Consider the following 72,089-nt stretch of genomic DNA (forward strand, 5'->3'; position numbering starts at 1 on the left):
TCATCTCCCGACTCCGCAAATGCGCGTCTATTTCCGCCGCCAGCTCACGACGCCGCGTCGGGCGTCGCCAAGTGAGAACTGGCCCTTATAGTGTGTAATACCAATTTTCAGTGTTGCCCGCTGTACAGGGGGTCGTTTGACACCAGGCGTCGCACCGCTCCACTACGCCGCATTTTTCATGGCAAATTAAAAATATTTATAGCCCGTTGTCGGTTGTATGGTTCCGCATATGGTATTTAGAAGCAACAAAGTCTCTAGTCATATCACCGGCATATCATGCTTGTCTACTGCTTTACAGTACATTTGACATTGGAGTTACACTCGTTCGTTTGAGTGCCATGTTCGAGAGAATTGGGTGATAGACGAACGAGCTTGCCAGAGGCACAGTACACAAAAGTGGGCCCAGGAGGTATGAATGGCTGTCGTAATGGCAGTGATCCTCAACTCATTTGGGAAATTTACCGTTGTTGAGCAGGAGTGGGAAGAGTATAATAGAACAGGTGAAAAAGAAAACCAGGGTGAGGGTAATGAGAGCGAGGTTTACTATGACACTTAACCTTGTGGGATCGAAATTTGATTGCATTGACTAAACATCGCGTCGGTGGTAGACGAAATAAAAGTTGCTCATAGTCGACGAACACGCTTGGATTATTTTGGACACTTTGGGAGATGTAGTTTCATTTAGCGGTGTAGCCAGGAAAATATTTCGGGAGCGGTTCCATGGGGACATTACATGGGGGAGAAGGATTTTCACCTCGTTTCCCTCTCTCAAATGAACTACCAAAGGTACGACTTCAGGGGGTGGGGGTTTTAACCCCCTTCCCCTCTGGCTACGCCAGTGCTTTCATCTCCGTGGTGCGCGTTATACAGCGGAGCTTCTTTTTCTTTTCTTTTTTTTGCGCTAATTTTCGGGGGCGCACCTTATACATTCGCCGTGTTATACGCAGGAAAATATAGTATATATTATTTTTATGAATTGCGCGTTCATTTCTTCTTGGTGCAGGAAATTCTCTGATCAAAGCGGTTGCCAGTGGTACTTAAGTACCAAAAAATTCAAGAGCGGTTTCGACTCCTGTAACGCGAATTCCAACGTCAGCTATAGCGACGTTCTCGGTTGGGACTTTCTGTGCGATAGCTCCACAAGCATCGGCGGTGCCCGCGACGAGATTCTATGGATTCTTTATGCTGCGCCGACTTGAACGATCTTGCACCACCTCCTGCGTTGCTGAAACTCTGCGCAATCGTCCACGCGCCACACACTCTCCCCTCTTTCCTCTTCAGCCCTCTCCTCAGCCCTTTCAGAGGCGTTCAGTGCGGAGCTACGCGGACCACGGAACTACCAGTAGGTCTTGAGCTTGAGGAACGTAAAAGACGACACAGCACGAAGTAGTGTGTCATGGTCGTGGTCACACCTGGGAAAAGAAGAAGCTCGGGAAAAAAAAAAAACGTGCAGCGGGTGTGACGTAAGGGGCGCGGACAGAAGTGCACGGGCGCTTGGGTTCTTTGAGAAAAATATCACTTCGGGCTGACCGTCTGCATTGGCTTCGAAGTCTACTGCCTGGCTCTTGGTTCCGACGTATATCTGGTCCTGGGTTCTTGGCTCCGGCCGTTGGTCTGACCACCAGATTCCTGCCTCTGGCTCGGAGTATTGCGTGGGTGCTGGTGTTGCGGTGTCCGCGCCGAGAGCTCCTCCTACTGAGTCGCCTGCGTGCGAGGTGCTCCCAGTACAAGCTACAGGCCCAGGGTCTCCACCTATGCCCACAGTAAAGTTTCTGCTTACAACATTGTTTGACCCTGTCTCATGCTGGCTGCTATCCGAACTTTACCCTGAGAGCTCTGGCGTCCGGGTCCAGGGTAGGCACTGTGAACTGAAGTGACCGGCTGTCACGTAGGTTGACTCACAACCTGCCGCATTACAGTGTCATCTTTTACGTTCCTCGAGCTCAGTGCTTTTTGCACTATAATCAGGGAAAGGTAACAGAAACGGAAACGGTATCATACCGGAAATATAGCAGGTAACGGTAACAGAAACAGAAACGGATATTGCACAGTTAGAATACGTGAAACAGAAACTGAAACAATAATTTACGGTAATAATTCGGGTACCGCAGGACCCGAATTATTGCAATTCTTTACCATATCATGGAAGAACTAAAACTAAAATGAACTATCAAACTGGAGCATATAAGTAAGTAGTATACAGCAAATAGAAGAAGCAAAGTTCCTACACGCTTATGGTGACCTGGAAGTTGCAAGCGTGAGTGACATTCCTGGAAACCATGTTCATAGTAGCTGTTCACAGAAATCACGTACCTATATGTGTATTTTGAATAAACGTTGTCTCTTGTATGCCTGTACCCCTGTACTCCTCAAAATAGACTTCAGAACGTAGAGGGATTAAGTTTTGTCACGGTCTCAATGCTCTTGTTTTAAGAAAAAAGGAAAAGAAAGAAGGAAAACAAAAAGCTGGAGCGGGTACCGAAACGGAAACGTAACGGAAATGAGAGCAACAATAGTGGTAAGCGAAACTGAAACGGAAACAAATAAGGGCCAGTAACGGAGGTGGTAACAGAAACGAAAAAGATTCCGTCACCTTTCCCTGACTATAATCTTCACCAGCTAGTCGCTATCATCTCGGCAACCAGTAGGTCTGCACATAACAGCTGCCGCTGTAAAAAGTTAGTGTACTCTTCGGCGCACTCCCAAACGCGTACGAAATGCGATCATCGCAGCAGACGAAGGACTGCGCCTGCCTTGTGACCGCACATGATTCGTGTCTGGCAGGACGGCAAACTCGATCATAGTTTGCCATGAGCCTTGTGCAGAAACACGGGTGTCGCCTGTAAACGTGCTCATTTCCTGTCAAAGTCACTGCACTTTTTGGTGCGCATTTCTGAACATTTGATCAAGAGCTATGGCGACACGCATTGCAGCACGCTGTTTTCTGGCATTCTCGACCGCACGCGCTTACGATCCTCGTGTTTTCACCAACACGTCTGCATAAGAAAGACAGCAGTAGACAAAAGAGTCAGCGAGTGCCGGTTGTGGGACTCGAATCCACACCTCTGTAATAGCGGCCTGTACTTCCGCTGTACGCCGAATGCGGAAGACGTAGACCAGTGCCGTCTAATAAGCTACGTTCCCAAACGAGCAAGTTTTACAGCGAGAGCGGGAAAGCGACGCCAGGACAATTCCCAAAGGTGTTCTCGCGAGAAACGTAGGAGTGGGAGACCGTATTCATCATGTCGTCCACAATGCGCGTACGTAGTTCCTCTAAGTCACCGTACATGATGCCATTCTAGATATTTTAAACTTTGTGCACAATAATAGACAGGCGCAAACGTGATTATTTGCTGCGACACTGCGTCCCCCAGTGGATTCTGGAGGGAATTTATTTACACACAATTGTTTGCCTGAAATAGCCGGCGAAGCATGCAGAATGGCCTTAAGCGGTGAAACACTGAGCTAGCCGATCCAGGTTCACTCGGCCGATCCGCGTTCTCTTGCGGAGAAGATGCTGCTTTTCGCATGGGTCGCTGAGCTGAACCTGTATTTTGCTGTTCAAATCATGGGTGAAGGAAACAGTGCAGACAACGACAAACTAAACCAAACGACTTTTGTTCTGTGCCACAATGCGACTCTGCGCGCCGAGGGAACAGCAGTTTGTCTTTCTGCGTTTTCTTCTTTCCACACATGGAATACCGCCTACTTTGACGTATCCTCGGAAGAGATGGATTGAGCGACTCAAAATCAGCAATGCTTGTGTGTGTGTGGCAGAGCTCTTGGAGCGGTACTGCCTACATATCTGATTAACGTTTTTTCCTTTCTTTTTTTTTTCTGAAGCACACTTATGTGCAGCTCACGTCAGGAAGGGAAGCAAAATCTTCTAGGCAAAACAGAAGAAGTTTGCTTGAAACTTGAATGGCAGTAGGTAAACCTGAAATTCACCTTCACGAAGTGTGATTGATCAAACGCGCTGGAACTTCGCAGATAATACGCGACAATTATAGCCTTCTCTTTGGACAACTCGGCTACGCCTGCCAGAAGTACGCTAGGGGTGTTCAAGTCAAACCGGGGCTTTCTGTCTCCTGAGTATACAAAAGGCTCCTGCTACTTCTTTTTCGTCATTTTCACACGCGACAGGCCTCCGCGTTCACCACGTGGTGGTCCAAAATTTGTGCAAAACAGAAGACACGTGCTGGACAAGATGGCCGACAACAAGGTGAGCGCGCACATCGAACAGCGAATTGCCATGAAGTTTCTCGTGAATGAAGGCGTAAAGTCATCTGAAATTCACAGAAGACTTCAGGCGCAGTATGGCCACGATACACTTAGCCACAGCAAAGCAAAGCGACGACGAAGTCAAGAATGCCGTCCGATCATGGCTGCTACGTGCCGGTAAGGATTTCTACGCTGCTGGCATCCAAGCCCTCGTGAAACGCTGGGACAAGTGCATTAGTGTAGCTGGAGATTACGTTGAAAAATAAAACTAATTTCTCGCCTGTAAGTTCATTTTACTTTTGCGAAAAATGAAAAGTCCGGGTTAGACTTGAACACCCCTCGTATATGAGCAGCGTTTAATACTCGTTCGCCTTCAACGCATCGAGAATCAACAGTGCAGTTCAGAAATATCAAAATTGAAAATAAAAGAGACAACCTGGATTCGTCCGCGATGTTGGAGTCTAGATACGCACCTGCTGGTAGAGGTGTGTGCCGATGCTGTTTTTGTGGGCGGCGGCGTTGAGCCCATTTTCGGCTTGCGGCGGCGGCGTGATCACTATGTTGTCGCGCTTTCCAAAAATTACATTTTTGGGAAATACCCGAAATATCTGTGGGCCTCATGACAGTGTCCGTTTCAGTTTCTTTTCTCTGTAGGTACTAAACTATTTTTAAGTGATAGAATGCTTAGAAAGGCAGCGAGCTGGTACATCATACATCGTGGAAAAAAAAAAAATTCCGAAACTGGGATCGCGAAAGAAGCACTCGAACAAGACCTCTTCTTTGTAACTTCAACGTGAACACTGTAGATAATGAACTAGCACGTTTGAACACTTTTTGCTTCAGCTATCCAAATTACGGATTTGCTATGCAAACACGACAGTTGGATCTAGCTGCTGAACATTTCGCAACGAAAGAGTGTGGCATATAAACAAACAATACAGGGGGTCTTAGAAATTATGGAAAAATATTCAACAGAAAAACGCTGGGGGAAAATATGCGATCAACGATACAATTACACGGTCACGTACTGCAATTAGTTTTATCAAACCTTAATTGAGCTAATTTCATCAAGTCAATTGAGCCCCGAAGATTGCCATGGCAACGTAACTTTTTTTTTTCGTCCGAAACAGCGCATTCTACCCCATTCTATTATTAAAGGGACCATGAAAAGATTTTCGAGAAATCTGAGTACTCTGCAGGAAACCGTTCTCATGATCCATCACTATCGTACACACATCGACTTTTGGCCGTATTCAATACAACGGGGGCGCAGTTATCAGACAAAAATAGCAGGGCGTGACCGCTGGATATACGTGCCTTCGAAGTGGGCTTACGTCATCGCCATCCAATCCTCTGAGCCAACTGTGAACGACGAGAAGGACACACCCTGCCGGACCACGTGGGTGCATGGTTTCGGTTTGGACAACAACGACGTTGTATATCTCCCGTCAAAATCACTTGAAATATGGCGAAAGGCAAATTATCAGCAATGGAGGAAGAGGTTATGCGACACACACAGCGCCTATGGATCGTTAGGTACGCAGCAGTTCATAAAATGTCACCGACGAAGGTATGTTCTGACGAAGATGAAGTTAAAAGGGGAAAACGTGCTCCGGTAACCATGCTGACAGTCAACGGCTATATTACATTTCTCGTAGGATTTTGTGTAAACGGTTAGTAACAATCTTGTCTCCAAGTCAAATGAAAACATATTTCATGACGAAGTATACAAGCTTGTTTGAAAATTTCGCACTTTGCTCACAAAAGCCCGTCCGCGAATCGGCAACATGTTCTGTGTATGATGTCACGGCCAGTTCGCCTCGGAGGCGGGCCGTATAGCAGCTGCTGTTCACGCCTGTGGTAAATGTCGAATATTTTCGATATTTGTACGATTTTCAACTTCATATTTCACAAAGTGAATGCTTTAGTACGGGGGAACTAATTAAAAATGATCGTGGGCTTGACAAATATCGTTTCATGGTCCCTTTAAATACATACCCCCACCCCCACCCTAGTACAATATAGCTGAAAAAATGCGAAAGCAGTTGTTCTGAGACCCACAGAGCAACTTTATTTTGCTGATTGTGATTGAGGAGTTCCATCGCCAGGGAGAGGGGGAGACTCGAGACAGGAAGACTGGCAAACTGCCATTGTATTACTCCAACTATTACATTGTGGAATGTAGTTCGTAGTGGAATGGAATAAATCATATAGACCGTTTACAGCAGCCAGTTGCTTCGGGCGCTAATAGATGGCGCCACAGTAGCCACGCCATTGCTTGCCTTCTGGGAGTGCCTGTGTGCATTTGCCTATGTTAGTGTTTCCGACCTTTTTTGCCGCTGTGCTACAGTTCTGTCCAAAATCTGGAAAGCAGAGTGAATACTTGTTCCGTGATTGAGTGTACAAACTGTGACAGAGATCTGATCGTGTGGGACGAAGCTGTTTGTTAAATTCACGAGCCGTCGTTGTACAAAGACTGCCCGCGTCGGAGGCCTTTTGCAATGAACGGGTTTCCACAAAGAGAGATAAACAAGTTGATTCGACAACAGTAGTAATCGAACCTTTAGAGGAACGATTTCAAACCGGGAGAGTTAGCGAGGGTAAGTAATGCCGCCCTCAAAGTGGCGCAGCATTTCTGTGTGAGCCCCAAACTCCGCTGTAGGCGTTGGCTGCTGCTTGTGAGAATAAACTTTCCCCGTAGTAGCAGGGGTCACGTTCCTCGCAGTTGAACGGTTCCGTGTACATGCCTTGTCAGTGCACGAAGCACTCGTGAGCCCCTTGTTTGTCGCCTCTGCAATCTTGATGAGCGGTGTACAAATATGACTGCACCTGCTGCTCAAACCCGCTTTACATGTGCATGTTGACGCCAAAGTGGGCCCGAGGCGAGTCTCTGTACTACACGTTCTTCGCACTGTTTGTGTCGACCTGATGTCGGCCTTTAAAATTCATACACCATCGTTGCACTGGCACAGTACTACACCGACACGGCAGCTGTCAAACAGCTTCGTTCCCTTTGCAAATTCTCTGTAGTTCAGCGCAGGCTTTCCGTATCCCTCTAGCTCGTTGATCATGTGGTTGTATACATCTGAAATCAACAATAAAAGTATGCTACTTCATAACAACCACATTACAGCCCTTACATGCATATCTTTGTCAGGTAGTTGTACCGCAACTCTTGCGATAAAAAGTAAGAAATCACGATCTCACGATATTGCATTATGAACGTACCCACAACGTAACGTACGCGCAACAAAAGAATAGGAAAAAAAAAAACGCGAAATATGTAGTAACTCGAGCACAGTGCGTACTTGCCTTAATTACACTCAATTCCCCTTTAATTGACGTTAGTTACCTCTTGTAAATAGCGGTCACCTGCGGTAATCTTTAATTTCATTTAATCTTTCTCTTAGTTACATATATACATCTTACATTCATTACATTTAAACTCAACTTTCCAGCTTTAATTACGTCTACTTATCTTTAATTATTCTTGCCCCTTACTCTTAATTGCCTCCAACTACTTGAATTTCAAATCATTTACATTTACCCTTCTATATCCCCTTTACATGTCCACTTATACGTCTGTCTCGGTGAGGCTTCACCATCTCTCTCTCTCTCTCACTCACTCACTCTCTCTCTCACACACACACACACAGACTTTTCCATTTTGACACTCCTAAAGCGCCAAAAGAGGTAAATGAAGTTAGGACGACGCCAGTCGCTTCGTGGCAGCTTTAGTGTTTTTCCAGGGAAAACGATTGAGCAAAATAAGTATGATTGACGTGGTGAGAAGTTCCGCTGCTAACATCAGCAATCCCAGGCGCTCCTCTCTTTCTTTGCTCATTCCATAGCTTTGCTGCAATCACATGTCGGCATTGACCATAATCGTGCCTCTTTTAGAAAACGGACAGACCGAACGAAAAAAGCTAGCTGACTTCATCGCACAGTAATCTGACGATATATTTTAAAGCAGTCGGGCGATATTGTGTGCGGTCACACATACAGCGTATTACCCAGCTTTATTGCTAAGAGATCGCGACCTTGGCGAAGGCAGATTTAAGAGAAAAAAGGAGAAGAGAAAGGAAAAGAAAAGAAGAAAGATCGCAAAAAAAAAAAAAAAGCGTTGGGAAAATGTAATGAGCGTGACGCTGTTTTCTTTCCTTATCTTTTCCTTTCGCAGTACGCAATTACTCGATACTTTGCAGTTCCTGTGGCCGTCCGTCGTTTGCGTTAAAAATGAAAGGAAGCATATTCTTGAAACCGGATCACGCGCCACCAATTTCGCAGTTTTCACCGTAATAGGACCCGGGTTTCAAACTGGAACACCGATAAAAGACTTTAAACGACGCCATTATGGCGTCAAGGGGGGGGGGGGGGGCTCGGTTACTCGCTTGCGGCTTGGACTTTAAAACGAAAGACGTTTTATCGCCATACTTTGACGGCCCCCTTTTTTTATATCGTATTCGTTCTTTTTCTCCATCCGGGTTTCAGGGACAATAATTCTTCAAAGCGACCGTTCCAAAATGATGTGGTAGACGGCGGTCCGATATTTGTGAGTTAGCTCGGACCTTCTATGATTCTGCGAAGTCTTAGCGAAACGGAGTAATTTACGAATAACGTGCGAGTTTGACACACTTATGCAAATAACTATTTTTTATGAAATCGAAGTGAATAGATACATAGCCAAAGAAAACATCTAGGGGATTAAACCGAATCGCATACGAAGCGAATAGTTGTGCAACCAGACCGGATACACGTATACATATGCAACGTGTATACGCGATATATTCATACGGATCGGAAAATAGCTCTTACTTTGTTTTATGCCCTCTCTTGTGCCTCTTTTCGCCATACTTACGCAGCTTCCGAACTAGAGCGACTCTCGATTATAACAAATTCGACCGTCATGTGAAATGTCTTCGTCATATCCGGAGTTCGTTATATGTGGAAACGGCGGGAAATGGTAGCTACGTCAAAACGGCGAACACACGACAGGGTAGTACAGCCTATAGCTGGCTAACCTTTTTAGTGACTTCCTTCTTTCAAAACGACAAGGTTACGGGAAGCTGATGAAATATCATTTTTATTGAAATCGCCTCGTTAGATCGTTTTGTTTGTAGATAGGGGCGCATGCTGTGTTGATCGCCTTCTCGTGCATAAAATCACGCAGTGAACGAATACAGCTCAGTGCTTCTGCCGTTATGACATTGGGTGGAGGCGATGGCAGTGACTCTTGGTCGTCCTAAAGTTTGTCAACTACAAATGCGTGCAGTACCTTGGCAACGATGGCTCCGTCGTTTAAATGCGCTATCACTTGCATGTCATCACCGGCAGTCATAAGTCCCGAAAAGGTTCGTAATACTTGCCAGCCGGCGCTTTGGCAGCTCCAGGAGACGTTCCTTTTAGTCTCATAGCTGGCCTGAGAAGCCGTGATGGTCAGGGGCGGTTGAACAGATTTCCATCCACAGCAGTTTTGTCATCTGCAGAGCCATTGGGCAACTTCATGTCCACATTTGGAGAGCTCATCAGTTAAGGCCGCTTTAAGAGTTGAGTAGATGTTGAATGTAAAAAAAAAGAAAGAAAGATAAAAGGGAATAAATCGAATTATTCACCTGAGGAATTCTGCTACACCCATAAAGGACCCCTATATAGATGAATCCCACAGAAGGGAACAACAAAGATGAAAAGAGAAAACATCACCCCTCCCGCGGTCGCCGAACTGTATGTGCACAAGTGTAGCTCCCCAGCATCCCCTAGAAGTGAAAGGAATTGCGAGAAACTACAACAGGAACGATGAACTCGACGACACACGCCTATAGAACGCGATCCTAAATACAGATTCGATATCACTGCTCACTATGAAGTTGACAAGAGCTGATAACGTTGCATCTCTCTTCCTGGGTTCCCATACACCCAGCACCTTGGCTATATCGAAGGTCCGATTGTCCAAGCGGTCTAGAGCTGACTTCAATGTAGCTCTTTGGGATGTATATCTTGTGCAGTGCATGTGCATGTGTTCCGTGTTATCGAGATGCACACACTGGGCAGTTTGCTCAACTAGCCCTCCGGGCTGTAATGAGAAACCGATACAAAAGTGTTTGTATAGGTTGGGGTATGCTGGACGGAACACGGAATTTCAGCTCCGGGTCTATCTGGGGAAGCAAGGATGAATGTCTCTCGGCTTGTAACCATTGCCTTCTGCATCGTCTTCTGTCGTGGATGTGCCACGAGCGTGGATTAGCTTTCATGATGTCAACAGAAAGACTGAGCGTGGCACACGTGAAAAGTTGAGAGGGTGCTACGATACAATTGGTCAGAGCTCAAATCTAAAGAGATCACTTATCTGTCACGTGACATCTTGTGAATGTGCGTACTTCGGGTATCGTGTGTTCGTGCTGCCCAAAAGGAGAAATGCAGCCTGGGTTAATGGGGTGTGCGTTCGCAATAACCGATTTGTTCGTGGTGAATCGTTCGTTGTATCTGTTGGGGATTTCCATAGGACTAATACAAGCTTTGAGAGTCTTTCTTCGTCAGCTACGGGCCTACGGCGCGACAATTTTGATTGTCGTGTGTCACGATTGATGCTTACACTGCAGGCGACGCCATCAACTACCGCTGGGAAGACTCCAGTGGAACTCCTCTTGAATCGGAGCTTGAAGACACTACTTCATCAGGTTCAGCCGGTTATCAATGCCACGAAAGAGCAGCGGTGCAAGGAGGACACGCCGAAGTTTCAAGTGGGAGACGAAGTCTTCGTGCGAGACTACACTGGAGGCAATAAGTGGATACCTGCTATAGTAATGCATGCCCAGGGTACTTGTATCTATGAGCTGAGACGTAGTCGTGGTAACCTTCAACGAGCTCAGATCAACCAGATACGAAAGCGATGCACGCAACGGACCAAGAGCGATAGGTCGGACGACGACTGGTTGTGGCTACCGACTTCACCAGTGGAACAAGAGATCGACAGAACGTCCAGGGTCTGTGGTGACAGCCATTCGTTTCCTGTGTGCCGACCAAGGCGAGCTCGGTGGAAACCAGACTTCTACGGTGTAGGTGTCTCCGGCTAGGTGGGAAGGACTGTTGTGCATGTGTTCAAACATCCCGTGGTTACTACTGCAGGAGCTGGAGTGAGCGCTCGTGTGGCGTTGAAGATTCACGAGAATCACTTTGTGTTCGGAACCTAATAAAGGTCGGTTGGTTGTTGGTTGGACTCCTGCTGGACCCTTGGTCACTTCACTCGGTATAACCGAGAGTTTGTTTTAGGTAGTTCCCCGTTATAACCGGGATTGACTGTATTTGAATATCGGATTCCGTATTCGATTCAGAAATCGAATCTATAGGTTTAGGAAAAGATGAGGAGTGTGCAAGCGGCGAGCTGGTGGACATTTAATGAACGCAACATTTCCTTGAGTTTGAGGGCGATACAGAAGACAGACACAACACGTACGAGACTCAAACCACCAATGAGGGGTTTCTTTACACAAAGTCAAAGAGGTACAGATGGTGCAGAGTTGAACACTTAGGTGGGAGACAGGGGGTCAATCAAGTAAGGGGAAATTACTGTGGAAGGCTGACTGATGGCATTTGGCCTAGTTGCTATGGCCGACGGCTCTAAAAGCATCCGAGGATAATCTTCTTTATGAAAGATTACAGAGGACGTATCTTCAAAGCATGGAGCGCAGTCAGTGCAAGTTGTCACGTGGCTAGCAAATTCAGAACAAGGGACCTCATTTTTTACGTTGTTGTCATGCTCATGAAGGCGAGTGTTGACACAGCAGCGAGTCTGATCGATGTAGGAGGCTCCGCATCTCCTCTTTCAGTGGCACAACGCTATAGTCCGCGGATATGTGAATGACATTATCATTTTTGCCTCGGACCCCATTTCCCTCGACAGACTAATAACGCATGCCCGATCCTCCTGCCCTGTGCTCACCCTTACTTCGGAATACCAAATAAACGTCATTTTGAGGTTTCTTGTCTTAACTTTCCATCTTAATCCCTCCCTCTGCTGGTCATATGGGCGTGTGGACCCAAAGCCCTTACTGCCTAGAAACAGTTGCCACCAAAAAGCCATCAAAGATGGTGTTTTAAACTTTGTCCTCTCAGCGGCAGCAACAAAATACTGCTTCCATATGATCAACTCGGCGGTGAATAAACAACTATCTTGCATAAAGGACGCGAATTACTCCTCCGAAGCAATATTACATCACATTTCCCATTTAACAGTTCCGAAACGTGTTGAAGACCCTCGACATCGTAACTTCCGCTCGTCGTTTTTCCACGGCATTTCCTATCACCACTTTGGAAAACTCCTGTCCAACTTAAACCAGGACGTTTTTTACTCCATAAAACACACACAATCCCAACTGACAGGCTTCAGTAGTTCTACTAACAATCACTGCACTACAAAACATTCTCGAAAATACATAGACCGCAAAAAAGTAATAATAACAATAATAGCAAACAAAAAGGAAGAAGAAAACGGGAGGACGCCCTATGTATCAACACTCGCCTTCGTGAGCGGGAACCGGTCCACTCGTTACAATCCCACAGGCCACCGGAAGACTCGTCACAGGATAATTGGTCACACCGGCCCTCTGGTGCGAGGTCCTTTTGTCACCTGAACACTTGTCAAGGGAAGCGGTTCGTCACCGAAACACTGGTTGCAAGGTTGACCTCGTTCCAAAGGGAATGCGTTTCATGGGAATGCGTGTTTTACCAAAGGGGTTAGTCCAGTGCCCGACCCGCACTTCCGCGAACCCGGATTCCGAAGACAGCTGACCGTACAAATTTCACGTCTTTGCTAAGGGCACGGAGAGCATGGAAGTGAGGAAAACTCAGCGTGGGGCTCCGTTGCTGGGGCGCGGACAAAAGTTGAGAGACTGACCGAGGTTAGGTCAGGAGAGCCCTTTACGTATTTCACACCTTGGAGTTGGGGAATATGCACCCGTCGAGACTGACGAAGGTTAGGTCAGGAGAGCCTTTTACGTATCTCTGTTAGAAGAAGTGGACATGCTAACCTCGTTGCATGCGCACCCATTCTGGTGCACCTGCCCCACTTTCGGAATAAATCCGTCCCGTGCACACGCACTGTTGCTGGCTCCCAGCTTTACTGCTTTCTCACAGGTTATGGGCCCAGGACAATAGATCCGTGGATATGGGTGACAGCGTTGGAGATGTTCCCGTGACTGACAGAGTTGTACCAGGGTCCGGTGCGGATGTTCAGATGCCAGATGGAGTTGCTCCCGCAGCTGATGGGGATGATCCTGTTCAACCACAGCGCTCGAGTCGGAGCAACAAAGGAGTACCTCCGGATCGTCTTTCTTATGTAGCCTGCGCGGCATCCGCCCCTGATCCAGTTAGCTGGAAGGACATGCAGATGTTGCCAGCTGCTGACAAGGACAAATGGATAAAGGCTGCTGTCGATGAGATCGATTCGCTTCACCGGTTTAACACCTGGGTTCTTGCAGAGTTACCGGAGGGCAAGCAGACCTTCGGCTGCAAGTGGATTTTTAAAACTAAATGGGACAAAGATGGCAACGTTGAGCGTTACAAGGCAAGACTGGTCGCTCAGGGGTTCTCCCAGCGGTTTGGAGAGGACTATGATGCCACGTTTGCTCCAGTCGCGAAGTTCACCACACTGCGGATTCTTTTAACAGTGGAAGCTGCCCAGAACCTGAGAGTTCGTCATTTCGACGTAAAAACCGCATTTTTGAATGGTGAAATCGAAGAAGACATTTATATGCAGCAACCGGAAGGGTTCGTCGCTCCAGGGGAGGAACATCTAGTGTGTAAACTTCAGAAGTCGTTGTATGGACTTAAACAGGCTGCCAGGGCATGGAACATCAAAGCCAATCAAGTACTACTTGGAGCGGGCTTCACACGGAGCCAGGCAGACCCCTGTTTGTACACCCAAGTAGTGAACGGATCCCGGCTATACGTACTGGTATACGTGGATGACATGTTAATTTGCCGTCGAGACAATCCTACCATAACGGAAATTTGGCGTCAGTTAAATAGGCACTTTGAGCTGAAGGACCTTGGACATGTCTGCCACTACCTTGGTATCGAGATAGAGAGACCACGTCACGACTCTTTCCTGCTACATCAGAAGAACAAAATAGATGCATTGCTGGAGAAATATAACCTCAGTACTGCTAAGATCAGCTTCACACCAATGGATCCATACTATCTGAGATTTACGGGGGAAGAAGATCTACTGCCCAGCAACGATCTGTATCGGAAAGCAGTCGGAGAGCTGCTGCATCTGAGCACGACGACGCGGCCTGACATCGCCTGCGCAACTGGCATACTTTGTCGTCGAGTGAGCAATCCGCGTCAGCGGGATTGGGTGGCCGTGAAGAAGCTGGTCAGGTACCTGAAGCATACTCGGGACTTTAAGCTGACCCCTACAGGTCGACAAAGCTTGGATTTGACAGGGTATGTCGACGCAGACTGGGCCGGCAATATCGCTGACCGCAAGTCAACAAGTGGCTACATCATCCTGCTTGAAGACAGCCCGGTCACTTGGTCCAGCAGAAAGCAGTCATCTGTTGCTCTGTCAAGCACCGAAGCAGAATACATTTCCGCCGCGGCTTATGCTTCACAGGAAGTTTTGTGGCTGCGTCCATTGTTGGAAGATTTCGGACTAGTCATTGATCAACCGACACCTATGTTCGAGGATAATCAGGGCTGCATTAAGCTTGCCCTTAGTGAAGGGATCAACGCCAGGACAAAACACATCGATGTTCGTCACCATCACTTACGTGATCTTGTAGCACGCAACATCATCAACTTTCAGTACCGCGAGTCCGCTGACAACATCGCGGACGCTTTGACGAAACCTTTACCACGACCGAGACTGGAAGCGTTAAGGCAACGGATGGGGCTCATTGAGGGATAACCTGTCGAGGGGGGGTGTTAGAAGAAGTCGACATGCTAACTTCGTTGCATGCGCACCCATTCTGGCGCACCTGCCCCACATTCGGAATAAACCCGTCCCGTGCACACGCACTGTTGCTGGCTCCCAGGTTTACTGCTTTCTCACAATTTCACACGTTGGGGAGTGGGTCAGTTCATGTAGACTATGCACACGTCGAGACTGACCAAGGTTAGGTCAAAAGAGTCTTTTACTATTTCACACGTTGGAGAGTGGGTCAGTTCATGTAGAATATGCACCCGTCGAGACTGACCAAGTTTAGGTCAGGAGAGCCTTTTACGTATTTCACACGTTGGGGAGTACGGTGCGGTGAGCAGGTGGCAGGTTCACTGTGACGATTATTCCGGCGTGACGGCAGTTCCTCGTACGAGATGTCCTGTGACGAGTTGGCCTCTTTGACGAGTTCACCTATCAGTTGGCCTGTGACGACCGGGCTTGTGACGAGTTCTCCTAAACCCGCCTTCCATCGTAACTTCCCCTTGCTTGGTTGACCTCCTATCTCCCACCTAAGTGTTCAACCCTGACCCCTCTGTACCGCTTTGACTTTGTGTAAAATAAACCCTCATTGCTGGTTCGAATATGGTAGGTTGTGTCTGTCTTCTGTATCTTCCTCAAACTCAAGGAAATGCTGCCTTCATCTATAGGTTTATTCGCTTCGGCATTCGAAAAATTCAAATTCGCACATGCCTAGAGTTTGATGACTCTGAACGAACGCGCTCGTGCCGGACGTGTATTGTTTATCTGTCAAGAAACGTCGACTGTTATGTTGTACGTATAAGCAGTGTTGTACCCGCTATCCCCTACTCCACTCTGAGTTATGTAGCGCAATACTAGCGCCGCTACAAATCGGAAAAATTATGCAATGGTGCTACACTTACCAAATAAAAGCAAAGAAAAATAGTTTCCTGCTATTTTCCCACATTCTGCCCCCAGCAATGCTGGGCAGAGTTGATCCAGCGCTCGGTTTCTGCATGCCTCGACATATCTCTCGTCAAGATGCCGCATTAGTTCATCTAATGCGCCTCGATGTGGTTTTCACAGCGCAGTGGCGTTACCGCTTGATGCAAGTTGACTCTCCCCACTGCAGTCACTGCGGTGCTGTAGAAGATCTTGAGCACATTCTCCTCAATTGCCCACACTACCAACCTTCCCGAACTGTACTCTCCGGATCCCTTAACGCACTAGACTTTCGCCCCCTCTCTCTCACAAAATTGCTTGGTCCCTGGCCATCCAGCCAACGCTCTGCCCTCAGAGCTCTCTTCACCTTTCTGGATACCATAGGACTTCGCTCTTCATTGTGAAAGGGGGCACACAAATTCATTTACCGCATCACCACCAGCAATGGGGTTGAGTATCGCCCCTGACGATGAAACTCCCCAGCCATCATCTTGTAATAAAGTTGTTGTTGCTATTTTCCCGCATCACTAACACACATCCACAACATCACGCTGGCTTGAGGGCAGCTTCACCGGTGGTGGTGGTGAAAGAGCTCGCCGTTGTCTGCCTCACACAGGTGGGCAACGTCAAGACTGACGCCCTGGGGGAATCTGCGTCCTGGGCCGACTTCTCAGGGAGCTGTGCCGATATGTTTGTCTTAAAGCGTCTGCGGAAAATCCAGGAAAAACCCCAGACAGCACAGCCGGCACCGGGATTCGAACCCGAGTACCTCCTAGTTTCGACGTGACATGGCCAGCACGCTAACCACTGAGTCACGCGAGCTGGTGGAGCATCACCAAGGGCGTATGCTCATGGAAACTGGTCTGTCATGTCTAGAACACCAGCCGTTCGACCTCGTCATGGTTCTCAGATCGTGGTCGAACGCTACGCACCAGATGCAATGCCTGCGTGTTTTCCCGAAGTTCTTACGCTCCACCGGCCTCGCGGCACACCTTTAATAGTACCCTATCCGTCCTCATCCCGTTATACGTTCCCAGAAAAGCAATGGGGCAGTGTACCGCCGCAACAGCGGTGTATCGCCCACCTCATCATTATCCAACGTACACAGGGTGTCGTTTTCATCCGTTACAATTTAAAAAAAAAAACCTGCGAGAGCAGCACTGATGCCATTTTTGCAGGCGGGTTACGTAACCATGCGGACGCCCTGTGGGAACAGGTGGCTCAAAGCTGTCAGAGTCGTTACTTAACGCACTCGTTGGACACGCTCCAGTCTAGCACTGGGAACGAGGCTATTCGAGAAACCGGAAGTCGCGCGTACTGTAGTAGTGAATCACTCTGTTATTTGTAAGTCTTCACCATTTTAACTGCTAAGTTATCAATCACTGCTTTATCAAAGGGACCAGCGTAGATGATTGTGTTCTTATCCCGCTTGAACATTTTATAAAAGGTATGTCACAGAAGTATACTCAGAGCTTATTAATACTGACTAAGCAGCAGCGTGTGAGGCTTAATCAAACCTCTCTCCTCCAACCTCTCTCCTTCAACAAAGCTAAAGCAAATGCTGAGGATGTCAAAACTTTGCAACCCGATTTGGATACTATTGGTGCATGGTGCGACAAATGGGGAATGGCATTAAATGCAGCCAAGTGTAAAGGTGTGCATTTCAACCGCTCTCAGAGGCTAGTAACGAACACATACAATCCAGTCGGTCCCGCTCTCTATATCGAACGAATATAAGTATTTAGGGATCAAATTTCACTCAACACTCAGTTGGGAAAGTCATATAAACTATATACGTAGGGTTGTTCGTTTTTGGGTTTTATTATTTTTGAAATTCAGGGGGTAAAATCAGGTGATTCCTTAGAAAGGAAATTCGGGGAAGAATCGGGCGTGTCCTGTCACGTGTTTTACGTTGTCGGGTGTTTCCTGGTGAAACTAAAATCGTGCGTACAATGGAATTTCGACAAGTGTCCAAAAAAGCCGGCCTTTGGTACTACATAGGAGGTGACTGAATGAGGACCTTCAGGTGTTTGCTTGTGTGCTTAAGAATTAAGGTTGATAACGTGATTCATCCCTTTCGTGGCTCACTGTGAACTCATATGAGGTTGAAAGACCAGATGAGAATTCGGGGAGAAATCGGGTTATGCCCGAATTTCAGAGTATTGGTTCGGTGTGCAAATGTCGTGAAAAATCGGGTTCAACCCGAAAACGGAGAACAATAGCATTGTGTCCAAAGCTAGTCGTGCTTTGTCTTTTCTTAGGGATAACTTCAAACATGGTCCCTCGAATCTTAAGGAAACACTTTATAAATTGTATATCTTCTTTCTATTTTAGAATACGCTTCTACGACATGGGATGCCTGGCAGGAATATTTAAAGAAACTAGAATATGCAGTACGAAGTCAGGCAGCGAGGTTCGTGGCAGGTGGTTATTCCTTTTCTCTACCAGCTCGATTGAGATAAAGAGAAGGTTAGGTGGGGAACCATTGGTAACATGAAGGATAAGCGATAATAAGCGACTTAAAGGACGACGGAAGCCAAAATAAGCGGAAAGCTGTTTACCTCATATCGCGGTGTGTGACAAAAATGCGGAATTCGACTGAGATCTACGTATATTTGTTGAAATGCCGTCATAATCGCGACATAAAATTCGGCCGCGGAGCTCTCTGAGCACCTGGTGAGCGTCGCCGCGCCACCGTAGCAGACCACGGAAGTGACGCATGTTGTTCGTCCTGTTGCAGTTTCTCACGTTCAGTTCGCGGTTGTTTTTTCGATCGGAGGTTGATTTTCGCGACAAAAACATGCATACATAGTGTGAGAAGGATTTCAGACCCATCGTTCCCATCCTCATCGTCATCATAATAAAGGCTCGTTTTTCGAACCGCAACAATTTGGTGGAGGTGCGCTCGACTTCCTTCCTCCTAAGCCAGTAAATCTGGAACTCCGAAGCCGTCGCATTGTACTTATGGCTAATGCACCCCCATCCGCAGCCGGCAACGGTTCTGCCTCGGGAGGACAAGCGACCGCGTCGACTAACCCCGCACCAGTACTGCGGCAACGTGACCCGCCCACATTCAACGGCATCGACGGCCAGGATGTTGATGATTGGCTCGACGAATTCGACCGCGTCTGCCGTCACAACAGGTGGGATGACAACAGCAAGCTCAATAACGTCGCCTTCTATCTGTCCGGGGTCGCCAAGACTTGGTTCCTGAACCATGAGGCAGAATTCCAAGCATGGGAACGATTTGCGTCTCGGCTACGGGATTTATTTGGCAGGCCCGCCTTTCGGAAGTCAGATGCTGAGCAGAAGCTGTCCTCGCGAGCCCAACATCCCGATGAGTCGTACACGTCATACGTCGAAGAGATTCTCTCTTTGTGCAAGCGTCTCAATCCTGAGATGCCTGACGATGAAAAAATTCGCTACATACTCAAGGGAATACGGGAGGATGCCTTCCAACTTATCATGGCAAAGGACATCACTACTGTTGCCGAAATTCTCGCATTATGTAAGAAACTACAGGACGCAAGAAACCGGCGCACGAAGGAAGCCCATCATCTCCAGTACGGCGCCTCTGAAATCGTGTCCCTCGATAATCTGCGTCTCTTGATCCGAGAGATAATGAGGGAAGAACTTTCCAGGCTTTCATCACCTACGGGTCAACTACTGAGTCAACCTACAGAGACAACTGCGCTTGTACAGTCGGTAGTACGGGAAGAACTCGCGAGCGCAATTGGACAGCGCACCACAGCCCAGCTTCAGCCCTCGTACGCTGACGTTGTTCGGTCAAATATCCACCCGAGTCCGGCGACAGCTGCAGTCTCAGAAGCCCGAGAGCAGTCCATGATGTACTCCCCGTCGATGCTTCCAGGTTCTCAACTTCCTCTCGGTATGTCCCTGGACCGGCCCCGTCGTCGCCCAACATGCTACTACTGCGGCATTACCGGTCATACAATAAGGTTCTGCAGGAAACGTCAACGGGAGGCTTTCTGGGGTGGCCGCCCACAATTTACGCCCTCGGCGCCCTACACTGATGCTTGTCCCTCAGACCGCCCATTTCGTTATGCCGGTGATCGCTATTATTACTCTGCGCCTCCCACCGCAACATCTGGTGACAGACTCCGGAATGACGATTACGCCGGTTCGCGTCGCTCCCGGTCTCCAGCCGGTCGCCGCAGGTCACTGTCACGTAGCCCCATACGCCTTACATCCCCTCCTCCCCAGCGGGGAAACATGTAGTTGCAGTTCCTGGGGGTCGTCCTGCATCGACTGCACCGTTTTCAAATGTCCCCCCACCGCACCCTCGAAACTGCATCGACGTTTCCATTGATGGCCATTCTTCATCAGCACTTATTGACACCGGCTCCTGTGTTTGTATTTTGTCTGCTAAGATGTGCAAGAAGCTGCGCAAAGTAACGTTCAAAGATGGATCATTTCTCAAGTCGGCGTTTAACCACATTTCTCACACGACTGGTTCCTGCACCGCCCGTATAGCGGTATCCGATGTATGCTTCCCTGTGGAATTCCGAGTCCTCCCTGTTACTTCGCATGACATTATACTGGGCTGCGATTACCTTCAAGAGCATCACGCCATTATCGATCACTCTCGCGGTGAGATCACTCTGCCTACAGGGCCGGTCTACGACAGTGAGGCCGACTGCGGCGTCCTTAAACTGCACGTTGAGCACGATACCGTGCTTCCCCCCCGTACTACCATATTCATAGATGCCATCTCCTCTGAAGCATCGTCTACTCCTGAGGTGATACTGTCTCCTCACCATACTCCGCTCGCACGCAAGGGTCTCGTTGCTCCGTTCTCCCTCTCGCGAATTGACGGCGGAAAGACGTCTCTCCCTGTCAGCAACACTTTATGGGAGCCTGTCCTGTTGCCGTGTGGATTTGTCGTTGCCACCTTGGAACCCGTGAAGCTCGGCGCCGTGCATGCTCTCGGAAATTCCGCCGAAGCCGCGTTCACTCTCCCTCATCCAGTGCACGACTCGGCCCTATGTCAAACTGTTTCTCCCTCGCTTGATGATCGGAGTAGAGGCATGCTTCTGTCCTTATTACGAAATTATGCACATTTATTTGACCTTGACAAATCACCTCTTGGGGTTGCACGCGACGTGGAACACTCAGTTGACACTGGCTCTGAAAGGCCCCCGCCGAACGGCAACAAATTGATAAAGAGGTCGACCAAATGCTGTCCAAAGGAATAATCCGTCCTTCCTCGAGCCCTTGGTCCTCACCTGTCGTCCTGGTTCCTAAGAAGGATGGCTCTATACGTTTTTGCATTGATTACCGACGTCTCAACAAAATAACCCGGAAGGACGTGTACCCCATGACCCGGATTGACGACGCTCTAGACTCCATGCAAGGCGCCAAGTATTTCTCCTCTCTTGACCTCCGTTCTGGGTACTGGCAGATCCCTATGGCTGAGCAGGATAAACCGAAGACCGCTTTTGTTACACCGGACGGGCTATTCGAGTTCAATGTGATGCCGTTCGGCCTCTGTAACGCTCCAGCTACATTCGAGCGGATGATGGACACTGTGCTTCGGGGGCTCCGCTGGCGTACGTGCCTATGTTACTTGGACGACGTTGTCGTTTTCTCGGAAACATTTGAAGACCACCTACTTCGCCTTGAATCTGTACTCTCCGCATTCCAGTCTGCGGGTCTCCAACTCAACGGGAAAAAGTGCCATTTCGGCTTCGAGAAGATTAAAATACTGGGTCACGTTGTCTCTGCAAACGGTGTTTCTCCAGATCCTGATAAAATCAAAGCCGTCTCCGATTTTCCGAAGCCAACCTGTGTCAAGGAGCTGCGCAGTTTCATTGGGTTGGCATCGTATTTCCGTCGATTCATCAAGGGGTTCGCCCATATCGCAGCCCCTCTCACGGCTCTCCTCTCCTGCGAATCCAACTTCCACTGGGACTCCCACTGCGAGCTTGCTTTTGAGCGGCTCAAAGCTTTGCTTACCGCCGCCCCTATTCTCAGGCATTTCGATCCTTCCCTTCCTGTTGAAGTGCATACCGACGCCAGTGGGGCACGACTGGGTGCAGTTTTAGCACAGCGCCACCCGGATGCGCCAATGGAGCAAGCAGTTGCCTTCGTCAGTCGCACATTGACTAAAGCAGAAAAAAACTACTCAGCCACCGAAAAGGAGTGTCTCGCCGTCATCTGGGCCATTGGCAAATTTCGCCCTTACCTATACGGCCGTCATTTCTCGGTCGTGACCGATCACCACGCTCTTTGCTGGCTTGCGTCCTTGAAAGATCCGTCTGGACGTCTTGGGCGCTGGGCACTAAGACTCCAGGAATTTGATTTCGCTGTGCATTATAAGTCTGGATGCAAGCACCAAGACGCTGATGGCCTTTCCCGATCTCCACTGCAAGACGAGACCTCCGCCCCGGTACTTTCTTATGAGGATGTCATGTGCCTTTCCGAGCTGGACCCAAGCACTTTCCCCTCAGAACAGCTTCACGACGAAGCCGCCGAGAAGCTCATTCGTCATCTTGACGGCACGGCACCTTCTACAGAAAAGAAATTTATACGTAAAGCAAAACACTTCGTGTTACAAGAAGGCACGCTGTACAAACGCAATTACAGCCCCGACGGCTCTCGACTTCTCTTGGTCGTTCCGTCTCAATTGCGCAACGCGATCTTGCGCCATTCTCACGACGACCCTACAGCGGGACATCTTGGCTTTTTCAAGACCTACGAGAGGATCCGTCGCAAGTTTTTTTGGCCGGGCATGTACAGGAACATCCATCGCTATGTGTCGTCATGCCAACTGTGCCAACAACGCAAGTCTACCGCCACATCCGTTGGTCGCCTACATCCTCTACCACCCCCACTCCATCCCTTCGAACGAGTGGGAGTTGACCTCTTCGGCCCCCTCCCCCTGTCCACTTCTGGAAACCGCTGGGTTGTAACGGCAATTGACCATTCCACCAGGTACGTCGTTGCTTCCGCCCTGCCTTCCGCAACAGCTGCTGATATTGCCCAGTTTTTTATTCAACGTATCCTCCTCCAGCACGGCGCTCCCAGAGTCCTGTTGAGCGACAGAGGCTGCCAGTTTGTGGCTGAGATTGTCAAGGAGGTCCTCTACAGCTGCTCTGTCACTCACCACTTTACGTCTCCTTACCATCCACAAACAAACGGACTCGTGGAACGTTTCAACCACACCCTCGCCGACATGCTGTCTTTCTATATCTCGCCTCGTCAAGACAACTGGGATGACCTCCTTCCCTACCTCATTTACGCGTACAACACTGCCACACAATCGACAACTCGCTTCAGCCCCTTCTTCCTACTTTACGGCCGTGATCCAGTCCATACAATTGATACCTTGTTCCCCTACGTGCCTGATGTCTCCAACCCTGTACTTGCAAGCGCCACCTGCCGTGCAGAAGAATGCCGACAGATTGCCCGCTGCCGAACCTTCGACACGCAAGCGTCAGCCAAACAGCGTTACGACGCGTCCCACGCTAACGTTGTTTATCGTCCTGCGGACCTCCTTTGGCTTTGGGTACCTCTGCGGAAGACTGGCCTTTCGTCCAAATTCCTCTACCACTACGTTGGCCCCTACAAGGTGCTCCGAGCGCTCAATGATGTAGCGTACCTCATCCAACCACTGGACAATCCCGTTGACCGGCGCCGTCGGTCCACGGAGTCTGCGCACGTCTCTCGCCTCAAACCATACGTCCCACGACCTCTCGACACTTCTCGCCCGCCACAAGAAGATCGCCCGGAGGGCTCCTCTCCGGAGGGGGGGCAGTTGTGAGAAGGATTTCAGACCCATCGTTCCCATCCTCATCGTCATCATAATAAAGGCTCGTTTTTCGAACCGCAACAATAGGCATACATACATGGACATGGACATAGATAACGGTTACAACGGCTTTCTCGCGCCGCCCGGGTACACCAATAGGATGCATCACATTAAAAAAAAAAAAAGAAGAAGAAAAAACCGGCAGAAATCGCTGTGCAGATTGTCATCGAAATGCGATAGCATTGAAGAGCTCATTGCTGCATTCTGCGACGATGGATAGTAGAGGCCTGTGAAGATTGAAGTAGCTGACGGACTTGGCCACCACTAGTTTGTCTATGCTTCTGACGAAGCACAACTTTCCGTACGGGTTATGGTAATTTATCGTCACTGGCTGGTCGAAACTCTCCTTCATAAAGTCTGCGAACCAGTTGTTCTGGGGCTTCTTAATGTCCGTATTGAAGTGTCCCACCACAATCATGCGCATGTTGTGTCCCATCATTTTCTACGAATGTGTTGCTTGTAGAGTAATTGGCTAGAAGGAACTTCTTGATCTTGCCTTTAGAGGATCCCGGCGTAGTGTATCCCAGTGAAGGCTACTGAGGGATGCTCGTGTGTTTTCTGCGGTGGGTAGTTCGCGACTACTCTATTCCCAGAGCAGGAGGGACTGCGCACCCCACGGCCCTCTCCTATACCACCACCACATTTCGCCCCCTTTTTTTCACCCTTCCCTCTACTGCCTCGGCTAGGTGCACCGAGCCCCCACCCACGAGCAGGCTGACCGCACCTCGTTCCCCCATCTTCAAACATCATTGTCCCATCTCTACAACGCATACGTCACCAACTTCGTCTACAGCGGCTAGGGCGTGTTTTACCTTGTCTACTTTGAGAGTGACTACCTTGATTGCTAAGATAGTTTCATCATTTCTAGAGTAGGTGACGGCACCGGCACTTCGGTTGTCTTGTCTCTTGGTAAGGAAACGCATCACAAGCCTTCCATATGTTGCTGCAGGTTGATCCAGGTGTCCGAGAGGGCGAGGACGCTATACTTGGCCAGTAACGGGTTAGTCGCTATGTTGTTAAAATGTGTAGTGGAGCTCTGCACGTTAAGGGCCTCCATGTTGTCGTTCTCCCTGGCTCGCTGCACCATCGTTTCGGAAATCTCCAGACTGTAGTAGTCCGTATTTTATTATTATTATTATTATTATTATTATTTGTTCATGTTGTCGTCTAGCGGAAGGCCCCCTTGCATTGGAGATGAAGTCGGTGCTGTTCGTCGTTTTCACGACCACCAGGGTTTGTGTGTTCGGGGGGGGGGGGCGGCTTGGCTACTCAAGTGAGGCTATTAAGGCAAGTTGCTAACCTCTTCTCAGCAAATTCCCATAGCGAAACAAACACAACGTTGGGGAAAGGAGCGGTCTGCCTGCTTAGGGTGGCGGCACGTTGCACTGGGGAGAGGGCAGTAAGCGGAAGGGGAAGGGGAGGACTTATTCGCTGGTAAGCAGGGATGTGTTCTTATAGCCATCATTGAGGGTAGACGACCTTGAATGAGTAGAGAAGAACACTTTGGACGAGCTTGGACGGGGATAGACAATCTCCTGGAGTTTGGGGTTCAGATGTGCCGGCTGGCTGCATAGCTTGCTGCAGCCTGCGTCTTGCATCCGTCTTGCATCGTCCGCTTAGCTTGCGGTCTGAAGTCTTCCTCGCACGCGGTTGTCGCTGCGCCCAGCCGCACTTACGCCTGAACTGGAGAAGCTCTTCCGCAGACAACTGCTTGCGCCGGCGTGCGTAACGTCGTTGCGTCCGCAGTGCTAAAAGCGCGCCCCCTCTCACGGCGGTTTTGTAGCCACGCTTCACGTATGGAAATTTTCAACCCTAACATCACATGTGGCTCCCAAGCCGGCCGGTCTGACCACGGAAGCAGCCCCAGAGAACACTGCAGCGTACGAGTTGACGAACAACAACAAAGATGCTTATTTGCTTACATGTAATTACGCCGTTCTTGAGCCGTACAGTGCCTTCTATCCGCTCTGTGCAATGCTGCTATTGTGAATGGGCAACTAGCTCCTTCAACTTCGTCTTGTCTCTTCTTTTTCTCTCTCCTTCGTGCTGCTGGCACTGCCGCATTTAACGGCCTCGCTCCCTAGTTCCCGCGAGGGAGTTTTTCCACGCTTCGCTTTGTTATCGCCTAGGAACATTTCGGCTCTATTACCACAGACGTCATCTCCTAGCAGCAGCTAATGAGCGCAGGTCTTACGCTGTGACATACCCCGCCTCAAGAAAACACAGTGGGTTCGCTCATAAATGCTACATCATAAAGAAAAATAATAAAAAAAGACAGAGATGAGTGTGTGAGTGACAAAGAAAAAAAGGGAGAAAATTGGAACCACCAGCGTGGAAGCCGGCTACTCCATACCACGTAAACAACTCTGAACACATGAACGTACACAGACACTTGAAGTGCAAACACTCAGATATGGAGAGTCACACAAAGCCACAACAGACTGAGAGATAGCTACGCGCGGTCGAGAGGCGTTCAGTTTTCCGACACGGTGATTTCAAGCTTATATTTCTCGTTAGCGACTCAAGATGCAGGCTGTGTGTACGGTGGCTTCTAAAGGGGAGCATAGAAGCCTGGAACGTGCCCTCAGTATTTATTTAAGAATTCCCAAACGTGGTGTCGACGACGGGATTCGCTCGTATTCTGACGCTCTCTTCTATGGCAAAGGAAAGTTAGTAAAACGTGAAGGGTACCACCGAACAGAGAAAGGAGACTTCCGCATTTTGGTACCGAGATCATGTCACGAAACACAGCATTCCTTTATCACATAGGCGTCAAATGAGCGTAACGTGTCAAGAACAATGTTTTTTGAACTCCTGTTACTTAAAAATCGCAGCTCCGATTTCGAGCATATCCGGGCTGCTGTCAGGGAGAAGGATGAGGATGATCGGTGTTTTTAGGGCGCGCAAGCGACTGAGGCTACTGTAGTGCACTAAGACAACCGTGATATCTCTAAAAAAGTTGTGTATTGTCATCAACCAGGGAATCCACCTATGGAGGTAAGCCCCTTTAAAAGTTAGGAATCCTTGTAATTCTGATGAAAGGGGCTCATCACCAAACAACAGTGCTGGCGGGTGACGTGGCATGTGGTATCTCTAAAACTCTCCAAACTGACAGTGACTATGAAACTCATATAACGGACACGTATGAATGAGAAGGAGACAGACACGACTGTCCGACCCGTTCCCGCTGTTGCATTTAACATCACGTTGTTGGGCGCGACCGAACTCCATGCGGTACGGATTACCTCCTGCTACGCAGCTGACCAATGAGACGAATGCGCTCTGAAGAGTGAAGATAGATAGACAGACGTAGAAAGAGTGGAGGCATGATTGGTCAAACACAGGTGTTTTCTGCATCAAGAGCGCACGTGCGAGCGCTTTCATTCGCACCACCACCACCAGAGCAGACCTGTCTGAACAGTGTCAGTGCCGTGTATACCAAAGAGAGTCTGACCATTAATGGGACCTGCCTATACCTGGAGCTCCACTCACTTTTTGAGCTCTCTGGCCAATCACGATTCAAAATACAGTTCGCTATTAATCCCAAGCTATCCAAGCTATATATTACCTGTATTTACTGGGTGCCGACATTTTCGGGAAACTGGATTGGATTAGATTGAATAGGATATTCCCTGACGACCTAGCAACATAATGGATTTTGCATCCACTTTTAACGGCGCAACCTGAATGGAGAGGGGCATGTCGGGAAGCCTCAGAATAGCAGAAATGCTTGCTAGCAGAACTGATTGGCCGGAAGAACCGCTTGTTGGAACAGACTGCCAGTATTATACATATTTTAACTATGAAACATAACAAGATTGAATCAAGAACGGGCAAAGGTGTGTATATGAATAAAAGTATGCCGTAAAATGCAAATTTTTGGCCATCCGTAGCGTTTTTCTTGCTATTTGCCTGTGTTCGCTGTCGTTACTAGGCCTTACAGGGACGACGAAACATAGTATTTTCAGGTAAGCGTCGATACTGGAGCGTAATTTAAATGTGATATGCAAGGTAACTGCAACAGAATGTACACTGACGGAATAAAATTGAAGTAATTTGCGAAAAAAAAAATGTCATGAAATCCTCGCTTCGCCGTTCCAAGCTACTCCGCCATTTTCGGGAAAATTTTGGTGTCATGGCGGCCCGCATAGGAAACAGCAGCCAATGAAAAACGCTGAATTTGATTGACAGGTCGAGCCTCTTTTTAGGCTCCTCCTAATGGCCAGACTCGCTTTGGCATACACGGCACTGAGCAGTGTGGTCTACGAGAACCATATCCGCACTCGATCTGTACCGCATCCCGCAACGCAGAGAAGTTGCAGTGTGAACTAGGCATGAGTGTTTGCGGTAACATAGTGGTCTCATGCCATATGGAATCTACGTGCACATTCAGTATATGTATGATCCGATGTCTACAAGAATATCCATCAAACATTTTGAAATGAAATTGAACTTATTAACTTATGAATGAATTTATGTTCATTGAACCTCTGGATGGAACCAGTAGCTACCGATATTCGTTCTCAAATCTTTGAGTATTTTCCCAGCCTCGACACAAATGAAAATATTTCGAAAGAACATCTCTGTGGGAAGAAAAAATACATTTAAAAACATCACTGGTACCACAGCTAAATAAAATGACGTGACGCTGAAATGCCACATTCGCATGGACTCTAAAACCATCTCATTACGGCCGAAGTCTCATTACGGCCGACGTCTCAATACGGCCGAAAGTCTCAATACGGCCGATAACCCTTTAATCCCCAAGTGTCTCATTACGGCCAAAGTCTCAATACGGCCGAAGGCAGTCTCATTACGGCCGAAGATGTTTCATAACGGCCAAATGTCAAAATGTGTATTGTAACCTGCATTGATATGCAATGTCGCAGCCAGGTATGGATATATATTCAGCAGGGTATAAGCCATGCACTGTGCCCTTAGGGCCCTTATCATATTTATATACATATATTGCGAGACAAACGGTATGTTATCATACCACAGCACAATGCAACATATTGTGTAATGTGTACTCCCACAAGGTAGTGTTGATGTTGCTGTGAAGCAGGCTACTATGTGGAGTTAGCTACTTGTAGAGAGCTAGATGAATATTGGCTTTGTTGTGACGCTTTTGGAGCCATCCTACAGTCACTGGCCAAGACGGAACACCTATCTCAGTCGATGTCAGTTTATTTCCATTCGCCTTACAATGTACAATTCTTGCTTCTGGAATGAGTAAACCTGTAAGAAACGAAGAGCAACCATGAATAGGCTAGAATATTTTAAAAAAAAAAACAAGCATTTGTCTCTTGGTGGCTGGTTTTAATGTGCACAAGCTGCACACGTGTTGATATGTGTCTGTTATTTCATACAAGGTTAACATAAATCTTCATCTAGACAAAAGAATGACAAGCCTTAAAAATGTGACTTCCAGGTAAACACAGAGCATGACCATGATATGAATTTAGGTTCACTAGTTCATTCCCTTAATGGAAACATGTGAACATCAAATAGTGATACATTACAATTCATGAAATGATGCATGCATAACTTTCCATTTCTGGTTTCTTTTATAAAAGTAGTGCACGAATTAACATTCGTGCACTACTACAAAATTTCTCACTTCACAACAGAACCTTATGATGATCTTAACAGCTCACCTCTTCGGCCAGGACTCCCTGGGCAGCAACATCCTATTAGCCATGCTGTTTTTCTTTTTCGGAATCCTCCGTGCAGCCACATACCATGCCTGGAATGGAAAACCAGCCGACTTGCGCTTTTATTTTTGAACAAATACGACGACAAATTTTAACAAATGAAATATGGCTCACAATGATACGAGTAAATGCTGCTGTACGGTGATGCATTATCGGTATCTTATCGTCTTCGAATAAATTTGTTGTTCCTAAACGCGCAACCAGCTAGAAACGGCGCAAACCTACGAACAGATACCGAGTTACATCTATTACAGGCACTTCGGGTGTTTTGATTCATTTAAATTACTCGTATGAGAATGCAACTATGTGAGGACAGCACACTACTAAGCCAGACAATCTACGAAAGCATTACTCACCAGAATTCCTGCTTGACTTGGTCTTTGTCAACACTGCGCGATATACGTTGGGGCTGTGGCGATTCATTCAACTCGATTTTCACCGTAACAACAAGCGCTGCTCGAAAGACAACGACGGAAAATAGAGAGCCGCTATAAAGTCCGCTAATTTGCACATTACAGCACTACAAATCGATATATGAACACGTCGTAAACAGCAACCACTCGCTCACACATGGATGGGTGGATGGATGAATTGTAGTGGCACCCCTGGCGGGCCTCTTTGTAACCAGGGTCCAGTATTCGAATGCGGACATGCCTAAAAAATAATACCAATTCTAATAAATTTACGTCGACGAAATTCTTCTAATGCACCGGATGGTTTCCTATCTCTGTTTGCTCGGCGCCGAAGGCCGTGATAGTCATCACTCGAAGCCTGTTCCGGTTCCGCCACCGCACCCGTTGCGCCGCGAACTCCATGGCCGCGAATCACAGTGTTCAACACGTTGCCGTATTGTTGCCATTCATGCTTCGGTGGGTGTCAGTGTCCGTTGTCCCAAAAGTTCTTTACTTTTATGAGTCCATGTCTTTAACCTCCGCTCCGTTTCACATATTTCTTGCTCGCCATCGTTTCCGGTGCCAAATCCCAGGGCCACTTGTAGGGAGCACTGTCTCGGAGCGCCTAGCGCTTTGCAAACCAATATAACATGCGCCGTTGATTCCAATTCACCAGATTCACATAGCGGACATTTTTGATCACAGCTCTCATATTTGCTTCTCAGTGTTGTCGTACGTAGCATTCCACTTCTGGCGTCGAACAATAGGCCGCTCTCCGGAGAGTTATCATAGAGGTGGAGCACATTTCCTATGTCAGTTTTCCAGTCTCTGTAGGTCGCCAAAGCTGGCTTCTGTTCCATTCGTCTCCTCCAGTCACGCGTTTCTACTGTAATTATCTGTCCTCGTATTTGTTTGGCCGAGGGTTTTCGTGAGTCCCGATCCAGAAGCATAACTGAAACGAGGTACCCAACGTTGCTAGACACCATCCGAACTCCGAAGTGATAGTAGCGAAACGACAAGATATCAAAACACGAAAGGAAGAGTATTGATCCCCCCTCCTTCTATAGCATGCAAAACGTGATTTGCGCTGAGATAAACATATATGTTCATGACGCGAGTAATTTTCACTTTTCACTGATCCAAATGGAGGTCACGTGGGATTGCTTGACGCTTGCGAAATTAACAGCAATGAAAATGGCGAAACGAAACTTGTGAATCGTGCATTTGCTCTTCATGGTAGCTGCCAGAAAATCGAATCAAACTAATGGGACACTGGATTACAGGTATGTTGGCACCTTTTTCATTCCTGCACCTGATTTACGTGGATACATGGGTACGGTGTCTCGCGATGCTGGGGAAATATTTGCATGGGGAAGTGTGCATGGTTCTAGACCTTTTATTTTTGATCGCGTAATCAAAATATCGGCACCTCGCGTGTTGTAGCTTGCATGTGACCAACCAAGAGCTGTTCCTGTACTAGCGCTTCCTACAAACGACAAAACCAAACATGTGGGAAGGTATATTTCTGATTGCTCATATATAACGAGAAAATGTACCGTTTTCAGGTTGCTACCACTGCTCCATGTGCCCGCAATTGTCCAGCGTGTATGATTAAACTAACGACGTCGCCCACCACGGCGGAAGTGTTTTGCGCACAAGCGTTTCAGCGTGAAGCCTGCAGGTAACATTTGCTGCTTACCATTCTGATATATTGATTCTGAATTTACACATTCTAGCTTAGGGTAATTCCGAATGCCCAGGGTGACACACGCTTACAACATTGTGACATCAGTGCAGTGGCATAAGCACTAGTGTAGTGCACCTCAAAGATGAACGAGGGGGACTCTTCCACCCCATGTAAAGCCTCATAAAACACCTTCTGAAATATTTTTTTGACTATGCAACTGCATCATGATGACATAATTGTCATTGTTTACTGTAGTTTCTTGAATATGTTTTGAATATATGAAAAGAAAGTCTGGTTGACAACATATGTCTTATGATCAGCATCAAACAAGAGCATATGTCGTTTTGTTCAGCACTTTATGTACTTTTTTTAAATTTCAGGTGGACGTACATTGTAGAAGGCAGCTAGTGGGGGAAAAGATCATGGTCATAGGTCATGTGGCTCCTGGTACATGCCCTTGTGGAGTAACCTTTTCAGAACACACACAGACAGTTTGCTCGCAGAACCAATGAGTAGAATGTGGCTCGAATACTGAGAGAAAATGGCGTAACAAATACATATGGGAATAAAAACATTTTTCACGAGGGATGCATGCAACTGTGTCGCAGTATTGTATGCATGAACCATTGTGTGTGACACAAGCCGTGGGGGCACACCGCCTCGGACACACTTGGGGAAGCATAAAACACAGCGATGGCTAATATGGTGGATGCTTCTTTTTTTCTTTTTGGCCGTAATGAAACATCTTCGGCCGAAATGAGACTACCATCGGCCGTATTGAGACTTTGGCCGTAATGAGACACTTGGGGATTAAAGGATTTTCGGCCGTAATAAGACTTTCGGCCGTATTGAGACTTCGGCCGTAATGAGACTTCGGCCATAATGAGATGTTACCAAAACCACAGCTTCACTGCATAGCACGCTGTGCGCCAACCATTGCCGCGAATGATAGGGTTATCGCTTCTGATTCGAGGAGAGAGGGGGGAGCACGCCTTTTTGTGGTAATTTGGATATATGGTAATTGCCACAAAAAGGCGTACACTCTTAGAAATGAACTTCACCACATAGCACGCTCCTAGCCAACCATCATCCCAAATGACAGCGTTCTCGCCCCTGATTTGTTGAAAACGGGAGGGGGAGCCTATTTTGTGGCCATTATGCACGGCACAAAATAGGCTCCTCCTCCCGTTCTCAACAAATCTAGAGCGAGAACGTTGTCATTCGGGGTGATGGTTGGCTAGAAGCGTGCTATGTGGTGAAGTTCATTTTTAAGAGTGTACGGCTCCCTCTGTCTTCGAATCAAAAGCGATAACGGTATCGTTCGCGGCAGTGAATGGCGGACTACGTGGTATGCGGTGAAGTTCTGTTTTTAGAGTGTGGAAACCACGACCTACTATATCATAGCGACCATGTCATAATCGGCAAACACAATGAGGAGCCCGTCCGCACGATCCGCTAGGGGCGTTACTCATTGGCCCGCGACGTCTACATCATGATTGGACGATGGAAATTTGAATTTTGAACGCGTAGAAGCGGACGTACGACTACCGTAGCAGACGACAGCAGCAGCCACTATGAACACGCGTAGAATGATGATGATAATCAACTTTAGAAGGAAGCATCTCTCGTGGGACATCCACCGCTTGTACAACAATACGAAAGTAAGCTAAAGTATCACTTTAAAAACAGAACTTCACCGCATAGCACGCTGTGCGCCAACCATTGCTAAGAATGATAGGGTTATCGTTTCTGATTCGAAGAGAGACGGGGGCGTACGCCTTTTTGTGACAATTTTCATATATTCAAATTGCCACAAAAAGGCGTATGCCCACGTCTCTCTTCGAATCAGGAGCGATATCCCTATAATTCTTGGCAATGGTTGGCGCACAGCGTGCTATGCGGTGAAGTTCTGTTTTTAGAGTTCAGAGTACTGTTGAAATTCAGGAAGCAATAACCGTGCCGAGGAGTAGCGCCACCGCTAGCCTCCAAATGCGGCGCTGGGAAGGGGTCCGTATGACATGGTCGCTATAATCTAGTAGGAACAGAAAACTACGATGTCCATACGTCCAACGCGGATCACCTCTGGCATTCCGGAATAATGGAAGAAACGTGTGTACAAATGAATGGTATTGTTCTCGGGTGATTGGATGGGGAAAGCGGAAGTCGGAAATAGACCACGTTCGCCGGAAGATATACCTGGCCTTGATTGAAGCCAATCGCCATTCGTGTCCGTGGTCTGTCGGAAGAACGTCGCTACATAATTTATCATCGCACGAGTTAACAGGAAACTGCACCTGGACGATACTGGCAAGGTCGTCAGGATGCCTGTCACCAACCGATCACGCACCAAAAGAAGCGATTGGTAGCGTCTGGTTTTCAGCATCTCTTGGCACGGGCTAATTGATTATTCGTGGCTTTACGTCGCGGCATCATGATCGCGATCGATGCCGCAGTGGTCAGTCTGTGGATTAATTTTGCCCGCCTGAAGGTTCCGTAAAGGAGCTCTGAAACCCATCTAAAAAATTTTCCGTTCCGAACGCGTTGTGGAAGCAGGTAGCTTGACTTGCGTGTCTGCGTCGTCCACATTTGTAGTCTGCATCGGCCAACTCTCGTTTAGCTCGATGATTGGTAAGCTGACCATAAGCTATGGTGGTCTTATGACACTGCTTGGCTATGTTGGTGTGTAACTCAGGCAATGAATGTTCAACTCCTGATGCCACGATGTGCCGGCGACGGCATATTGCGATATATTTCACTGGATTGTATCTGACAACGTATGGGCAAGAACACTGCTCCAGCTGAATAAGGAATTCACCGAATGGCTAGCAAAGTTGCTAGTCGAAGTGGCTGCACTAGTGAACATAGCGAATTAGTGATATAGCGAATATTGATATAGTGACATTGCGAACGGAATTAGTAATCATAGCGATGCAGCGATCATTTTGAGGCGTGAACTGAAGCAGCGCTTAGTACTGCACTGTGTTTATACGTATTGCCACCACCAACACAACAACAAACAGTCACCACGATAACGAACAGCATACAAAACACAGACACGGACAGAATAGCGTTCAACTGGCACCTGAAGTTTATTTTCATAATCCACCTACTCCGGAAGGTCAAGGTGAGCTCAAGGCCGTCAACCTTGATGAGCTGCTTGCAAGAGAAAGGAACATTTCACCCGCACACGACAAATGACGTACGCTAAAGTGCGCGTGCGCGTTGCTACCGTGGCGCTGAAACAAGATGGCGCATGCTCGCTTTTGGAACTCAGTGTCGATACTCTTAAGCGAAGCTTATTTAGTGACTCTATCCTTCACAATCTCACTGCCTAACCTTGAACAGTGTCTGTAGACCAATCTTCGTTTACTGTATCTGATAAAACAAAGAAAAATCAAAAAGAAACTTCTTCCACCGTTGCGGCGGGATTCCGAGTGAAAACTAGCAGACGACGTTCCACGAAACCAATCAGCGGCTCCACTTTTCTGACGTCAAAATGACGCAGGCGGCTCGACGGTTCGTTCCGGGTATTGCCACCGTTGCGCACGGTCGCGATTTTCAAAATCGAATTCTGCGATATTTGTGCACCTGTTGGTAGAATTACTTCGCATGGTGCGTTTATATAAGCTTACGAACCGCTTGGTTCAAAAACTAGTAGTGACAAAAGTGCTTTCCGAGCTCCTTTAAAGGAACGGCCGTATCCCAATCCTATGAAACCGATACTACGTTCTGCATCGGTCGACATTCTACCCGGCAAATTTTCTCGTCATAAAAGTGCTTAGAAAAAAAGAGAAAAGAAAAAGAAAAAAAGGAAACAAAAAAGAACAATCGTGACGTCAGTCCCTAGGCGGAGGAGTGGGAACGCCAGCAAACGGCGTGGGTCAGGTGGGGCAAAGTCGCCATCTTCCCATGTATTTGAGCCTATTCGCAGCGTAAAACTATGGCCCGCCATAGTAAAACACCGTAGGCCGCCATTAGGTGACTCAGTTGGCTCGTAGTGGATTATTGTAGGCTACAGATCCAATCCAGGTCCAACCTGAGTCGCAGCAGCCGAATCCAAAGTCCCAAAGCGTTTCACGCCAAGAAAACAACATGGAGGAACACGCAGTTTGTTCGTGATGCTTGTATTTCTCTTTTTGTGTGTTCCAGCTTCGGAACAGTTACTTTCAGTCGTGTTGAGAAGTCCACATGGCTCCAGTGTTTCATGTGTGATTGTTGTCTTCGCAATCCGTGTTTGCTTTTGGGAGTTTTCCCGAGTACGAAAGAAATGGACGTCCGTGCAGTGTGTGTTCGTATGGAGCAGTTTGATAGAGTGAGGTTGTTTCGTACGCATGGAATGAAAAGGAGTCGTTTACTTTACATAGTTACTTTACTTAGTTACTTAGCAAAGCCACAAAAAGATTACATATCTTATTGCATTGTTCGTTTCGACATTTACATGAAATGTACACACAGAAGCAAGATAGACATTATTTTTATTCGTTTATTTTTTTTCGCCAACATCAACACATTAAACTGTGCTACCAAGTATATGTGATCATGGGTGTAAACAACAGCAAAGAGAACTACATTGCAAGTGTACCTAGCGCAATGAACACGATACATTAAAGATACTGTAAAGCAGCACCGATCAAATGTCATTTAGTGTGGCTATTCGATAGTCCAAGCCACCAGGACAAAAACTGTGCAAGTTTCATTCCAATCGACGGTGCAGTTAATTAGAAAATTACAATTAAAGATTACGGGCAACACTGTACTAGGTATTCGAATGAATCCGTACTTCTGACAAATACTTCGGCAACCTCATTGCATGCGTATAACACTGGGCCCGACATAACAATCCACCACAATCCACCATAAAATCCGCCCCTGCGATCCACACAACGATCCACATCTGAGGATAAACGGATAAGCGAACTGAAATGAAATGCTGAGTCGTTGAAAAAAATGTGTCAGACGATCAAGAAGCCAGACAGCGTCGGGACTTGTTTGTTCACAGAGAGTTTGTTCGCTCGAGAGAGGCTGCGAACAAAAGGAGCGCGCAGGCGCAGCAGAGAAGTAGGGAGAGCCCCCATCGAACAGCTGCCAGCACTGGGTTACTTTGCAAAAACAGGGGCTAACAGGTTAAACTGTTAAGAGGGGTTTCAGAATGCATAGGTAAACATGAAAACTAATAATATGGTTACTAAAATAACAAAGTTCCGATGTCGTGGTGTGTAATAACAATTTTCAGTGTTGCCCGCTGTACAGGGGGTTGTTTGACACCAGGCGTCGCACCGCTCCACTACGCCGCATCTTTCATGGCAAATTAAAAATCTTTGTAGCGCGTTGTCGGTCGTATGGTTCCGCATATGCTATTTAGAAGCAACAAAGTCTCTAGTCACATCACCGGCATATCATGCTTGTCTACTGCTTTACAGTAGTTGTAGTTTACAGCTTGTAGTTGCTATATTGCTGATTGGTGGTGACAAAGAGCTAGAAAGCAATTACTTTTTTAATGGTTGCTTAGCTTGTGCTTTTTGTGAAGCAGGACCAGTTCATTTCTCACTGGTAAATACCAAGTGGACCTGACAGAATAATAATTGAACCTCTGTATGCAATAAGGGAATGTCCTTGTTGTGATGGCATCTAACGACCATGGAGTGCACCAGCAAAATAAAGTTAAGAACCGTATTGCATTTTATTGCTGCTACAGGAGATGGACAGTTATATTAGACCCCTTTTCTATCCACTCATACAAATCGTGTAGCTTCAATTTTGTTACAATGTGGACATGAACTTAGACTTCCATTCGAGAAACCTGTTCACCATACCTCACGTGACAGTGTCAGCAGTGTAATCGGAGAAACATGTGCACTATACTAATCACTCGTGTTAAATGCTGGTCAACTTGGACATTATGTCTAAGAGTGTGCTCGTTTTGCAGCACAATAAGCACAACCATAGCTGCTCCGCTTATACCTGGTTATTCTAAGCCAATACATCCTACCTGCTATCACCATTGTGAGCCATCATGATCCGGCTCGTAGACATATTTTTCTTTCTTTTTTTTCACCAAATCCCTGTGCTTGGGGTGTTATATTAAAAATGTGAGAATTCATTTCCTGGATTTTGTTGAATTAGACACACCCTAAATCGGTGCTAACAACGTATGCATGTAGGCATGTAGAGTAGATATACAGGGTGTGTGCAGAAATACGTGACCCGCATTTTTACGTGCAGCTCCTTGTTTACTTACCCGAGGAACTTCCGGTGGCGTACGATGGCGTATTTATGCGTGCGAAAGCAAAAAAAAAAAAAAAAAATCCTGGAAGTCATACTCAGCGTAAAAAAATAAAAAAAAGCACGAAAACATGGGGTTCCATGCATTAGAATAGGGCGGTCATCACTCTGCATTTCGGTCTCAGGAGAGTTATGTGCAGGTACCGCTAGGGGTACTGCCGATGAGCATCCATTTGGGACATCGTTTCGATTTATGCACCGATAGCTCCCCAAGCGGTACTTGAACACAACTCTCCTGCGTCCACCATGTTGCCCTATTCTGATGCACGGAGGCCGACGTTTTCGTTGCGCCGTTTATTTTTTAAGCTGAGTATGGCTTCCACAATTTTTCTGCACATTTCGCATTTCGCGCATAAATGCGCCATCGTGCGCCACCGGAAGTTCGTTAGGTAGGTAGCCAACAAGCTATGTGCCTAAATGCGGCTCGTGTTTTTCTGCACACACCCTGTACATGTGCGAAGGACACATTTTAGGTTTGCGTTATTTAAAGAATACCAACTACAATTACCTTACCACTTTCACTTGAAGCTTTGGAATTATTTTTACTTATTCCCTTGATGCACACAAACACATTCAACTGGCATTTCCACTCTCACAACACTTGTCACTTGTGCGACTACAAGATATTATTTCCCGAACTCCCCATATATTCTAGAGCAAAGGATCATGGTGCTGATCACTGAATATTGAATGGACTACTAGGACATAATTTCGAACAAAAAGGAGACAAGCCAATAGATCAGGATTATATGTTTCTTATAAAGTACTACAGGCTTTCTACAGCATAATAAAAATGCAGGAAGCAAGACCTGGAACGTTATATCTGATGCGTCTGTTTTTAGAACAACCTTTGTGCTACACATGAAAAGGGTGAAATGTAAAAATATGAAAGAAAAACATGTGTGCCTTCTTGACCCCCGTTTTCATTCATGACATAAGTAAAAAAAAGTTGCCCATTTTGAAGGAATATGTTAATTTCTATTCAGTTCTTTTTGCTTTTCTTTTTCTTCCCGTTAACTGTCATCTTGACTACTTCACTTGGTAATTTTATTTTCTCAAACACCAAACCAAACTGTATGTTGTACTGTGGGGTGGCGCTACTGTCGAGACAGACAGGCCGCACCGGGGTGGAGGATGGATCCGCGGAAGGATTACCGCGATAAAAGGGAGATAAGAGGCATTTCGCGGGAGGGACAAGAGGAGACAACACGGAATTCCTGTTGGGCCTTGGACTTCAGCTTGTACACGATGTGAGTGCCCAATTTGTGTAACTCTTTGTCAGGCAATAAAGAGTCTGTTCGTTCTACTTCTGTTCGTGTCTTCCGGTGTGGCGGTTTGGCAAAAGACGGGTTGGACTCAACCCCGCGTGGGATTCAGGGGGGCAGAATCCTACAAATTGGCGCCCAACGTTGGGCCCGACCCGTCTTGCCGCACGCCCGGGAGGCACTGACAGCGAGTGTAGTTGCAGTGTAGTTAGTAGCATTTGTCGCCCATGCCCTTAGCTCGCTGTCGCTTTTGCTATATATTTGTAGTTCGGGAGTTTGCATTTGCTGGCCATGCCGCCCAAGAAGCCCCCTCTCGAGCCCGTCTACGAGGACGACCCGCCAGTAGCGGAGGACCTGCTTCGGCAGATGACAGCTCTCTGCGCTTTATTGTCGCAGCAGCTCCCCAGTAGCACGACCGCCGCCCAGCCGTCCTCTGAACCCCCGCTACGCCTGAACCTGACGATACCGACATTTTCGGGCTACAGCGACGCCAAGTCCGTCGAAGATTTTCTCGCGGAGCTGGAGGCTTACCAGACAGCCGTTGGAGCAACCGACGAAGCCGTCCTGCGCCGGATACTACCCGCTGCATTGGTAAGCTCAGCTGCTTTGTGCCGCCGGTCTCAACCCGCATTTCCGTGTGACTGAATTTCAGCGGCTGTTTCGGGAGGAATTTTTGCCCCCGGATTATGCAATGCGTATGCGTGAGGAACTCATAACTCGAACGCAGCACGCGGAGGAGAGCCTGTTGGAATATACCCGGGCAATCCAAGAGCTGTACCGCAGAGCTGAACCGCTCGCGACGGAAAGCGAGAAGGTGGCCCGCGCTATTCGCCAATGTCACCCTCGTTTTAAGCCTTATTTGCGGGGGCGAAGCTTTTCTACGCTCGATGACCTCGCTAAAGAAGCCCGTGTCATCCAAGCCGATTTGTTGGCGGAATTGCAGTACCGCCCACCGCCTAGGCCGGAACAAACGCTGGAGCCTAGCTGCGCGTGGAACGGGCCGAGACAGTCGTTAGACGCGGAATTAAACCCCCGCGGGACTGTTGGAACACATGGCGGTTCGTCCACCGGGCCAGTTTACCGTTCTTTGGATCCCTTTGCATATGAGCAAAGGAACCGAGCCAGGTCTGCACGAGCAGAGCCGCGCGAGCGCGAAGTCGGTGATGCACGTCATGCACCACGGCAGGACAGGCGCGACTCTAGAGCAAGTAATAACGCAGGAACACAACTCCGTTGTTACGGTTGCGGTGAACGCGGTCATTTTCGTCGTAACTGCCCGCAGCAGGCCACTACCACCCCCAGACAACCCCCGCAAGGAAACCCGGGACCCCGGCGGCGGTAATTGGGAATGACTCAGTTCTGTCGTCGGCTGCTGAAAATGTCGATAAGAAGCAAGCGAATTCTAACCATGCTATCTTGTCTGATAACGTAGTGGCCTTGGTCCCGCTCGCATGTCGAGCGCAGGATGACATATGCAACATCGGACCGTTTATCGTGGCGCGCGTTCTGAGTAAGGACGTTGCGGCTTTGGTGGACACTGGAGCGGCTGTATTCCTGATAGGTGACACCATCCACGATTGGTGCCGGGTGCGGAACATTTCCGCACGGACAACCAGGACCTGCCTAAGGCTCGCATCAGATGCAGTGGTACCAGCCGGAGGAGCAGTACGTCTCACTTTGACCATCGACGGACAACGTGTCGGACAACGCTTCATCTACCTGCCCGGATTGGCGGGACTGATGATCCTGGGACGCGACTTCATTATCCGGATGGGACTCGTCCTGGACTTACGTAGCGGATGCTACCAGCATGCAAGCGGTACTACCTTCTACCCCTTCATAGAGTGGACGACGCCGGAAACGGAGCAGAACCGGACTGGTGAGGAGACCCAGGATCCCCGAGCTGGACAATCTACGTCCGTTGAGCTATTTTCCGGAGCAGAACACCTAGCAGCGACGGTCGTACCCGCTGTTTTGGAGGACGCCCTGAAACGATTTCCAGGAAGCCCAGACCAGCGACGCATGCTCGCTAAAGCATTGCGGCCATTCTCCTGTATGTTCACAGAGAGACCAGGTCTAACCCATGCATTGGAGCACCGGATAGAAACCGGCGACGCAAGGCCCTGGCGATGTAATCCTCGGCCTTTGAGTGTGCATAAGCGCAAGCTCCTCGATACTGCGCTGGATGAAATGATCGAGACCGGTGCTGTGAGACCTTCTCGCAGCCCTTGGGCTTTTCCGGTGGTTCTTGCGCCGAAAAAGGATGGAACCGCAAGGTTGTGCGTGGATTACCGCCAACTGAACGAGGTGACTGTAAGAGATTCGTACCCTTTTCCCTCGATAGACTCGATCATGTATTCGTTGGGATCCGCCCACGTGTTTACAACTTTGGACTGCAGTAGAGAATTCCTACAGATTCCGATAGCACCGGATGATGTTGAGAAAACAGCATTTACCTGTCATAGGGGATTATTTGAATTTGTCCGACTGCCGTTTGGACTGTCTAATTCCCCCGCTAGTTTTCAGCGAGTGATGGACGAGGTGCTTGGCGATGCGAAATACAATTTCACTATGGCGTACATGGATGACGTAGTAATTTTTTCACGTACATTCCAGGAACACCCTTCTCATTTGAAAGTGGGGTTAGGACGCATGCAGGCTGCAGGATTGACTGTCAATCCCCGGAAGATGCAGTTGGCTACCAACAGCATCGATCTCCTCGGGTTCAAGGTGGAGTCCGGCACGGTCAGGCCGAACGAGGACAAGCTAAAGGCTATCCTTGAGTACCCCCGCCCGACGGATGTGAAAAGCTTGCAGCGCTTCCTCGGTACGATTGGCTTTTATAGACAGTTTATACCGCGATGCGCAGACCTAACGCAACCGCTAACTTGGCTTTTGCGGAAGGGAGCACGATGGTCGTGGGGTCAAGCGCAGGAACAAGCGTTTACCTCTCTCGCTAAAGCGATTGCGGAAACTACCCGCTTGTATCTCCCGGACCTCAATCGCCCATTTGTACTTCAAACAGATGCGAGCGATTACGGCCTTGGTGCAGTCTTGTTACAAGAGCATCACGGTGAACTCCAGCCCGTGGCATTTGCAAGCCGTACGCTGACGCCTCCCGAACGCAATTACAGCGTGACGGAGAAGGAGTGCCTAGCAATCATGTTCGCACTACATAAGTTCGACATGTATTTGGATGGTGCGAAATTTACTATTCAAACTGACCATCAGGCACTGTCCTGGTTAAAGCGGTTGAAAAAACCAGCCGGACGGCTCGCACGTTGGAGTTTAACGTTGCAGCGATATGACTTCTCGGTGGAATACCGGAAGGGAACCTCAAATAAGGTGGCAGACGCGCTATCTCGAGCACCGTTGCCCCTTGAGGACGTCGTTATTCCGCAGCAGCTTGTGGCCGCGGTTAACCAGACCGTCACGCAGGAGGAGCTCTCGTGGGGACAGATTGTAAGCAGGAACGACATCCTGGAAGCGCAGAGGACCGACGGCCTTTGTCAGCGTGTGTCGAAGTGGCTGGAAACAGCAAACCTGGAAGGCACGGAAGACGCTGAGGAGAGGTACGACTCCTACCAGCTGAGCGAGGAGGGTCTCCTGGTCCGGTACATTCCCCAGGCGGATTACGAGGAGGTTGGTGATAGCCCCTTTCGGATCGTAGTTCCAAGGAAGCTACGTAAGTCATTCCTCAAATACTTCCATGATTCTGCATTGTCGGGTCACGGTAGCGGCAGCATGACTTATTCTAAGTTGTGTCGTATCGCGACTTGGCCAGGCATGAGATAGGATGTTTTGCGGTATACACACAGCTGTCCGATATGTCAGAAGTCTAAGCCGCGTGGAGGGCAGCCTCCCGGCTTGCTGCAACCGATTGTTAGCCAGAAACGTTGGCAGATAGTCGCATGTGACGTAATGGGTCCTTATCCCAGAAGTCCCCGTGGTAACCAGTATCTGTTAGTTGTTACAGATCACTTCACGAAGTGGGTTGAGCTTTACCCGCTGCGGAAGTTGGTGTCCGCTCGGATCTGGGACAGACTGCTGGACGTTTTTTCCCGGTTTGGATTCCCAGACCAGCTCATCACGGATAGCGCCTCATACTTTACAAGTACGGTGTTTGTCGGTAGTTGCTCTGCGTTGAGCATACGTCACGTAAAGACGTCCCCTTATCACCCTCAGGCGAACATAACTGAGCGGGTTAATCGCAACATCAAGATGATGTCGGTATCTTTTACCGAAAGGCATAAAGATTGGGACGCCCGTCTTACGGAGCTTGGCTTTGCCACTCGTACTACGGAAAATAGGTCGACAGGATTTACCCCGGCTTAGTTGAATTTCGGACGGGAAATTGTGTTCCCCCTCGAAAACACGTTGCGAACAGGGCACGCACAGCCTAGTCGTTCGTACGCGAAGTATGCTAATGATCTTCGCGATAGAATTTCGACTGCCATTCGTTTGGCACGAGAGAGTCTTCAGGTCGCAAGACTGGAGCAGTCTCTCCAGTACAACAAAGGTCGGCGCCAGGTCATTTACCGCGTTGGAGACCTGGTCCTAAGGCGAACACATCCCCTTAGCGATGCAGCGAAAGGCTTTGCTGCCTCTCTCGCTGATCGATGGGACGGTCCTTATCGGGTAAGCGTACAGCTAACTCCGGTCACTTACAGGCTCGAGCGTTGCAGCGACAACGAGGAAACGGGCCCCGTCCACGTACAAGACCTCAAGACCTTCAGCGAGCGCACCTCTGACAACGGCAGGTGGGAGGAGGACCACGATCTAGCATCGCAAGCCCGCTCTCCCTCAAGTCCCCCTAGGGCCGGTCAACCTTCCCCCCAAGAGACTACTGCCCAGGGCGGGGTTCCCGGGATTACCTGCTATAACCTTCGCTCACGTAAGCAACCGAGGTGACATTTTTCCTTTTTTTTTTCAATGCAGGCCTCGACCGAGGTCCCGGACAGCCAGGGGCCCCTCCACGGCAAGGGCAACCCCCTGGACGTGACGATCGTTCCCTGCCTAACCCAAGATGGCTGCCCTCGCGCCCAGCCCAGCATGTGGCAACCTGGACGGTGTTGTCCGGCGACACAAGCGTCGGGTTCGTGTCTCGACGCCGTTGGCGAGACCAGACTCGCCCTCTACGAACCGACCCATCATCCTCGCTCCCTGAACCCTTCAGAGGTCTAACACTAGCCGACCGACACCCGATTGAGCCTCCTGCCGTCTACACGCCAGAGGAGAGGTCACAGCTGTGCCCCATCTGTGGCACCCTCCAGCTTCACCAGGAAACTCATCGTGCCGGCGCACTACACCTCGCCCGTGTTCAACACCAGCTTGCTACTCCTGCCCCAGCGTTCCTGGGCCCGTCGGACGTCCGGGCTGCCCTGGAGCTGATACAAAGGTACCAACCGCAGCTATTGGTTGGTCGCCACACCCCCGTTCGCCCTGCAGATGAACGCATACTGGACCTGCCGGATCTCCCGGAACTTTGACTCAGTGGTGGTGCCTGTGTTAAGGGGGGGAAGAATGTGGGGTGGCGCTACTGTCGAGACACAGGCCGCACCAGGGTGGAGGGTGGATCCGCGGAAGGATTACCGCGATAAAAGGGAGATAAGACGCATTTCGCGGGAGGGACAAGAGGAGACAACACGGAATTCCTGTTGGGCCTTGGACTTCAGCTTGTACACGATGTGAGTGCCCAATTTGTGTAACTCTTTGTCAGGCAATAAAGAGTCTGTTCGTTCTACTTCTGTTCGTGTCTTCCGGTGTGGCGGTTTGGCAAAAGACGGGTTGGACTCAACCCCGCGTGGGATTCAGGGGGGCAGAATCCTACAGTACTGACAACCTAAGGTCACAGTGTCAGCAATGAAATCACAGATGGTGAACATGATTTTATTCAAAAATAAGCTACTGCATTTAGTATAGCACAACACATCTGACAATTTTTATGGTCCTGACTTTGGATTGCTGAAGGACTAACAGTAGCACAGTAGTTATGTCTTCTGAACTTGCAAAGCTTGTCGACGCTGCATTCCGTACTCCCAAATGCGCCTATTTGATGAGAACGCGCTGGGTAAAAGTACTTGGAGCACAGTACCAAGTACACACATTGAAAAGTACTTAAAGTAAAGTACAAATACTCATTTCAGTGTTAGATACTTTAAGTACCGCCCAACACAGAATATTTGTTACACCAAAGCAACATTCACATATTTCAGCTCCGTCTGAAACACCGATGTGTTTGTTCATTTATATATACATAGCATATGCAAGCTGGAAAGATGTCAGCGCAAGTGCATGAAGGGTGTGGAATGCTGGAGATCTGCAATACAAAAATAAGGCAAAGAAGTCATGGAGAGGTACATCAATGATTCAGATATATAACTGATATAGGTGGAACTGCTATACACATAGAATTGCAGCAGAATTTCACATTCCTAGAGAAGTTAGCAAAGTCGCAGTGTCAGTTTAATGACTGCACTTTATGTTCCACATCCAAGCGTTTTCGTGCTGTATTGTTTGGATAACAGGTGAAATGAAAACTAGATTATCAGAACCTTCAATACTTCAGGTATTTCATACAAAACCCGCGCTTCGAAAATATATATATTTGAAAGAGGCTAGAAAATAATCCAGAAGATGTATCCAGATATGAATCGGTAATACAGAAGATCGAGTCCTACGGCTGGCTAACCTTCTCAGTGACTTTCATCTTTCATAGAAAACATATCTTGCTTTTTGCGTAGTACGAATTTGCAACAATATATTCACTGGATAACTAAGATCATGATACGTCGTAGAATCACAGGCATATGAGGCAATTCAGAGGAACATAAACTACAACAATTCAACGTGCATGAAAGTGCGGTACTTACTTGTGGAAAGGCACTCCTTATCCTCTGTCCCCACTTCGATTACAGTCCTCTACGGCGCATTTGTATGGCATGTTCACTTTATTGCCACAGGAAACCGGAAAGCAAACGCAGATGATTGCCGATAAGGAGTGTTTTGTAGCGGTTTTAACAAACAGCGCCTTGAGCCGCTAATTAAAGTTACCTTGGCGCAGCTTGTGGTCTGACAGCAGTATGACACAAAGCAGAAACCGAAACTTGCACAGAGGTGAACCACGTCTATTTAAATAGAATAGTAAAATGCACAGTACTCATTTCTGTTTCGAATCGTTTTGTTCGGTTATCTAAGAAACTTTTCTTTGGTATGAGCAAGAAAAAGCAGGAAAACGGAACCATTGCATAGTTGAGATTTCTTTCGCCAAAACTAGCGGGATGCATCAACTCCGGTCGGACAACTCGGGGGCACAATAGGGCAGCCTCTGTCATTTGACGGCGAATATGAAGGAGTTTGGGTCACCTGGCGTGGGTAAACTCACGTCACTTCCGATTTCTCACCGAGAAAAAGATCACGTTACTCGACCGCTAGTGGCGCCATCCATTGAGAAAAGCTCACATGGCTATAGAGCAGGCGATTCCGCCTTAAAGGGACTATCGCATCCGGAGACATGGGTAGGAAATGGTTACGAGAATGGTTGGCATCATTCGACAATTCATTTCATCAATTATCTTGGCTGGAAAATGTTCCTGTAATAAATAAACGAGTTTTTTCGATCAGCGAAACATCGGATGACGTCACTGTGACGAAGGCTTCAACAGGACCAATGCGAGGTCGGCGCACCGCCGGCGCCGCTCCCCCATTTTCTCTCGGGGATATCGTCTGCTTTGTACATATGGCGTCGTGCATGTCTCCGTGTATGAAACAACCAATTTCCTCGAAAGTGCTGTGAGTTTCGCTCAGTGGTGAAATTGCAACATGTCTTCGAGTTCGGGAACACGTTGTAATGTTCCTGGCTGTAAAAAATCGTCTGGTGCGAACCCAGAATTGACATTTCACGGGGCCAAGGACAGAGACACGAAACGAAAGTGGGAAGCAGCAATCGCCGGCAGTCTTCCTGTCGTGGCAGAGGAACTGCATGTTCGGCACGTTTGTTCCTCGCATTTTGCCGACGAGGCGTACGTGGAATGGGACTTATTGCAATTCCGTATGGGACTGTCAGCCAAACGAAAGAGACTAAAGCCCGATGTTGTGCCCACATTGTTCGATGAGCAAATGGAAACCACCGACGTGCCGGATGAGCAGGTAAGCATTTGTTTTCGATTCATTTCGAATGAAGCCCTACAAAAGTGTGGTGTAGTGATATAATAGCTCACGAAGTGCCTCCATGTAGGCGATCGGGATCTAGGTGACTCAATGTAAACACACTACACGTGTAATCACGTACAGTAAAGGGGAGAGTATATCCTACCAGATGTCGGTTGTGCTGTTCGGCGTATATAACAAAAAGTACGTACGGAAGTACATTTTTTCACGCTCTATCCGCCGATTTCAGCCATTTGTTTCTGCAAATGCGCGCCAGAAAAAGTACACATGAAACACCGCGACCGGCAGTGATGTACCAGACACTCCTAGCCCCCACCAGCACCCTACGTATTTTTTTTTTTTTTTTTTGGCGACATCCCTCTATAACTTGCATTATTCAGATTCACTGTTTCTCCTGTGTCTTTCTTTGCTCATGTAACCCAGCATTTTTGTGAACTATAGCAACGTCATTTTTGTGAGCTAGTGAGAGCAAAGGAGGCAGCTTTCCAACAGAATAACAATTAGGCATTACAGTTTTATGCATCATGCCCCACATCAGGTGTTCAATTTCTGTCACAGGTGGAGAGAAGCGGCTTGATGGAATCTGCTTCAGGTGGTGAGTACAAGAAACTTCCATTAGGGAAGTCCGTGTTGTACGGTTAATGAAATGTGAATTCTGATTTACACTGAATGTTCATGTTGTGAAACCGGCAGCGTATGCAGGAGTATCAGCCTCTACAAGTGGTGCAAGTGGGAGTTCAGTTCTGCAGCACATGACAGCCACATCATCAGAGGATGGTATGCTTTCCAGTTCACCTATCACAGCTCAAACAATAAGACTGTAAATTATGTACCAAAAAAGAACTGTAAAAACAGACATGGTGGTGGCAGAGTTTTGCCTGAGGGTGACACTCTAGCATCTTACAATATAGGGTACACATATTTTGAAAGGTGGATGCAAATAGTCCATCACCCATCTAGCAAGTCACGTTTTGCACTCAGTCCGATGAAAAAATGTGCCACACCTGAAACTTTTGTCCAGCACTAAGTGTAGCTGAGCCTACAGCTATGCAGCTTGTCTTAAGAAAATACAGTAATCAATAATGTGCCCATGATGACAATATTCATACTATACAATATATACTACAATACATATACTGACAATATATGTATACTGTGTGTTTGCTTAATTTTTTAAGTTCTCGTCCTGGATGAGCTGCCCCTTCAGCCTTTGGTTCCATACCAGACTGTCAGCCAATATGGCTTTTTGTATACTTTGGTGCCACAGAAACAACGCTTGAAGGGTGGAAAGACGGCAAATAAGAAAACACAGACAGCTGTTCCCACTGCAACAATTGGTAATTATGCTTCAAAATGTATTGTGCTTCACAAATATGTTTGTGTTTCTTATGCAGTGTAACTATACGTAATGAATACTTTGGTTGCTTCCGTCATATTGCCTAACTGGTCAGGTGGAGAATTCCGTCATGAGTATATGAAGTTATAAGCCAAAACACTGTTGCACTTATTATAAAGAAGCAGTAGTGACATTGAACCAAATTAACTGCTGTGTAAGCTTTCAAAGACCTTTGTGAGAAACATGAGCTCAACGTGCATTCGTTTCATCCTTTTTTAACCATGTATGTTTTTCACTTGTGTGTATGCAGCCACTCAAACAGGCATCCTCATGCCAAGCAGGGGAACTCAGACAGCTGTAACCTTCCCACCCACTGGTGCACTCTCCTTTACATCCTCACAAGTTGCAGCAGAGTGTCCAGAAACCAGTGGAGACAAAGGCGCAGCTGTTTCTTTAGCAGAGGCTTTGCTGCCACATGATGACGCAGCACAGCTTTGTGTTGTCCCACTGGAGCATGCTAGCCTTTCGACGTCACCGCCTGGTGGCCGTACCTCTACTCCAGTGCCTGTGGACTTAGACACGACGGATGTGTCCACATGGTATGGGCAGTATTTTCTTTTTCAACATGTATTCAGCTTTGTTGTTATTTCTGGGAACTTTGTTTGGATTGGTGTACATAAAAATGACACTGTGGCATTGTCTCAGCAGAGATGAAAAGCGCTTGTGATGAAGGCAAATTAATCTGTTTCACTTGTGCGTACAGCCCACCTGACCCAAAAGATGTGACATTCCAGTTGTCTGAAACTGCAGAAAGCTCAGACACTGAAGAGTAAGCTTGAGATCATAGGTAAATAGAAACTTTGAGAATTTGTTTTCTTTTCTTGCAGTGAAGGAGACAAGATGTTGCAACCACGAGGGCTTTCAAAATCTCGTGGGCATCAAACGTAAGTGAAATATTTTGAAATATTTCTCAAAGCTTGTTCAAGACGCTGGTAGCATAATAATCTAAGAATTAAAAATTTTGGTTGGCTTTCCAGACCAAATCCAGATGAGCGATTTTTCCTGGTGGCAGAATCCAGTTTGAAAGAGCTGCTAACCCAGTGCCCCTATTGTGGGACCGATGATGTTGACATCAACACCACAACAAGGGGGACATGCTTGAAAGCTGTCATGCGTTGCAAGTGTGGGAGGGAACGGTCTTGGCACAGCCAACCTTGGCTGGGGGGCCGACCTCTGGGGAACGTCCTGGTCTGCTCTGCAATCCTCTTCTCAGCTGTGAACATCTCAAAAGCGTTTAGGATGTTTGAGCTTATGAAGATGGCAACATTTACAATGTCTCAGTACTTTCGAACGCAGAAGGAGCACCTCTTTCCTGCTGTGAATGATGTGAGTCCTGTGACGTGACGTATGACTTTGCTGTGACATGCCACACAGAGTGGGATAAAAGGGGCACGTGATATGTTTGCGTTGAGTGTATGGCCCTGATTTTTCCTGCTGCTTAGATTATTGGCTGTGCCTTGAGTTCCCTCAGCAAATAGTCAAAGTAAAAAGTAGAAAGAACAACTATTTTTCTGTGATTGTGCTATGATCGTATAGTAAGAACCTCCTGTGGAGGTGCTTCAATCAATTGCAAATGCAATGCTGTAGGGCAGGCAGTCTAGTACGGTTTTGGCTTTACCACTATTTCTCTGACAATCATGGGTCATCTACCATGTGTACCCAGGGTTCCTCAATTTGCACTCATCCGAAAATGTTTTTAGGTCTACCTCATGAGACAAGCAGAGATCCTTGACCAGCTTCGGCCACTGCCCCTGACCCTTGCCGGGGATGGTAGGTGCGACTCACCCGGCCACACTGCATTGTATGGCACCTGTTTTGTGGACACCAGAAAAGTTTTGTGACAAAAGTTATCATGGATAAAAAAGCACCTACAATAGAAGAGCTTGGTCATGTTACATTCTAATTTGGGAATTCAAAAGTGACTCGCTTTTGCCTAATTGTCTAATGTGAAGTGTGGATACAGCAGGCTGTAGTAGGACGAGACTAAAGTGCCCCCAGGCAAAACTTAGAATGCACATATGAAATGCTACATTCAGTGACCATCACTTATTGTAGTGCAATAGCATGGACGACAGGAAAGACTGTCTATAAATCAAGCTTAGTCAAAACGATTAATTACTATCTATTACAGAGTATTCACTCGTAATGAAATTACTCACAAATTGCTTGGAAAAATTAATAAATTACTTGCCGCATTACTCACAAAAGTATCTCATTAATAGTATGGCAATTCGTTGTAGTGCCTCACATACAATGTCTGACCCTGACCTTTCCTCCTATGCAGTCTACTGAGGTCAGCAGCAGCAATGCAATGGAAGCCTATGGTTTACAGAAATGCCTCGCCTTTCTCGAGGTACATGACATGACTGTGGACACCTTGGTCACTGACCGCCATTCTGGCATCAAAGCCATGCTAAGGCGACTGTGCCCACACATAAAGCACAGATTTGATGTGTGGCATGTTGTCAAAGGTGAGTGGTGTAATTTTCTGGAGGGAGTTTTATGTCACACGTGATAACATCCAACAGGAGTCAAGAAAAAGCTCTTGGCTCTCAGTCGCTCAACGAAACACCAAGTTGTGCAGCTCTGGATTGATAGCTTGACGAGACATGCTTATTGGTGTCCGCGTACAAGCGGGGATGATGGGGACCTATGTCTTGCAAAGTGGGTGTCAGCAGTTAACCACATTGTTGACATCCATGAGCACGACAACCCATTGTACCCGATTTGCTACCACGGCGCACTTTCTGAACCACGACAATGGCTCAGAGAAGGTAAACACTGACATTTTGCAGTTTGTAAAACATTATATACAGAGTAGCGAAGTAATAAAAGTTTTCCTTACTGACACTTATGGGTGAAATACACCACAAATTCCGAAATCATACAACAAAATTAACACAATTGAAAACAGAAAAAAAAATATGTTGCACACCTTATACTGCAGCCTCATTCCCATTCTCTGATCCACGATCTCGGTGGTGGTAAGATCTTGAGTATTATTTATCTCTTATTCTTTACGCAGTAAATTCTTTCTTCTGCCTTCAGCAAGGGGACAAGAGAGACCAATTGGTTTAAAATTTACTAAAATGAAATGTGAACATAGGCACACACAATGATCCTTCCTTGCATCATGTAATTATTGTGAGTACCGCATGCCAATAAGGATAAACTTTTATATGTGGCTCTCCTGTATTCATATTAATGTATCGGTACTTGTTATTGAAAGCACTGTTATCCAGCACATGCCCCTTTTTTTATTTCTTTTTTGCCTGTAGACAACTGCAGATTATCAGTTTGTCGTTCGCAGTATATTTGAAATTATCACTGCAGAAACGTAGGGGCTGTAACCTTTCAGTGTACATGATGAACATTTCAAGCACCTGACAACACACAATTGTAGACACAGAGACGTACAGGCGAGTCCAGGACATCCTGTTGTCACCTGCACTCCTGAAGGATATCCCATTCCTGTCCTCACAAGAGCAGACATATGGATTGGAGGCCTTTCACAGTGTCCTCATCCACTTCCTGCCGAAGTCCTACGCTTTTTCTGACGAGGGGATGGTGGCTAGGTATGAAGCGTATGGACCCACGAGCTAGGAGCCAAGTCCAGCACGGTGACAAAGGGTATAATAAGAATGTAATGTACTCCACTTGTAGGACACAGTTGGCGATCATCCACTTCAACGAGAATGCAGACCGTGTCCAGTTGGAGAGGGAAGGCGCGAAGCAGTACCGTCTCAAGGCATTGAAGGTTAAGAAGACGTGGGTGGCTGTACCTCTGAAGGAGAGTGCTAGCTATGGTATGTGCTGGTTGCATGCATCATGAATGAATCTATGTTGCAGTCGTTGAGTTGTAGTTTTATTTATTTGCCAACAAATTACCACACTCCCCAGTTACACCAACGCTGGGTAACTTTGAACCGAGATCAACGGTTGCCAAAACGTAAAGTTAACACACAATTCTTTCTTTACAAATACTAGATGGTCATGTGATGAACGTTTCAGTGAGAATGACTCTTTTTAGTGATGAACAGTTATGTGTTAAATTCAAGTTAAGGGACCAGAGATCTTGGTTGAAATGTAAATTGACGTTGGTGAAACCGTGCCTTCGCAACTTTCAGACAAGTGAGATAGGAGTAATATGGGAAAGGAACCTTCCTGAAATCCACTGTACATGTTACAAATATTGAGTTCCACAGTGAGATCAAATATTCAAATCTAGTATTAAATCAGATCATTGGGCAAGGAATATCCCTCTGTCCATAAACACTTTGCTACTTTGCTTCACCATTACCTATTTTTGAATTATTCAGCTGTGAGTGTCTCATCAAACATCCCGTTCAATGGGGAGCAGGGCAATTTTCAGTGCATTGATCAGATAGTTTTCGTGCCAACTCCCATCTTCTTATTGGATAGGTTATGCATCAGCCTTGATTGCTGAGGTGCTGACACGCATTCAGGAGCACAGAAGGGAGTCTGGAGCTGTGGCAGCTCTGCCAACGCGGTCATCAACATATGGTGAGAGGCCAAGCCTTACAGAAGCAGTCGTGAAGCATCAGGCAAGGTTTGTGCACACTTTTCCTACCATATATTGCTCACATACTGTCATGGCTTGATGTTGTTATATATTGTGAATTTTTATTTTTAGGTTCCAGAAATGAGGCTCCCACCTGCATCACACACTGAACGTTAAAACTAAGCTAAAAAAAGGCCCTTTTCAGGGCCACCACAAGGTTTCTGCAGAGACAAGCGTTGCGTTATGAACCCACCAAAGTGCACATTATTGTTTTTGGTCCAGCTGCATACACTTTTCTGAATTGTGTTGCTGATTCAAATTAACTGCTTTTTTTTTTAATTCCTTCTGTGGCTATTAATAGCATCTAATGAACTATATGCGCACCTGTGTCACTTTTATTGGAATTCCAGTTACAATTTCAGCGCACAGAGGACACACTAAGGATTCAAGAATATGGTGATATCGGGCTCCGATATGCATATGATGGTAAGTTTTTTATCTTTGTCTTAAATTTGTGTTTTTACTTTTTTCAGCACATCGAGCTCGCACTGCTCGTATGGAAGAAAAGGACCTGTTACCATCCTGTCAACATGAACCATAATGCCAGCTCTCTACATAGCAACTGAAAATATAGCAAGAATGAGGAAATAAAATGTACTAAATACAATCAGTTCTTGTTCGAAATGTTTAATATATGTATCAGGTTCAGAAAGCTTCCATATACACAAAACTGTTGCAATACACACACCGGCAATAACTCTACCCTCCATTTAGAAATAAAGCATAAATCTAGGCTAAAGGAAAAAAAAAAAAACATACGCTTTTTTTTCTTTGTAAACATAGGTGAAAAACATCGTACAAAAGAAACCTCGCTATGGTGAAGCTGGATAGACTATTCAAAATGTGTATTGCACCTCAGTACTTGTCCTCATTGTGGTTTGTACTTCCAAATGATGCTCAATGAAAATTGTTTACACATTCCAGTATGCGACCTAAGTCTGTACACTGCTCTTGAAGTGAAACAAAGGGTCCAAACCTTCGGAACTGTGCATGCACATATATGACGTACAGTATGACCTGCTCAATAATTTGTGACTTCGCTCTGCAACATTTCTTCACCATATGTGGTTATGGAAAGCAAACATCATAGAGGTGAAAGATGGAAGTCACTGAAAAGGTTAGCCAGCTGTAGGACCCAAATCCACATCTTCTGGATTACTGTGACTGGTTTGTCCCTTCAGATGACGCACCCTGGAAGTCGCTGAGAAGGCGTGTTAGCTCAATTGGTAGAGCCCTGGACCGGTAATCCAGAAGATGTGGGTTCGAGTTCTACAGCTGGCTAACCTTTTCAGTGACTTCCATCTTTCATCGTTAATTTCTTAGGCAACTTGAGGCCTTGTATGTGATTGTCCCTTCTATGTTGTTCAAGCCTCAGAACATCAGTTCTCTCTTGATCATGGAGGTTTTGATTGTGTATACAGTTACATCTTCTAATAGCAAAGCACCTTACATGAACATGCGCAAACAACAATGACACTGATGAGTAATAAAATGAAAGCGTATATAATTAAAGCTCTAACGTGTCCAGAAATTATATTTAAAGCGAGCGACAAAAGAGAAACGACCGCTACTTTTCAGCTACTTCACTAAGAAACAGGTGCTGCTAGTGAAGCAGTACCTGTTTCTTCAGTAAGAAACAGGTAATGCTTCCACTAGCAGCTCCTGTTTCTTGGTGAGGCAGCTCAAAAGTAGCACTCGTTTTAGATAAAACCTCTGGACACGTTAATTAGAGCAAACACCCTGCTGCACGAGTTGAATTTGAAAGGTGTTATGAAAAGTGAAGTATGTTACAATATGTGACACATGGGAGATATGCCTGGTGTTACTCGTAGTATCCCGTATATGAAACTGACGGGAACAACGTCCTGATTCTTCGAACAGCACATCCTGGAATCTGCCTTCGGTTTCTTATCCTAAGGTATCCATGAATCCATGTTGTGAACGCGCAATACGCGCTGTATCGGAGACGTCTGTGTGAAACAATAATAAAGGAGACAAAATATTGATTTGCTTGACTAAGAGCAGCAAACTTTTAGTAACTCCATCCATGTAAACATCCATGTGCTCGAAACGAAAGTGGCACGAAATCACGACATTTACGACGTATGAGAAGTTTTAGACACAGTACCTATTGTCAGATGGCTCGAGAACACGCATGCGACGGTCATCGCGGCAAAACACTGTTGCATAAACAACCAGGAGCTCCCTCCGCAGACAAATGTCATTGAAGAGTGGGTGATCGGTGATACAATTGACCCCGGCACCCTCACAGACAGCCGACACCCGATCAACAGAACTGCAGCACCGGCGTTCATCGGGTTCCACTGGACTCCAGCGAGTGCAGAGGCATCTGTCATTTCCAAGTGGACAAATGTCAAAATGCTTAACAGTGCACAATCATCATGAGATATGATATGATCGGGATATGGCGTACCTGAAAGTGTCGTCGCTATCGGACGGCTCGCTTTCACTGGCTGCACCTTCACCTGCAGCACGACCTGCAGCAGGGTCATGTGGTAGAGGGTCTGTGGAATAAGGGTCGTCGTCGAGCACAATTTCTTCGGAGCTGTAGTCCTCAGAATCGCTTGGAAGCGACGCGACGTCACTTTCGTATTCCGACGATTCCGACATTACGCTTGGTGTCTGCTGGCCGCCTCGCATCCAGATGCCCCGCGGCCCCACCGATCAGCTGTGCGGGAAGAAGCGCTCTCATTGGCGCTGTTGAGCGTGACGTTATCAAGGCGTTGTGGAGAGACGGTGGAGAGGGACCTCATTATGCGTCGTCTGCTCTCTCGATGTATTTCATTAGATTGCTCAGCATATACGCGACCTATTCACTTGGGGTTTTCTCTGCCCTTGTCAGAGGGCACTGAGAAATATTGTGGTACTGAAGTTTCGGAATCGACCGAGATGGATGCGATAGTCCCTTTAAGCCGTCTAAACCACGGTGTAGTGTATCTCTATAAGATGCCCGCACGGCCGCGGCATTCCTTTTCTCAAGGTCGCGCCCTCATTGGTTCTTAGGGAATGATGTTTCTCTCGTTTTTCCAGAGAGGGAATTTCGGCATACTCTCAACATTCGGCAGTTGCTCTTGTCATGTATCCTGTCAAATAATAGGCAACCTACGCCACTTTTCGCGAGGGATTTTCCATGCCATGGTCATTTGTCCAGGGAAAATAAAATGACAGAAAAGTTTCGAAATAGAGTGGAACGGATGCGACCGTCCTTTTAACATGCGCCGGAAGCTCAGCACACAGCATTTAACGTCCCTTGCGAAAGACGGCTTGGATTCACCAACGCTGGTTAACTTTTAACCGAGGTAAAGGGTTGCTAAACCTTGAAGTTAACGCTCCATTCGTTTTTACAAACGTTAGTTAGTGACGTGATGAATGTTTTGAGTGACAATAACCCCCTTAAGTGAAGCAGAGTTAAGCGTTAAATTCAAGTTAAGAGACCGTTGATCTCGTTTCAAATGTTAATCGGCGTTGGTGAAACCGTGCCTTACAACTTGTATCCTGCCACCAACTTGCTGGCCATCTCGGTCCGGATACAGCCCTCAACCTTGGGATAAGTAGCCCGAGACGCTGCTAGTTGATCCACCGGAGCCGGTGATATGGGCTGCAATCGTGACAGATTGATCTGTAAAGGATTTAATATGTATTTCAATATTAAATCGTAAAAACAAGTTAAAGAAAAACATCCAGGAAATTTCGTATCTTAGTCAACACAGACACACGCGTCGTTAAGCGGGCTGTACGCCAAAATAAATCTTTTAAAATAAAACATTAAAAAATCCACGCTTAAAATTCCAACCTTCAATATCCATTTTCTGAAATAAACTGCTTAACGTCTACGTGCCCATCATAAATGTCACCCTCTGATTCGCAAGCTTTACGCTAGACGGAACGCGACGGTTTATGCTTCTGTAACATCATTCAGACCTCATATTTTCAAATCCATAGTCGACCCGACGGCACAAAAAGTACCTCCATCGAGGTTGCCATCGCCACTTGGCACTGTCTCCATACCCGGCCTTAAGAACAACAAATAGGGCTATCCTGATGTTATCCTCAGGCAACTTACCCTTTACCTCATTGAGGCTCAATACTGCAACGTGGTACCGCTGTATATACTGGTGGTTCGTCGACCAGGGACACTTCATCTTCAACCCCCCCCCCCCCCCCCCCCCCCCAGGGACGCACTAGGCGGTACGGGCGTTGAGACTGTGCCTCGGGTTAGGTTAGGAAGTCCTCATCCAAGATGGCGGATTGCCTCGAAGAAACGAGCGATAAAATTTAATTTTTGTATGTTTGGTACGTGATACGACGTTGATTTTTGTTTCATTTCATCCGTAACAACAACAACAAATTTATTTTCGACCTTGGAGAGTGGGGAGTTTCATCGCCGCAGGCGATACTCTACCCCATTGCTGGTTGGGATGGGGGGAATAAAATAACGAGCCCCTTCACAATAGCGGTCGAAATCCGATGGTGTCCAGAAATGTCAGAAGAGCTTTGAGCGCAGAGCGTTGCTGGGCTGGATTGGGCCAGGGACCAAGCAATTTCGAGAGGGAGAAAGGGCGAGAGTCGAGTTGACAAAGAGACTCGGAGAGTGTGGTTCGGGAAGGTTGGTAGTGAGGGCAATGAAGAAGAATATGCTCCAGATCTTCAAGAGCACCACAGTGGTCAACACAGAAACATTCATTCACAGAACATTCACAGAAACACAAGGAAACATTCGAATCACGTCACGGAATGTAGAGGATCACGGGTCACCAAATGTAGAGGACGATGGTCTTCCTCTACATGAGCCCCGACCGGCGATGATGGTATGCCGCGAAGAGACGATGACGGTGGCCTATCTCCATGGCCGCGCCGGCGGAACTGAGGTCGGTAATTTTCTCATGTTTCTAGTAAAATCATCCGTTATTTGATGTCTACTTCCGTTTGTTTGAAAAAGCCATAAGCCCGGCTACGGAACTATACATCCTTCGTTACATATGGATGTCGTCTGTCTCACCGCACCTCATCGACATCCGCTGAGCTTTATGCTGTCCTGCTATTCTTGACATATGCGGCAGACTGTGAACCACGGCAATGGGTAATTTATACGGACTCCAAAGCAGCTCTCCTGTGCATTAAAAACATGGGCACATGGGCATCCGCGGTTCCCTATCCTCATGGTGATAGATATCCTGTGCGCCCTGAAGTCTCTACAAGAACGCTCTCACTCCGTTGCCTTTCAGTGGGTTCCAGGGCATTGCAGAATAACTAGGAACAACGAGGCCGACGCTGCCGCTGCACATCAACAACGGCCTTCTACGCCCATTATACTTTCGAGAGGAGACAGAAGATCCCTCCTCAGGCATTTGTCTGATTCCTGGTCTACCCTACAGTGGCAACACGACATTCCAATTAGGTCCTGTTTGCGAAGTGTAGACCCAACGCTGTCATACCGGCTACCTGCAAAGCTTCCTCGTCCCCTGAAGTCGCTTATCCACAGGTTATACGTCAGAACGGGGCCTTCTCTCCGTTCTATCGCTACCAGCTGGGCTGTGAAGCTAGCCCTATTTGCAACTTCTTTTTTCTGCCAATAAATCCCCCCCCCCTATTTGCAGCGAGTGAGGCGTACTTGCCTCCGCTGTCGGACTTAACGGATATCAACGAGAGGCGTACACTGCAATCACAGCTTGCCACCCTTGGCAGCATGACAACTTGACAACTTGTCGTGCATCCTCGGCCCTTGGGACACCGCGGTCCACTCCTGGGCGGCCTTACGTCATGTAGTTGGTTTTTTTGAGGCAACTGCCCTAAAGGACTCATTTTGACCCCGACAGCGCCCTGCGACATTCGCACCATCACGATCAGGATCGCCATCGCCATTCCGATCATCAGCGTCATCTGTCATCATCATCGCTCATCATCGTCATCACTCATATTAGTCCCTCTAGCTATGGGGTAGCGTTCCACTCATAGAGTGGAAAACTTCACCACTTCATCGTGAGAATATAATTGTTGTTTCTGTTCCGTCTAACCACATTTTAACGAACGTTTGTAACCTGAAAATGTGTCCTAGTGCTCCTCTATACGAATCAATCTTGGGTATACCGACTACACACTATATATCTGCTATATATTACACTGATGTCTTGTTCGATATTTGTGGAAAAAGAAAAACAAAAGGAAGTTATATTCGTCCGGGAGAATACTCCGAAGAAATGCGAGCTTGACCTCCAGGGAACATTTGTTCTCGGAGACAGTTATTTCCAGCACGTTTTCCCCCGGGTACGTTCTACGGGCACCATTTTTCCTTCACCCATTCTTAAAGCGCTTGCGGGTGAGCTAGTTTTAACGAAATGGATTCATCTTTCCAACTGGCTGCTCGCCACCTAGCGGACCCCAGTAGAAGCACTCAATGAATGATAGTTACAGCAGACGACCGGTATGTTTCGCGCTCACCCGAAATTGCCGCAACTTCCCTTCGTGTGCGATGGAGTTTTCCAGCTTACAGACCTCAAACAGCAGCATCGCTGCTCAGTTTCGCAGTGCAAAAATACCGCGGAAAAGAATATTCAATGTCGAGAAGGGCAAGAGGAAAAAGATACTATCACCAGGCGCGGCGTGAACGAAAACAACGAAGACAGCGGGAAATGACACGCGAGCTATGTTATTTGTGCAATTTTTGAAGCGTGTCTCGTGGGAGAAAGCCAAAAGCAGATTGATTTATTCATCGGCAATCATTCTTTTCTCCGCCATTTTCCTGGGTTTTGCCTCAGACGCTTTTAGACATATGTCGACACAGTTATCTTAGAAGTCGGCCCAGGGACTGGGCCCTCTGTGAGGCCGGCAACGACGAGCCCTTTCACCATCACCACCACCTCCGCCATTTTGAAGACAACGCGAGCGCCCCTACAGGTAGTTGAAGAGGCGAATTCGCGCGCAATAGCGAAGATCAAGCAATCAAAACGACAGCGATGTATGAAAACTACATACTAATTCATTCTATGTAAAGGATCGCCATTGGAAATATTACGTTTTCCTTGATGCCCCTCCCCCCAAAAAAAGAAAGCATTGTAACGAATTTAATTATACATTTTGTAAGAAACTGCATGTGTTCTGCCTCATGAAGACGTGCGGATATCAATACCAATATCCAACAACAACAACAACAACAACAATAAATGAAGAAAAAGTGATGATGACATGGGATGTTTCCCCGTGGTAGCCACAGGACCCTACCCCACTTCACAGAGGTTAATATGAGAGGATGAATTATGGTGGAAGCGAAGTGACGACAGGTCGGAGTTCTGTTTAGAGCTCTTCGAGGAGGCCAGTGGCTTACATGAAAGCAAAAAGGGAGCGAAGAGCCTGGCACTGATGCGCAGGGGAGCTCCCTGGGCCCAGTACTTTGAACAAGCTGTATGGTCTATGGCCGAGGAGCTCAAGTTGGCGTCGAAACACCCGGCGTTCACACGTGTACCGGTCACAGTCCTCGATGGTATGGAGGATCGTAGGATCCATCCGTAGGATGGGGTGTGGTTTGCTGGGCTCAGCGCCGTGATACTGTAACTCAGTTTAACCCGGAACACAGGGGTGAAGGCGGCAGGATAGGGGCAGTACATGTTTAAAAGAAAGAAGAGAAAACAAAGAAATGAGGAAAGGAAACGTCAGCCAGGCTGATGCCGGCTTGCTATTAGAAAAAAAGGACAGAAACTCAAAATAAGCATAAAAGAGAGAAAGGAAAACAGCCAGTGCAGCACAGGCACGACATTGCGCGAGAAAGCAAGGTCAGAGGGCGGACGTAAGGCCCGAATCTTGCAGGAAGCGGAGCAAGGCTGTGGTGACGACCCAATGGGCAGACCGAGGGAGGTGATCAAGGAGGGTGGCCATGGACCAGGTCCCCCAAACTCACCTCGGAAAAGCGTGCAACGAAGAAGGCCGCCACTAGATACTCCACTATTGCCGTTCCGGATCACTTCAACGCGCTAAGTTTAGCGGCAATATGTTTTTGTTGTTTCTGCGAATGAATCTAGTCTTTATATGTCCAAATAAAACGCGTATAACAACTTTCTGTGTCGTGTTTCACTTTTTGGTCCCGTTTTTAAACGTGTTGAGCGATCGGAAGGATCTAGTGCACGGCTGCGTGCATCACACAGCGTACCTGTCGTACCAGGGGATCCAGGACAATTGCTCACCGGATAGTTGCTCACCGGACAATTGCTCACCAAAAAACTGCTGAGGCCGGACAATTGCTCACCACAGAACCGCTGTGAGATAGTCGGTATGCGTGGGAATAACAACGATTTAATACGAGTAACTAGGGACGAGACAATACATGTTGGAGCCTATGTCTCCAGACGAATCAGCCAGAAGAATGATCCAGGCCGAGCTCTCGCGCATCGTCTTCAGTGTCCACAACCCAATCCACTAGCGCCACTACACGCTGAAGCCGGATAATTGCTCACCGCCTCTTTCACCGCTCTTATATGCAATTTTATTTCGCGTTTTTATGTGATGTGATTTTATTTCTTGTTTATGGCGCTCATATACTTGACTTTTTTATGTTAGCTGAACTTGGGTTACCTCGAAATAAAGTGACCGAAATCCCCATTGCAAAATAAACTACTGTAAATAAATGTTATCTGACTATAAAATGCACAGTCGCGCGCGGGAAACTGTCAACAGCGAACTTAGACTAACCTGGACATAGCAATGCAAACGCTGAACTTGGACTAACCTAATACGTGGTGTTCAGTCGTGTCCGCCCTGCTAAGCCAATCGGGTGCTAAAATGTGGCTTGCGTTCGCTAAACCGACTTGGACAGACATAGAAAATTCGTGAATTTGAGTGGTGAAATAGAGATGTGTTCTTAAATCTCCCCCGGATTGTGTCTTGGAAGATCCTGGTGACGCAGACATGGGCGTACCGAGAGGGGAGCAAGGTCACTTGTGAAAATTTTGCACCCTTTATTCATAGGTCATGATTTTTTTCTAATAATATGAACCTGTGAACACCCGCACAGTCCGCAGCGTCCGCCCCAGGGAAGGAGGTGAGGTGGATGCATGCTTTGCCCCCTGGAAGCACTTTGCTGTCCACCCCTTGGAAAAAAACTCCTATAGGAACGCCCCATGGACGCAGGTCCTGACAAAGACGCTTCAGGCGTGCCTGCAAGTGGACGACCTCTCGCCTCAGCCTCTTCGCTGGTGGATTTCCTAGATGTATTTGAAACAACTTAGCTAAAACAGAAGCTCAGCTAACATAAAAAAAAGTCATGCGCCATAAACGCGAAATACTACAATCACAATATAAGAGTGGTGAAAGAGGCGGTGAGTAATTGTCCGGCTTAAACGGTTCTGTGGTGAGCAATTGTCCGGCCTCAGCAGTTTTTTGGTGAGCAATTGTCCGGTGAGCAACTGTCCGGTGAGCAATTGTCCAGTGAGCAATTGTCCGCGCCCCCGCATCAGGCGCCGCAGGCGCAGTCGTCCATTTCCCCTTCGGTGACTTGGCATGGCTTGGATTGTGCTTCAACTGAATCTTTAGCGCGCTACAATCAAACGCAAGGCAACGTCTGGTAACAATGGGATATCTAAGGGCGGCCTCCGGCATTGCCCGAATCGGGATAGGAACAAGTACATGGGAAAATGGCGACCTTGGGCACAGGGGTGACACAAACCCGCCATTATTGTAACTACCCTCAAGCGGGTGCTTTTGGCAAAACTGCCATCTTGTCCTGGTCACACGTCATAGAAAACGTCATTTTCAGGTCATGTGACTTTGTTTACATGTCGTTTTGCTGTTTACCGACATATTTTCGTCGTCATAACGCCAGGAGATGTACGTATTTTGCCACCGTAAACTATGCGGTGCTTCTTCCGCAACATGGTAGCCCATTTCTCCTTAGAAGTACATCGCTTCGGCTCAGTGATCGAGTCTTCACGCGCGGTCGTCATTACATCTTTGAATGTCGTCAACAGTACGAGGCCTTATGTGTAAAACTTAGCGTTTTACTGTGAGATTATCGCATAAAAATAATTACCGTGATCGAAAGACATCTAAAACGTCGCGCAGAAACAACAACCGCATTGTTTACAAACGCTTTGGCCGCTGATCACGGGCGCCGCCATCTTTATGGTCACGTGTGCCTTGACGTTTGCTGTGACGTGGAACCAGGACCTGTCCAGGATGCATTGCGTTCGCCCAGCACGCTTTCGTCTACGGAGCAATACATTGGATGCCACCGCTGTGACCTTGGGGGACCTGCCATGGACACTGTGCTGCACCGAAACTGCATTAGACGGCGACGCCCACTAACAATGGTGTGGAAAGGTCAGCATGTCAGCTCTTCGCCTGCTCCCGTGCATCCATTTTAGGTGGGAGCGCGAAAAACTCGCTGTTGTCTCACACTCCCGGTGCGCCGATGGCGAGCCTGAAACACGCGAACTACCCGGCGCCAACTTATCGCACGAATTAACACTTACAAGTTGCATCAATTATTGAACCCTCGTCGTTCAATACCGCCTGACGCCCCGATTTCACTCGTAACATTCCTTGTTTGGCCATATTTTATTCCTTTTTTTTTCTCTTAACATATGTATGTAGACCGTTATTATTGTACGTTTTAATTCGTATTAGTCTCGCTTCCTGAGTGTTATAAACTGTTAATCACGCATAATCACAACCCTAATACACATGCGTTTTATTGTCCTCGCTACATTTCGTGCATGTATTGTGACAATGCCGTTGGAGCGTAACATTAAATAAATAAAAGTCATTAAACTGACATTGTCAATGAACAGTGCGCCGCGTCACGAACACTACTATATGAGCGCCTTCCCTTCACGAAATGTAACCTGCGAGTAATTGTGGAAATAAATAAGTAATAATCTTTTGGTATTTGCGGAAACTTTTATTACTTCCCTTTTGTAAAGGACAAATCAGCTGAGCTGCAGAGCCAAAGCACATAGCAAATATGAACGACAAATGCCGCTCTTGTACTGCGAAGGTCTCTTGAACCTTTCGCGTGCAGACCAGTAGCCGCCACACCGGTCGCTAAATCCCGGCCATTAGCCGAAGGGGGTAATGGAGTTACGTCACAAGACTAGCACCGTGTGACCAAGACTTACATTCGCTGCAGTGCCTCGTTAAGTCTATTGATTGCGTTACCCACAGCCTAAGGAGAACGAGCACTTCACTACTCGAGCGATGTTGTGTCCAAAGTTCATTGTACTGGTGAATACCCTTGTATTAATAAAGAAATCTGAGAAAGCCAATCGGGGCTGACAGACTCGTAATTGTTGATAAAGAGCTCTATGATGCTGCGCTTCAATAATCGGAATTTGCAGAATTTAACCAACCGAGTGGCGCATGACCAGAATTCAGTGACACTTCCTCTGATGCAGGCTCTGCGTGATAGCAGAAGTACACGTAAGAAAGCCAACTTGAAAAAGAGCAGGAGGTGAGGAGGAAAGAAGATGGAAAGAGGCGTTGCAGACTAGAAAGGGAATTTGTACATCAGATATCGCGTGCGAGGACCCGTCTATCAGCAATTGCCCAACGCAGAATCAAAGTGTGATGAGTCAGCTCTGAAAACTTTTGCCAAGCTTTTCTTTGCTGTACTGCTGCTCAGAATTCTGAGCTCCTACTTGTATTTCTTGTTATCCATTTTTTGTTCTCTCTGTGAAGAATGAGGATGCTGTCGTCGATGACAATGTGCGACCAATGTGGGCATTAAAGATCCCCTAAACTTAGAACTTGCCCGCGAATTCTCGTAGCAACTGTAGCGACGTAACGCGAGTTGTATAATGTTATACCCCTGTCACACGGCAAATTGAATGTCATTCCCAGCGAATGATATTCGCACTGAATGACATTCGTTTCGTGTCACACGGTGTAGTCAAATGGCAGTGCATGCGAATGATATTAGCCCAAAGAATGAGTTCGGGGAACTCATTCGCTTTTCCCTCTCGCACCGACAGCGTATACCCTCACAGTATAGAGGTATCAAAAACAACAACGATGTTTGAAGAAATGAAAGACGAATGAAAAGTTACACTCCAATATTTTATCACGAATTTAATCACTTTTGACGGGAAGGAAGGAAGGCTAAACACCGTTCTTCGGAGAACTGCCCTGGTTCCCAGTTATCACGTTGCCAAATGCGGTGCAGATAGGCGTCTTATACCCCTGTCAGACGGCATGCTCGAAGGACTTCGGGGAACTGTCATTTGCAAAAAAATGACCTCTGACAGCGGTGTCAGACGGCAGCTCAAAGGACCTTTCTAAGAAATGACCATCAACGCGAAAGGAGGCCCCCAACGACATTTGAGGAGCAGAAAGGAGCAATCTCGACAACAGTGTTATGCCATTGTACCCTCGCGCCCAATGTAGCTGATTGTAGAAAAATCTATAAAATGCGGATAATGAAGTGAAACTGTGTAAACGTATTTAGATCCTATTTAGAGAAGTGCATATGGCTTCTGCATCTTGATTTGTGGCGCACAGACCAACTTCAAATCTCCACAGCAGACAGGGAAAACGAAACCGAAAAAGGGAGCCGGTGAGGGCAGTCAGTTGAGGAGCACTCCTTCCCCACCTGTCTGGCAGGCGCCCCCGAACAAAGGTCATTTGAGAGGCCGAAGGCCATTTCTCGCAATTGACATTTGAAATGCTGTCTGACTAGGGTATTACTTGTCTTTACTTGTGGTTATTAGCCAATTAGGTGCCTTTGAAAAGAACGATTATGTGAAAGAATCTAATGTTTCGATAGTTTCGAGCAAAATAAATAAAAATGTAAAGAATGTACATGTATAATCCTTCAGATGTTCTGCACTGATGCCTTAATTATCGACACTGACATCATTTGCGAATGACATTCTGTTTCTTCGTGTAGCTCGATGTAAGACAAACGAATGACATTCGGTGCGATTGTCATTCTCTGGGAATGTCATTCGGTTTGCCGTGTGACGGGTGTATTAGCTAGCGTTGGCAAAGAAGAGTTGAGAAATGAGTTAAAAGACTTATGTGCTCAAGTGAGATATTAATGTGCGTTAGCAGGGCTGCACCAGCATTACACGTTTGTAGAAGCGTAGCTGGGCTTCACTGTGTCAGAAATTTGTACGTGTAAAGAAAAATAATAGAAACAGCGACGGAGGCCACACGTCTCCACAATTTTCGCCTCTGCGGTGTATTCCGTAGAAATTACCCCCGTCGTGGTGGCGATAGTGTTGAAAGAGCTCGCCGGTGTCGGCCTCATAAAGGTGGGTAACGTCACCAGTGACGCTCTGGGGAAGTGTGCGTCGTGCGGCGACTTCTAGGGGAACTGTGCCGACATGTGTCTGACAGCGTCTGAGCAAAACCCCAGAAATTACCCGACATTAGAGTGAAAAGAAGCTATACCCTATAAGCTACGAAAACGAATTCGGTAACGGCAGTTCGCACTTGTTACTACATTTTCACAGTATCATACACTTCAGTTTGTTAATATGTTCCAAAAGCCAGGAGGAGACATAGTAAACAAAAACATACGCACCGACTTAACGCAACGAAAGTAACAAATTTAATTGACGTTTCGTCTATCCCATACGTGAGGCATGATCAAAGCTAGCCTTAGTGGCAGAATGAGGGTACAGTAACCTGTTTCTTTATTTAACGAGGTCCATGTAGACGTCCGGAAGAGGGCCGCGGTTTACATTGCATGCTGTTTTCTCACGCCGGATGTACCATGATTCCAGCAACTTTCGAGGTCCCCATCTTTGTTCCCGGGCCGGTGTCTCCGCATTTTCGAAGTCGAACGTGTGACCTAGCTGTTTCTCAACAATGCTCAACCAGCTCCATTTTCGACCTTGTCGCGTTCGTAGCCCTAGATACGTCGCGTCTGTGTTCCTTTATTCGTGTGTCTCTTTTTACTCCGGTTTCTCCCACGTACGTTGTGTTGCAGTCCAAACAGCTTAGCCGGTAAATGACGCCACTTTGGAATTTCGGCGGTATAGACGAGCTGCGCTACAGCTTTGGAGCGACGCGAGCGCCACGCTGTGGCGGGAGCGCGCATATATCTGCTGTCGCGGCGGCGATAGCTCTCTTCTGTCTCGCTGGCACGTTAGCTGTCACGTCTACTGCATTCTCTGTTTGTCGAATTCTTCGTATGTTGTGCCATGGAAAATGAAAATCCTAATCGATGGTCGTCGAGAGGCAACTATTGCTGCACAACAAACAATGGATACGCGATATCCACGCCTCGTGTAACCCGTTTCTCGGAAAGCCATACGGGAAGGATAGGAGAGAACGTTGGATCACAACGTTCTTTGAATTAAATAAGTTCATCTACGCCTAGAAATTTACAATGTGCGGCACATTTTACTTCACGGTGAGGAGAGTACAAACTTTTAAACGCATGTTGCTGCCAAGTGAAAAGTGGGTACCAACGAAGAGAACTGTTGTATGCAGTGTGTCGGTAACAAGACGAGCAATTTTGCAAATAGCCCTTCTTATATATCATCGGCTTCTCCTGATGCATACTGCAAAGCACATCACGACGTGGACGCGGCTGACAGGAGACATCGAACGACAGGAAGCATGTTACCGTTCATTTCGAAAACGTACCGTGGCTGGGCTACATATTTCTAAATCATTGTGAACTCTGGCTTCCTGAAGCATGTGCAAAGAAGGCGGTGCCATTCTCAGTGACGACGATTTGCGGGGACACGTGCAGACATGGAGTCAATGAACGCCCTGCCACCCTTCTTAGTGGGGCACCTCAATTTAGTGAAGATAACATGGACCTGGCCTGCCATATATCACGAGTAATAATACGAATATAAATAAAAAAACGTAAATACACGTAAATATACGGAATACTCGAATTCTGGTCACACTTGTGCCCTACATGGGCGACATATTCCACATGTGTTCTGTGCTGATGAATTTGCTGAGCCTAGTGCTAAAGCAATATTTTTGTTTGGTATTTTAGTGTAGGGAATAGGAGTTGTTAGTATGACAGGTGCCCAATATGCGGAACACTGCATGATATGGATTTTTCTATTTCGTGCACTGCCGGTCTCGGTAGCTAAGGTAGTAGCGTGTAGGCTTTTGCTAAACACCCCAGGTGCTCAAAATTGTCCGCAGCCCTATACCTGGCTACACGTGCAGCATGAAGCTAGCCATGCTGCAGAGCCCCCTTACGTGTAAAAGTCCCAATTATTATTAGTGTGTCAACTCATGCAATCAAAAAAAAAAAAAAAAAAGCAGCGTAGAAGATTTCAGCCCCCCCCCCCCCCCCATACCTAAGCGCAAACACAACACACCCGCCTCGTCACTCTACAGCATGACTATGCGCGCGCTTTCCGCGAGGGGCGCTGTAGCACATTAACTAGTGGCGCATCTAGCGAAGCGCAGGTCGCCTACAGGGTCTTTGGGCTTGGAAAGCAAGTCGCGGGGTATGACGGGGTTTAAACGCGGTCCGTATGCCTAAAGGTAGAAGAGCCCTGCGAGTAGATTCGGAGATAACCTTAGGACCTGTCTGGTTCTCTTTCTAAGAGAATCATGGTACATCCTGCGTGAGAAAACCGCATTCAGTGTAAACCGCGACCCCCTTCCGGACGCCTACATGGACCCCGTTAAGTAGAGAAACAGGTTGCTGTATCCTCATTCTGCCACTTAGGCTAGCTCTGATGATGTGTCCCGTATGGGAGACGAAACGTCAATTAAATTTGTTACTTTCGTTGCGTTAAGTCGGTGCGTGTGTTTTCTTCAGTTTGTTCTTGGCCTCAGCATGAGGACATTTCGAAATTTTGCTTGTTGGAGTCTCTTCACGCCACCATCAAGGAGCGTTGTCGATAACCAGCACCCCTGCGCTCAAAAAGCAAATAAACAAAAATAAAGAAACAGAAAGTGGAAGAATGCTTATTTTCAGAATGCTTATTTTCTGGAAGTGGCAGCAGTGTAATCTTCGATACGAAACGTGGTTGCTAAAGCAACACCTCCTAAATAGCATAAGGCCTGTGCGCTTACGTCACCCACGGAGGCCTGTGTGGCTTTGCAAGCTGCTTCAAGCTGTTTTCTCGTTCGCTCTTTCATTGACGTCATACCAGATTGTAACAACAGGCCTTCCTGTGTGACGTAGGGCGTAGGCCTTCTTTTTATCTAGAGGTGTTGGGTAAACTCTGCTCAAATAAGCGCGAGAAACCGGGAAAAAGGAAGAAAGGTGTAATCGCAAACGGTGGCGACAAGATGGTAGGGACCAACGGGCGTCATATAAAAGTTTCCTTTCATCGCACCAAGAGTAAAGTCGTGCAAACGTTTGTGATGTTTCTCGCAGATAATGGATATTCTTCTGGAATTTTTGCGGGAGTTTGATGCGCTTTATTGTGAAATGGTGTGAACATAACAGAGAATTTTAGCAAACAGTTCATAACGTGGCTTGCGCCGAACCGTATCAACCGGAACCAATCAGTAGATAAGATTCTGAGTCACACGCAACTGCGATTGGCTCCGATAGGCAGAGCCGTCGCGAGTGTGCGCCCGAGGCAGGGTAAAAGTTTTCCCACCCGTCCAAAGCACTGTAATGCTTAGTCCGCAGTGATGTGATGTGATGTGATAGAAGAAGAAAAAAAGGGGGATTTAAGTCATGACGAAGTCAGACTGGCTACCCCAGACCACTTAGCCGCAGTTAGTTGAAAAAAAGAAAAAGGTGGAGAAAACCCAGTAGTTTGGGGGCATCCGCAACTAGTGGGAACACTTGGCACAAACGAGGGACCAGAAAGTGTCACAAAATGTCAATCAGATGCGTTTCCTCAAGGAAACGTAGGCGCGCTTTCAATGCCTCCGCTTGGTGATTGAATGGCTGAAGACACAAGACCTTTACAAGGTCAAATGGCCGGGCGTTCAGGCGAGCAGGACTTGCTTCTAGTGTCCTGCGACTGTCGGCATACCTGGAGCACCACAGGAGGATGTGCCCTGTGTGCTCGACAACATCGCATTCACTGCAGTTTGGATAAGATGATGGCTCGGTTAGTTTGTAGAGCAGCCGACCGCTGTACGGGACATTCAGCCGGAGCCTATGCAGGAGACACGCTGCTTGTCGAGGAAACGATGGAGGTACCTGAAAGTGTGGCTCGGGGTCGACCCTGTACAACAGCGACGATCGAGCAGATCCTGTCAGCCAAGAAGAGTCGCGCATTTGTCGCTCAGTTCACGTATCATCCTCTTTGCGTCCCCTGTGGTGAAATAAATGGCCTTTATTTGTACGTGACCTTGTTGAAGTGCTCGGCGCGCAGGAGCATCTGCAGCCTCGTTACCGGCTATGCCACCGTGGCCAGGAATCCATTTTAGTATGATATCATGCCCCTGTGAGACTGCGGCATCATATAGGTGCAGCACATCATGAACAATTAGGGCCAGAGACCCTGTGATGAGCATAGAGGCAAATGACTCTAGGCCACTTCTTGAGTCACTGTACACAGACCACTGAGAGCACGTGGGTTAAGAAATGATGAAGCTTAGTGCCAGATGGGTTGCCTACAAACACGTTTAAACGAAGACTACAAAATCTAGCAAAGGTTCTTGTAAAGATGATGCAAAGGAACATGAAAACCTGGATATCGCCATTTCAGGGGGCAGCAGTCGGTGATCAAAAGACACAGAACAAACTTTGGGACATCAGGGATGTAATACAGTGGTTAGCTGAGAGGGACGTACGAAGTATTTTGCTGGCCTTTGATCAAGAAAAGGCTTCTGATAGATTGAAGCATGCGTTTTTGAGGGAAACGCTAGAACAAGTCGAAGCAAAGAATGAAATGGTAAACACTATAGAAGCGATGTATAGAGGCTGCAAGAGCAGGTTGCACATCAACGGTAGTCTGGGGACGGCACTTATGATTAGACGAGGTGTAAGGCAGGGTTGCCCTCTTTCTCCTCTTTTATACATACTGGCATCTGATCTCCTCAGAGCTCTTTTCAATCATCATCATCATCTCCGGTGAACTTGGGTAGATCTGTAGCGTGCTTCGTGACTGGCAATCACATGTTACCTTAGCTTGGAATATTTCAGACCACAATTCAAAAAATTAAATTCTATTTCATTAAAATTTGGTAACAATACTTGTAGTACGAGGAACAAGTTCGCCGTACGTAAATATCGTCGACCCCATAATTTCAACAAGTGCTCAGAGGTACCGCAAAATAACAAGCTGGTGTCATTTAGGAGCTTGTTGCTTACAAAGAAATTGCAACTTAGCACACAAGTAATATGTTGCTTTAACAACTTTTAATTTTTTGTTGTCAAAATTGCGATAAAATCGCACGGACGAAGCCTGCAGTGAGAGAACCCTCATTTTAGTGGGCAACATTGCCAAGCGTGCTCCCGGCAAGTTTTTGTTGTGAATTCGGATCCCACGTAGCGCGCCGCAGACGTCGCTGCGTTAGACGCGGTGGTATGCGCATGCAAAGCTTTGCCTCCGCATTTGACGGGCAATGCGAAGCTGGTGTCTGCTTTGGCACAGTGTTGCCCTCAATTTTCAGTTTTGACTTTTTAAAAACTGTACGTGTGGTTGGGATGAAAATTGTAACGTTATAGCTCCCGGGGCTCGCGCCATTGAATGAATTCATTTTCACCGCCTCGACTGCTTAGTAGTGAGTTAGGTGAAACACCTGTGTAAGTTGAACGGATGACCACGAATTGATGCATGTAAAGCATAAGCGAGTCGTGCACAGCAAGAA

General features: G+C 47.3%; 1 protein-coding gene and 1 long non-coding RNA gene across 3 annotated transcripts; both read left to right on the forward strand.

Annotated features, from left to right (window-relative positions):
• The first annotated feature begins 49,543 nt into the window (after positions 1-49,543).
• On the forward strand, positions 49,544-49,962 carry LOC135396100 (uncharacterized). The gene is made up of 3 exons (XR_010423304.1): positions 49,544-49,565; positions 49,624-49,680; positions 49,774-49,962. It is a non-coding gene; the product is annotated as an uncharacterized LOC135396100 (long non-coding RNA).
• A 1,159-nt stretch (positions 49,963-51,121) lies between these two features.
• LOC135396101 (uncharacterized) lies at positions 51,122-53,491 on the forward strand. 2 transcript variants are annotated; one of them, XM_064627145.1, is made up of 6 exons: positions 51,122-51,267; positions 51,325-51,570; positions 52,200-52,371; positions 52,460-52,602; positions 53,219-53,366; positions 53,451-53,491. In XM_064627145.1, the coding sequence occupies exons 1-6, from the start codon at positions 51,159-51,161 to the stop codon at positions 53,461-53,463; spliced, it is 831 nt and encodes a 276-aa protein (XP_064483215.1). In that variant the 5' UTR covers positions 51,122-51,158; the 3' UTR covers positions 53,464-53,491. The 2 variants fall into 2 exon arrangements, with proteins under 2 accessions (XP_064483215.1, XP_064483214.1); XM_064627144.1 differs by having other exon boundaries at positions 53,219-53,470.
• The last annotated feature ends 18,598 nt before the right edge of the window (positions 53,492-72,089 follow it).

The sequence above is a fragment of the Ornithodoros turicata genome, chromosome 5 (assembly GCF_037126465.1).
Source record: "Ornithodoros turicata isolate Travis chromosome 5, ASM3712646v1, whole genome shotgun sequence".
NCBI lineage: Eukaryota > Metazoa > Arthropoda > Arachnida > Ixodida > Argasidae > Ornithodoros > Ornithodoros turicata.

Excerpts from the sequence above, each read along its gene's own strand:
- LOC135396101 (XM_064627144.1), top strand. The coding sequence starts at position 51,159 with ATGACTGTGGACACCTTGGTCACTGACCGCCATTCTGGCATCAAAGCC. Across the intron at positions 51,571-52,199 it reads ACGACAATGGCTCAGAGAAG|ACACAGAGACGTACAGGCGA; the intron begins GTAAACACTGAC and ends ACACAATTGTAG. Across the intron at positions 52,372-52,459 it reads GACGAGGGGATGGTGGCTAG|GACACAGTTGGCGATCATCC; the intron begins GTATGAAGCGTA and ends CTCCACTTGTAG.